Raw genomic sequence first — 71,559 nt, 5'->3', positions numbered from 1 at the left:
AAAATCCATTCATGCCATTTTTTTCTCCCGTCTACATTTATTTTTTTTCGCAACCAAGGGTTCCTCTGTCTTGCCCGCCGACCCACTCTTGGTTTCTTCCCGTCCACCCCCTTACTTTCTCTGCCCGTCAAGATACCAGCTGAAGTTGCCCGTCGATCCCCTCTCTGTCCGTCAAACCACCCTCTGCCCGTCAACCCACTCTCTTCCCGTTAACCCACTCTCTGCCCGTTAACCCATTCTCTGCCCGTCAACCCACTATCTGCCCTCCAAAACGCCTGCTTTAGAGGCCCATATATATTTTTTTCCATTTACCCGTCCTTTTGTCCAGTCGCTGCCCGTCAAACGCCCGCTATAATTGCCCTCCACCCACTTTTTGCCTCTGCCCGTCTTTCCTCCTAATTCTCTGCCCGTCAACCCACTTTGCCCACCAAGAAAATCGCTGTTGTTGCCCGTCGACCCACTCTCTGCCCGTCGGCTCCCTCTCTGCCCCTTCCGCCCCCTCTTTGCCCGTCCGCCCACTCTCTGCCCGTCCGCCTACTCTCTGCCGTTGACCAACTCTCTGCCCGTCGGCCCACTCTCTGCCCGTCGGCCCCTTCTCCGCTCGTCAACCCAATCGCTGCCCGTCGACCCACTCGCTGCCCGTTGACCCACTCGCTGCCCGTTGACCCCTTCCCTGCCCGTCGACCCCCTCCTTGCCGGCCGGCCCACTCGCAGTCCGCCAAATGACCGATATAGTTCCCCTTCCACTTTTTAATTTGCTTTCCCTCACAGTCTCAGCCAGGGAAACGCCCGCTGTAGCTGCCCGTTGTATTAATCGTATTACAATCTTAAACTAAATATCGTTTGAAGCAAGGACAAAAAAGGACTATTATAATTCACTCTTGACTTAAATACCCTTTATTTCTTTATCACATTGTAAATTTTTTCTACAGTTACAAATATCCCAATAAATATATTAAAATCATAACCTACTGCTATAACTATGCCAGGCGGTGACTGCTCTCGGCGCTTTTCACCAAAGCAAGACATGTTTAAGCAAACCTGAAATGTACACCTTACGTAGGAACCTCTATGAGTAAAACTTCAATAGTTAAATGAATTTTGTTAAAGAGAAACTAATAACCTCATCTTAACTCCGAGAGGGCCATCTACATTTCTGACAAAAACTTGCATTTTTCCCGCATTTGTGAATGATTTTTGACGTACTTCAAGTCTTATTTTCCACTTTACGCACATTTCCAAGGAGTTATTGGTTACCTTATTACACATCACATTCTACACTGAAGTTTAAGGAAGCTTTGCAATTGACGTTAACAAAGCTACTAATAATGACAAATCAATTTTAATTATTTTCGACTAGGAAAGACCTTTTTTTATGAGTCAATGATTAACGAAGTCACTACCCTTTTAAAATGAATCCGAGATTTGTTTTTTTTTCTTCAAATTTTTCGCGATCATGGAAGGCATGCCAGTGTGTTTTTATACAACACTGCTTGCACATGATAAAACACGAGTCCGCTCCCCCAAGAGTCAGTATCGGTCATTCATACGATAAATTTGCCTTTTTTCGTTAGCTTATTTAGTTTATGTTCTTTCTTTCATTTCACGTTTTCTTCTTGTTAGCTTTTCTCTTTTTCTGTTGGTCTTCCTTTCTCTTTCCCCGTTCTTCGACGCGTTCAGCCCACTTCTTTTTACTTTGTGATTTTGATTTTACCCTGTTTTCTTAATTGATTTAGCAAGCAATTCCACATTGTCTTTTATCGGTTGCAAAACAGAAAGGTAAAATTATTTGAAGATCTTAAAATTTTTTTTTGCCAAATTGAAAGTTCACCTTCACATCTTTAGCTCTTTGCAGAGCACCTTCAATGCTTCTTGCCTTCTCAACTTCACTTTTGCCTTCCTAGAATTTCAGTTTTTCTTTAAACTTTTTATGTTAACCAGTGCAGCATTTGGATTTCAAGTGGGTTTTTTTCAGATTGGGTGAAAGAGTAGATAGTTCTCCATAAGAAATTTGCTGAAAACCATGTTGCCTTCACTGTTAATAATTGCCTTTGGCTAAGTCCTTATTACTGTTGGCTCAAAAATCTCTGGTCTGACAGAGTCTGATCAGAGGTTGATGACACAAATGCTTCATTGGTTACCTGGGCAATTTTTTAAATTTTGGAACTCATCTTGTTTGGCCTTCCTTAAATATAAATATTAACACATACCTGTTTAATTGTGAGACCTTAGCTGCTAGATATTCTTTTAGTTCTTCAGCATTGAAGCACGGTTCCTGGTGTCAACTTTTCGTATAGAACTATTGTGGTAAACACCAACCATGTTACTATCGAGATCTTGAACTGTAGAAACACCCAGTTGGAATATTGGGCAATAACCTAGAAATGAGAAGATCTTCAGAAGCGAATTGGGCCCTTGCTTTTTATCAGGCTCTTGTTCTTTGGGTCCATTTTCTTCAAATTTTGCTTAGGCCACACTTTCAAGTGTCATACGTTTTACCATTTACTTGTCATTTGCCTTTCATTGCATTTGCCTGCCATATCATAAGCTTTAACCTCAATTATAATTTACCTTGGTCTCTCAACATTATCATTGATCACTCCATAGATAAAGCTATACAAACCTAGCCAGTTTTTACTTTTGTTAGGTACCGATATTTTCGAGTCTAATAAAATGCCGAACCTAAGTAATAAAAAATTACTAATATTATTGAAACACTTACTCGTCACTTACTACGGTCAAACAAACAACGCTTACAAAAAAAATTAACGATTGATAAACTAATCGGATGTTGATAGGATGCTGGAGGAATAGGATCCTCAAAATTGAGAAATAGTATCCAAAAAAAAAAATGGTTGAAATATACGGGCCTATTTCTCCAGGTCCTATTTCTCCGGCAATCCTGTTCGGCGTTTGTTAGAAATTCCGTTTTATGCTTTGTAAAAAAATAAGACGACTGAAATATTAGATTTACGTTTTCGATTTGTATCGATTTTACGAGCTCAAGCTCAAGCTCGTAAAAAAAAGTTGAGATTAGCTCAAGCTCACGTTCGCTCAAGCTCATTTTTAAGCAATTATTTAAAAAATAAAACTAGTTAGGGCCAACAGTGTATTTTTTCACTAATTCACTCACAGGTCATTTTTCGTGAGTCTTCAATGGCAAACTTTTGCAATTTCTAGAAGACACGCCGTGTTACGGCTAAATTGCATGACTCTTCTATGGCTCACTCCCAATACCGACCGCTAGATGTCCTAACATACCCCATGCCGTGACAGGCGAGGGAAATGTGAGGGGGCAGTTCCCTCGGTGATTTGAGAGAGAAAGGACACGCACGCTGCGTTTTAATTTCTGAAAGAGTAGCTCTTCGTTTTCTAGTGACTCCGTGTGTTAAGGGCTCCCTGCATGTGTCATGTGTCTTGCTGCGCCGTAATACAAGTAAGTTATAGTAGAACTCTGTCTTTTTTGTTCTTTCTTTTGTATGGAGAGTCCCAGGTTCGAACAGCCGCTTTGCTTCATGAATACAAGTTTGTCGAAATTGGAATCCGACAAATTAGTTCGTTTCGGTAAAAGACGAGCCCAGCAGTACTAAAGAGGCGCTCGCAAGCAGCGGAGGATGGTAATGCGCTGTTGAATTCCCTATGTTATGCAAAAAAAATGATTAATGTTACCAAAAAGGCCAGAGGCTAACAGTTAATAGTACATTTCGAAGTTAGAACTTATTCAGTAAATACTTAAACAAAAATTTTCTTAATGGTTGGGAAACGATCTAAGTCTTTAAGAGAGGATTTAAGGGACCCACATCCATCATTTAAAAAACGATCTGCCTCGTTAACTTCCGTAGATGCTCTTTTCTTTAGTGCACTCAGAAACGTTTTACTACTTGATCGTTTTTTACTCGGCGAACTATCAGCTCCACTGTCGTTCCAGTAAGAAAAAACAGTTATTCAAGATGCTAGAGAAGAAATGAAAAATATTTTAAAACTGACTGTTCTGCAATGGCAGCAACTCGTCTGTTAACTTCGCTCTTGAGAAGAGCTTGATGAATTAACTTGGTTTCTTCGTTTCGAACCCAAGAAAGTTTGAAATTAGGGTCAGATAGAGATGCCAATCTCAAATGGTTATTACAGAAAAGATGATCAAATCTTGCACTATTGTTTTTCAATAAGCAGGCAACTAGAGGAATGGAATGGCAGATGCTTCTTTCTTCTTCCATGTCAGTCAGTTTTTCCTTCAAAAACGTAATAACTGGCAGCACACATCCAATTAACATATTTGCCTCGTTTTGTAAAACATCTAGTGCTTGTGCAAGGGGTTTCATCACCAGAACAAATTCTTTTAAGACTTCTTTTTCAACAGCAGTCAATTTAGGGATTTTGAAATGGTCGAACGTACCTTTCTGCGCATCGTCTCTTTCGTCGACAAAATATTCTACTTTGACCAACCCATCATAGTAGCTATTCCATCTGGTAGCATTGTTGATCACAAAAAGCTCGCCCAATTCAGACTTGATAATATCTGATGCCAAAGAGCTACGCTGCTGCTTGTTCCAAATACTTTGCAACTTAAATCCAGAAATTTTTTATGTTTTGCGAATTCACGGTTAGATATCTTCACTACATCCGTGGTGGCGACGAGGTTCAGTGTGTGGCAGGTGCATCGCATATGTGAGGGAAGATGAATGTGCTCCTCGTCTTCGCAGATTTCTTGGTCTGATCGAATATCCAATTCATTAGTGTGCCTTCTTCTGCTTAATTGGAAACTGCAGAATTTCCTCTTTCAGAGTTAGATGTTTCTAGAAATTTTTCCGCCACATGACGCTCCAAGATTTCTCCTATTTCGATGTACATAACATCCTCCTCATCTTCTTCATCGAATAGGTCTTCATCGCAAGCTTCCCTTTCAGATACTTTTTTGCTTCTTGGAACATTCTAAGCGCCTTTAAAAAATTAGAACCGTTGTCCGTAATGGTTAAATTTACTTTTTTGGAAATGTTGAACTCAGCGTGCATGTCGGCAATCGCTTTCGCTAGAATATCGTATGTATGCAATCCGAATATTCGACGAACTCCGAGGCAAGCGCTTTGTCGAGTAATGTCCTCCTCTTCAAGCCAGTGAACTGTCATTCCTAGAAAACTTCAGCGATGGGACGTCCAACAGTCAGCTGTTGTTGATACATAACTGGTTTTCGAAAGTTCAGAACACAAATTTTTCTTGGTTTGTTCATACTGCTTATTCAGTAGTTGAACCATAAAGGGGCGACTTCTAATTACCAGCGTGCCAATCAAGCCTCCAATAAGCTGTTTAAATCCCTCCTTGTCAACTTCGCTAAGAAGCAGCAAATCGGCGACGATGTGGTTCTAAACCAATATTTAAACTTACCAGAAAATTATTTGTATCTATTAAGTATAATTGCAAGACTGAAGACTCACCAAAAGGTCTTTATCTAATTCATCCTGAGTTCTTATCTGTGGGAATTTTGATGTGCCATCCGTTAAATGTGCAACTATTTTAGGTTGCTTTAAGTTTGACTTCCCTTTGTCACTATTTTTGCGGTCTTTTTCTTTTTCTGCCCAAAGAGAATTAAATTCTTGAAGAAACCTAGGATGCTTTAACTGTAATGAAAATAAACGAATAAAACAATTCAAGGCTCAAGTGAAAAATCATCCAGAAGTAAACGATTAAATGGAATAATAATAGTAATAGGAAAGCTAATGTACTTTCATGTGTCTTCTAGCATTGTACACAGAATTAGTCGTAATGCTAAGTAATTAAATTTTCCCTTTGCTGTTGTAGAGAGTTTTGAACTTGTGGCACTTCAAACATTTAACCAGAAACTCTTTCCCATTTTGTCTTATCCCGATGAAATCGAAGAATCTTGGAAGCTCAATAACACCTTAGCAATGTACACAGAATTAGTCGTAATGCTAAGTAATTAAATTTTCCCTTTGCTGTTGTAGAGAGTTTTGAACTGGTGGCACTTCAAACATTTAACCAGAAACTCTTTCCCATTTTGTCTTATCCCGATGAAATCGAAGAATCTTGGAAGCTCAATAACACCTTTGCCCATCCATGAATTTTCCGTAGAAGTATTAGCCAGTGCTGCATCATTATTGTCACTGCACTCGCTGCTGAATGAAAGAGAATGTTCAGAATTACCAAATCACTCTAATCAGGCATTGTAGTAAGTAACGAGTAACAATAGAAACTAAATAACGACAATAGTCAACGTAGGCATAATGGTCCATCAATAAATTTTTTATCTTTCACTGGCAGAACCAGGATTGCTATCTAAATCAACAGTTTCACAATGAACTTGATTTGGTTGATCACTCGCAACTCGATGCCTTTTTGTTTGAAGAGTTAGGGTTCCTGAAGCTGAAGCAGTTGTCCTTTTTTTCGGTGACATTCTCAGGTTTTCTAGTCTTACTATAGTTAATAAGAAATTGTTTAGTTTTAGTTCAGTAAAGAAAAGACAATAAGGAAATTTACTTACAAGTCTACGTTACAGTTACACTGCACTAATTGTTAAAGAAATTGGCACTTAGATATCAATTATCAAGCTCAAGCCAGCCTGCTTAAGCTTCAAGATTGGGGCTTGTTTGACATGTTTAATTTCTTATAAAAGCTTTTAATTTTGGTTCATAGATGGCGTTCTGTGAGCTTCTCGCTCATGGACCAAAAGCTCACGCCCAAGGGCGCATTTTTTAAAAAGAGCGCGCTCAAGCTCAAAGCTCACGCGAAGCCCGTTTAAACTCTGCATTAGGCCAAAAAAAAAATACGCTATCCAAAACTGCGATAATACTGGCTTTCATAATGGGTTAGCAGCGGCGAAACGCACTATTGCATTATCTTGCTGCACCCTTATTTTTTTCTTTAAGCCCGTTCCACTTTTCCTGTTTACACTATCTTCTACGGCAAGGCGATTTTGCCACTTTTGAAAGGTTGATCGTGCGCAACCCACTAAATTGGCGATTTGCAGTTGTGAATGACCGGCTCAAGTTAATCCAATTATTTTACCGCGTTGCGCTTCACTTAAATTTTTATTTTGATTAGCACGATATATTTTAAATATTCACCGCTTGCACTGCCTATTCTAGTCACTTTATCTAGTCACCATCACTTTTCTCTAGTCACAACTAGTCTATATCCCTTGAACAATTGTTTCCCTTTTCAACAGTGCACAATTTGAAATGGTTGCCATGGTTTCCAATTTTTTTTTGTTACAAGAAATTAGGAAAAAGAAAATTTGAGAAACAAATATGAGGTGGAGGAAAGGTTAAAATTCTGATAATGTTTCTCTATTTCGCTCGTAGCAAAAAAACTTTGAGAATCTCGGCAACTGTCTGAGATTTTGCCGTCACAAGAAAAAAATGACTGCCTTTTTTTGTTTATATTTGGTATTATTTGTAATGTCATCAAGCGCTCATAATACATTAATATATTTTTAGCGATAAAGGGGGTGGCTCTTCTTTCTTGAGGATACTGTACCAATTACCTAAATTTAAATTTTTCTAGACATTTGAATAACGTTGCGTTCACTTACGTAACCGACGCAACAAATGACGGTGCAGCCACTATACGAATTTGGAAACGTGTTTATGATGAATTCAACATCATCCTTGAGCTCAAAACTGTTAAAAATATTAATCAGATAGTTATTGGCGTCTTTGGCGACAAAGGTGCCTTTTTCAAAGTGATAGCTTTTAGGAAATCCTCAAAGCCTGAAATAACGAGATTAACTAGATTTTCAAGCAGCTAAAGGTACAGATCATCGACAGCGAAAGAAATAAAATACTTACATCTGACAACCAAATCGACCGATAAATGGCGAAAAAATTGATCGCTAAAAATGATCGGATGGGCGATCAATTTCTTTATCGTGATCGGGATCGCGGCAATTCTGCTTACCTAATACATTGTAATTTATAAGGCCTGCAATCAATTATCTTCAAATGCCCATCTCAATGGGGTTAGTGAATCATAACTAGTTTTGGCGTTCTCCAGTACCTTCCGTAATCGTTCTTCGACAGACGCCTTGTCCCGCTAATCCCGCTGAACCCGTTCCGCTAGGGGACTTAACTGGAAAGGGAATTTTCATTCAATGCCTTGAAGTGAAAATGAGTTGGCTATAGTGCAGTTCTCTGAGGTGGGTTAGCGGCAAATGTAACTGTCGATGGGTTACTGCTGTAAATCGTTTGCAGTCCTCCGTGCTCTAAATCATTTGCCGTAAGGTGTGCGTTGTGGTTTGCGTTGCCAGGTCTGTCACATGACAGAGAAGAACTGCTGTTTTGATAGTTATAGTGCTGGGCTTACCTGTCTTAGCTTACCACACTTTGCTCTACCTGTTGTTCGTCTGACCGGTTCTTTCCCCACCAAAATAAGCTGAAGTGTTTTTATATCGCGCTTCAATTTTCTATCTACGTGTTTTAAAGAACATGGACAAGGACACAACAAAACTTCAGATGGAAAATTTGGAAATAGCAGTTTATTGAATTATTGTCTCCGAATGTTTTTTTTGTTTTATTTGACTTTTTTGTAAATTAAAAACAAATCCGGGTCATTGTTGTTGTTTGTTGAACGAACATAAACAACCCCTAATTCTCGAAACGAATAGGCCTACTCAGCATGAGATGTTGCACATCGCAAAAGATTTTATGTTACATGTGGGCCCCTTTCGATCTCCTGCAATTTATTACAATTTCGTCCTTCTTCATATCCCTGATCCTGCTCACTATATGTTAGTCCGTTAGTTAGTCGGCGAGCTAGACGAGTCTCGAGTAGGGTAACTTTATTGTCTTAAGAATCAATAAAACTGGAATTACCTTTTTGAGTTAGAATTGTTTCTTCTAACCGGAAGTTTTAAAAAATTTGTTACTGCATTAGGCTAAATAACGTATCTATGATTTTGTCTTTCCACATCTCAATGGTTAAAGCAAATGATACATATTAGTGTTAATGAGAGAATTAACGTTCGATCCGAGGCGAACGCTTTTCCTGTGTTTTTGTTCGTTTTTTTATTCCAGAAAAGCATATACAATAGATGTCCATTTCAAGATGTCCAATTGATGACCATAAACGACATTTAAAAAACCAAATATTTGTATGTCCTAGTGATAACTAATACGTTATCACTGAATTTATTTTTATCACGGAATGAACAAGTTTTAACGAACAGGTAAGCATACAATATTAAAAAATATATAGTGATCAACAAATTTTACACTTATTTATATTGCAGCATTCAAGCTCTAGTTTCAACTTGCAACGAGCACAGCCCACACGGCACGACGAGCTCCTCAGTACCTCCGCAGAACTTCCTGCTATCCTCCCCAGTCTTCCCCATAACCTTCCTCGTTTCCTCTTAGAACCTTCTTTTTGGTTACCTGGTAGCTGCCTGACAGGCTCTTCAGTCCCTCTTACATCCTCCTCAGCTAGTACCTAGCCCCTCCCATGATGAAAAAAATTGTGTCATATGTCTTCGATATACCCAGCGGCTTTATATTAGTTTTATAGGAATTGAATGTAATTAACACAAAAAATGAATATTAAATGACAACAGAATATTGGAGATTGTATATTCAATTTCAAAAACTATCATATATTGGAATTGGCGGTGAAATAGGGCTGACTTAACACATTTTAGGTCAGTCCTTTTTTTCCAAGGCATCAGTCCTATTTCTATTTAGAGATACTCCTATTTTCAAAAATTGTTCCAATTGGAACGATGAGGGGATGAGCCCCCAATCCGATGTGCAGTATATTGCATAAAAGCGTCGACTTATACGCATTTTCCTTTTTAAAATACCGATGGTGTTTACACATTGCTTAAATGGTTCACAAAACCTTTTTTTCTTATGCTATTTTAATTCAAATTACAGGAGAACATGAACTATATTGTATTTAATAGAGTTCATTTAACAAAATACTATTAGAGCAAAATCAGAAATATTTATTACTAATATTGCACATTATGGTGGTCATAACAAACTTTACCAATTGCATAAATTTTTTACTATTTCATACTACTATCGTTACCTAATTCTAAATTTCTAATTTTTAATTCTAATTTGAAATGGTAAACCCCAAAATTTACACTATCGAACAATTCTACTTGAGCCAAATATTTTTGTGATACTTTAAAACTCACGAGTGTTACTTTCATGGAGGGATCTCCTAAAGCACTCCTGAGCATATCACCAACAATTTCTTGAATTGGAAATATCGGCATTTTCTTCCACAATTTTTCAGCCTCTTGTGGCCCTCCTCAGTACTTCTCAATGGTATGATTGATGCGCTGGGAAGGCTAAGAGCCTTTTAGGGGGTTCCAGGAAGGAGATGTGCCGTGTGGGAGTGAGATTGGGTAAAATGCAAATAGTGCTTTGAAAAATATTGCAGACAGCAGTATTTCACCAGTGCTAAACACGTATAGTGCTTGGAACAAGAATGCAGAGCTCAATATCTCACCAGTGCCAGACACAAATAGTGCATCGAACAACACTGCAGAGCTGAGTTTTTCACCAGTACCCGATACGCATAGTAATTCAAGCAATACTGCAACCCTCAGTATCTCACCAATGCAGGTAGAAGGCCATTGGTAAAATAAGTTTAATGATAATTCTTCTGAATTATGAATTTTTCAATCAGCCCAGTGCAACTGCGACAAATATTGTTACTGGTTTCAGCAATGATGCAAACCTGAACACCTCACCATTAGAGGAGCTGGGACTTCTGCCAGACAACTCCATTGATTCTTTCCCTGAAGTTGACTGTGGACTGTCCCAAGCACTTTCCTCAGACTCCAGTATGTCTGACGGGGATCTTCATGACCTGGTGGATTGGGAAGATGTTGGCAATGGCATGAGGACAGTGCTAACCTCCGTCACAAGTGCCTAGAGGTTTCGACAGACGTACCCCAAAAAACGACAAACCTACCCCGACATACGTAACCATGCAGAAAATGGGGAAACATCTCCCGTCAAAGCTGCCCCGACGTATAAACCCAATAAAAAATTTAAAAACGCTCCCGTCACGTCTACTCTATTATAAATATACTACAATTATAGCCGTCATATGTACCCTTTGTTTTATTAAGACAGACATACCTACCCGTTCGTTTAAAACTGATCGACGCACCTACCCCTTTCGATTAACACAGTCCGATATATCTACCACTTCGATGGTAATTGAACAACACACCAACCCCTTCAATTAAAACAGTCCGACATACCTACCTCTTCGTTTTAAAAAATCCGACAGAAGCAGCCGTCTTTAATCATGTTTTGTTCTGTAAGAAGATAAGGTAATGAAACAATATATTACTTCCATGTAAGATACCGTTCTGCTTGTATTATTTGATCAGCTTTAACAATATTTTATGATGCTATGGAGGGGGTTTCAAAGACAGACTGGAAAGTATTCAATGAAGAAAGTTCCTAGAAAATTCCCGTTCAGGTTACCGTCATACTGTTATTCGTTTCCTTGAAATGACGAACGAGACTACTTATGCCTTTTGGTTCATTTGGGAATTGTGGGCAGGAGAAATGATAGCCGACTTATGGGAGAAACGCTGGATAGGTTTTTCTGTCGCAGAACGTCAATCATTGTGTTACCTCAACTACCCTACAAGTAATACTACAAATAATAACTCTAGTCTCAGTTCTAGCTTGTACAACCCTCAGAAAAACGAGCCGAAAGACCAGGCCTTTCTTTTACACTTTTACTATTGAAAACAAAGATCAGAAACACTATACAAGCATGCACTCATTACCTTATTAGTTCCCAGAGCTCGTGAATGAATTCATTAAATCAAACGTAATTATATATTACATAACCTAATATATTACTAACCTAACGCTACAGAACTTCACTACTTGCAGCAACGATTATATAAGTAGAAGTGTGCGACAGAAGCCCTTCACAATTTACAGTAGTAGACTAAAGGGAAAAAGAGAAAAACAAAAATAGTGAGGCTAAACAGCATCCTTTTGTGTTAGTGCAATATTGGTAAGAATATATGAAGAGAAGAAAAGAGTTTGTGCTAAATATATTGATATTAACACTCTCCCTCAAACCCTTGTTGATTTATTCAGATAGCTTTCCTACACTGATCCTCCTTCTCCTCTCATCAAAAGTTTGTGCTACCAGCGCCTGAGTAAGTAGATCAACAAGTTGATTTTCAGTTCTGATGAAGTCTTTAAGTAGATAACTCAGCCAGGCAACAGGCTTTGCAACTTCATAAGTAGATATGTAGTTTGTTTCAGCTGTCGGGGGAACAGTAGAAGACTGCTTTTTGTTGGTTCGGGCAACTGGTCCACTATGGAAAAGAAATGTTACCAAACGTAGATTTATGGTCGTTCATAAGTCCAGTTCTTTCTCCTTCGACCCGTATTCCGTAGTCTTTAGTTTCATTGCGATATCCGATTTTTTTGATGACTGCTCAACTTTGGGTTTTGAGAATGCTTGTCACCTAGCAGATAGCGCATGCAAGAACGGGGCACGTTCGCAGGGCCAAGTAGAAAAGAACGCCATCTAGTTCATAGAATCTTCTATTTTCTCTCCATCGATCTGTGACTTCAAGCAAGAGCTGAGGCTCAAGTTAGGGTATGTAAAGGCTTTATGTTTCCCCTGCTTTACCGAAGGTAAATTAACACCTAATTCATATTTGTTAATGTAGGCGATATATGCAGGACGTGAGGCGGCATGGGGAGAAGCACGCGAATTCATTGAGCATGCCCGGTTTCAGCACATCAACTCCTCAATTCCGATTTCAGAGTCCACTGCTGTTCCCACGAACCATCGCAATCATGAACGGAAACCTCTCCTGGACTTTCTGGCGGACGCGAGCTGGACAAACATCGACCGGAATTGCCATGAACAATGACGTTGGTTTTTAAATTATTGTACCATAACTGCTTGCTAAATCCAGAACGCGCCATGGCAGGAGCTTCACCGTCTAAATTATCGACACAAAACGATTCGTCGGACATAATATAATCGACATGTGTACGACTATTTTTCTTGGTATTATTCTTTGTGGCAACCCACAAGTGTGCATCAGGCCAATGCGTAACGCATGGAACGAGCTTAAGCCGTCCAACCGGTTGGGATACACCTCCATCTCCAAGTGATCGATCTAAACATTTGCCAGTTGCTGTATGAATGACCTTCCCGAAAAATCTGTCTGGCGCAGGGGAAAAGTTCTAAGACCAAATGTTCTTTAAGTGTCAATTAAAATCATTGCATTTAAATCTATTACGCAATGCAAGGAGTGACCGGATGGACTGGGCATCACGAAGGCGGTTGGCTTCAGGGTTTCATTTTGAAAAAGAATTCTTTCCATTCGTCCATCCATACTAGCGCAGCTCGAGAAAGATTTGAATAGAGGATTTGATTCATCCCACCTGGAACGGTGTAGGGACTCGATTTTTGGAAAACGTGTGCGACATGGCTATATGGGGACGTTTCAATTCGACCACCACACAGGCAAATTCATAAAGACATTTCAATGTTCTCACCACCCCAAATATCCATCTGGTCGTCGTATGTTCCAATCTTTTCAAAAATAATCTTTGCCAATTGCAAATAATCTGCCTGTCATCACTGGTGTCCTAAAAGGAATGGTCCTGTTCCCACGCCGACATTAAGGTTTCCGATGCACCAAACCATCGAAAGTGCAGATTCGACGACATACCTCGGACCGTAAAGAAACATACAATCAGAATTTAAAAATCAAACCAAATTCTGGGGAAAATAAAAAATCCTAAGAATCAAGCAAAATTGATTGGAATCAAAATTGATTCGGGCGATCACTGCCCAGCACCCACCAAACGCCCCGCGGAAATCATTCAATTTTCGTCCTTACCATGTAGTTCTTTCTTTTGCCCACAGGAGGCACTACAATCAGAGTAAGGATTTGGCTTTGAATATTACGATACCGATGTATCACAAAAGGTTATCGATGTTTTTATGCCAAATGATATGATATTTTTCGAAATTCACCTAAAGCATTGCATTCAAATTCGAACAATAACACGACATGTTGCCAGTTTACGCTCTACCCTATGGAATGTGCTACGCACAATGATTTGGATTCGGCAATATTAGGCTATAGGATTCCGCAAATAAATAGAGTAAAAGCAACTTTGTGTGCTTAATAATCGATCAAATCGAAACAAATTGTGCGGAACACTTAATAACACATCAGCATGCGACATCGTACAGGCTAGGAACTTTGTAAGTGGTTTCCGCTTAATAGTAGGCTTCCTGGTAGCAAACTGGATTACGAAGCTATTAGGGTTCAATACGATAAGCCATCCTAGGGTTCAATCCCCGGATCGGGTACTCGGAACGTTAAACTAAAATAGTGAAGTTCTCGTTGGCGATCAGGGCAACATGGTTGGGCGGAATGCACTCAAGAAAAACTCTGGTCAGTCTGGATGGCCGAGAATTTTCTTATTTTGGAAAGCAACGACGACCCATGAGTTGCAACAGTACTCATTCATGATTGGTCATGCATTATGGAATTTTTTTCAATATAATTAGTCGTTCAGATAATGGCAAGAAGAAAAGCGTAGTGTTAAATCGGCTTTAGAGATGGAAAACATTTCGACAACAGATTCAGAAAGGAATAAAAGTCCTAGCAATGCCAAAAGAGGGAAACAAACATTCGACAGCAGGCGGAGTCCCCTCCACCTCCTCCATCTTCTTTGCCTCTTCTGTCTCGTATAGGTTATTACTAAGTTTAACTCACATAATAAACAAAACAAAACAATTTTCTCTATCAGTTTTCCCAGTTGTGCTTAGAGTATTGAACTTCAGCTTATTTATGGAAGCGGGGTCATTAATATTTAATGTTTCGAAGCAATGAATTGCAGTTTGGAGACGGTGGCCAGAATCTTCATTGAATATCTTGTAATCTACTTCATAGTACAAAAATATTAAAGCTGGTCAAATAATGCAAACAGTAGGGTAAGCAGAATCCTCTTGTTTCCTCATCTTATCTTCTTCGAGCAAAAAGATGATTAAAAATGGAGGTTGTTTATCAGAAGTAGGCTGATGCCAGTCTAAATACATTTTTAAAAAGTCCTGTAATAAAGGGGTAGGTGCGTCGGGCACTATTAAACGAAGGGGTAGGTCAGTCGGATATTTAAAACGAAGGGGTAGGAGTGTCGGACTGTTTTTACAGAAGAGGTAGGTGTGTCCGAGTGTATTAATCGCAGGGGTAGGTGTGTCGAACAATTTCTAGCGAAGAAGTAGGAATGCCTGACTGTATTAATCGAAAGGGTAGGTATGTCGGACTATATTAATCAGAGAGGTACATATGACGATCAGTGTTCAGCGAAGGGGTAGGCTTGTCGGTCTCAGTTAAAGAAATGGATAGATAAGACGGCTTCTTAAAGATAAATTATTAACTGGATAGTTGTGACGGAAGCATTATTCAGTTTTTCTCCTGGGTAGATATGTCGCGGTAGGTCTAACGGGAGATGATTACCGTTTTCTGTAAGGGTAGTTCTATCGGGGTAGGCCTGTCATTTTTTGGGGTAGGTCTGTCGAAACCTCTAGGCACTTATGACGAGGGGTACCACTGTCTCTATCCCGTTGACAATATCTTCGGTGACGATGGCTAAATGGAGAACATTCTAAGAAAAAAGTTTAGCTGAGTGGGTGGTAGGATGCAACATCCCCCGTAGACATGTGAGCAATTTGCTGAAGCGATTAAACAACGACGATGTTATGAAGTTTCTGCCTTTGGATTGGAGGACCCTTATGTCATCAAAAAGGGAAAAAATCTAGGTGATCGACATGCCATCGGGTAAATATCATCACTTACTAGTAGAAGCAGCTCTGTACGCTATATTGGTAGATATCCAACCAAAAAATCAATCTCCACCATCCGAGCTCAGGATATTAAACTATATCCTGAGCTCGGATGGTTAATGATCAGGGCATTCCCATGTCAGAGAGCAGCGCAAGCGATTTCTGGCCTATATTATGTTCTGGCCTATATTAAGTTTTAGGTAAGTTGTTCTATTATCTATTTTAACTGTACATCCATCAGTAATATGGAAAATATTATTAAATTTTATTTAATTAACGTTTTTTATGTTCTTTTTTAGGATGGGACTATGTCTTTGTTTCTGATATCTACCATGGGACAGAGAAACCTGCCGATGTCAGCGTATTTTTACAAGCTTCTCGAGATGACATTTTGAAATTGAGGGCAGATGGCTTGAACGTCCTAGGAAAAACCGTCCGAGTTGCAGTGGTTGGTTTTTGCAGTGACGCTCCTGCCACTTCGTTTGTTTTGACAAACATCAAGACCACAACTCATACCTTGTATGCCGCAGTACAACAACGGGTGGGTGGGTAGGCAATTTTATAACAAGCCACGCTCAGGCCAAAGCCGGATGCCGAATAACGCACCCGGAAGTTGATACCCTTTTACGAACGGACTCATCATTTCGTCACCCTTTACAGTCTAACCATCATAGCCAGGATCAGCGCCGGTCTATTATCGAGGATATTATTCCTGACATAGTCGGGGATTTTTGCCTCGACTACATGCAAGTAGTGTGCATAGGAGTTTATAAGAAGCAGCTAACTCAGTGCGTGTACGGGAAATTCGATAAAGTTAGATTTTCAAAAAATGCTATAAAAGCCATCTATCAGTTATCGAGTTGGGATTCGTGACTACGTCCCAAGAAATTTCGCTAGAAAACCTCATCCGCTTGAAGATCTTCCAAGAGTGAAAGCTACCGAAAATGCGACTAGATCTTCTTTATATCTGCCCTGTTGCATACAAGTCATTTGTATCTCGCAAAAGATACCAACATTTTATGTTACTGCATGTTGCCATCAAACTTTTTGCGAATAGGGAAATGTGTAGGGATTATGCAGCTTATGCTGACACGTTATTACGATTTTATCTACAAACAAATATCGAGCTATACGGACCCAGGTTTGTATATTTTAACTTACATAGCCTCATTCATTAGTCGAAGGATGTTGGGAGACACGGTTGTTTCGGTGACATACGTGAATTTTCTTTTGAAAAAAATTACAACTATTAAAAGGTTTAGTGAGGAAGAGTGGACGGCCACTAAAATTTTTTTTTAGACGTTTGGATGACATTAATAAGGCATGTTTTAGTAAAATTTATATTAGAAATTTTTCCCCTACAAGAATTAGACTCCTCAGGCCCCTTAATTAACAATATGAAAGGTGAACAATATAAAAAACTCCACGTCAAAGAATACGTTTTAACCATTAAAACTCCCGATAATTGAATATTTTTTTAAAGTCCTCCAAATCAAATTGTAGTAGTAGAAAACTTTCAGAAATTAGATGAGCAGGTTTATGTGTTGGGCCGAAGGTTTTAAAAAAAAGAAGATATGTATGATTATCCACTATCATCAATGCTGTTAAACGAAATTCTGGCATCAAATTTGTCTTCGATATTAGAATCATTTCCCATTGTTGATGTTATGTGTAAGGCCATTCGCATACCTATCAGCATTCCTGAAAATGGATATTTTTTTTGTCTACCCTCTATTAAACCATACTGTAAATTAAGTTCCACATTATCTCTGTGTCGCAATACACTGCTTTTGCAAAACTTATTATTATTAAAACTTATGTATTATTACTTCCGAGGTTCCGTGGCTTTCTGTTTCCCAACTACGTTGTCACCGATTTTGATCGGCAGGGAAATCATCCGATGGGAAACCAGAGGGCTCTCCTATCGGTCACTAGAGGCGGTGACGGGTCTAGTTTAACCTATATTTGAAACATCCAAAACGCCTCGAAAAACGGCGGACATAGCTGGGACGTCATAAGCATCCCCAGGACGCGTTATGCTACTAGGGTCCCTTTCATGTCCCCTTCCAGATATAACTAGCATGTTCCATTGTCCTGGTTCGAATGACGTCCTAAATATTACGTCTCAGGGACATCCATAACCGTCTCGAAAACGGCGGACGTAGCTGGGACGTCATGGGACATCTCCAGGACGGGCCATGCTACTAGCGTCCCTTTCGTGTCCCCTGCCGGACGTAACTAGGATATTCCATTGTCCTGGTTCGAAAGACGTTCGAAATATTACGTCCCGGGGACATCCATAGCCATCTCGAAAACGGCGGACGTAGCTGGGACGGACCCACGTTCATTGGATGTCCCCAGGACGTCGGCAGGACCAGCTGTGCTACTAGAGAACGCACTCCTACCAAACGTCCCATGAAAAATCCGTTTGGCCTGAGAAGACCTATCTGGAATATCCCTGTGACGGTAGAATGATACTAAGGTTTAAAGGTTCTGAATTTTGTTCACCCAAATTTTGGTTTGCCAACTTATATATATATACAGTACCCACCAAAAAGATTATACACTCGGTTATTTTTTGGCCCTTTTAACATGGCGTCCTATGGTGCTACGTCCCCCTAGTTGACTCGAGTGCAACGAGTGCAGAAAGACGTCTGCAACTTGGATGACAGTCAAAAGTGTGTTGCAGGCGCCTCTTGTGGTGCAGAAAACAAACTCGAGTCAACACTTCTTGTTTTGTCTTCTTTGATTTTGCAGGAAAAAATTTAGCCAGTACAAAACAACAAATATAACGGGATGTATTTAGACAATAAAAATATTTTTTGTATCTTTATAAAGAAAAACCTTTTATAAATTCGGGAAACAAACTAGAAGCTCTTGCGGCTTGTAGTTAAAAAGATACACGCAAAATAAAAAGAGGCCTAATTTGGGGAAAGCCCTATGCAAGGTAATGGCGGCGCGAAACGGAAAAACGGGGAAATTTTATACACATGAACGCACATATAACGTTCAGGGTTTTTTGTGTACAACTATGCGCTGCATATCGCTGGATAGAAAATTCATCTACGAGTACGCAGATTTTTTTTCTTAAACATATCTGTAAGGGGTAATCCAAAAATAAATAAAAACTAGGGGGACGTAGCGCCATAAGACGCCATGTTAAAAGGGCCAAAAAATGACCGAGTGTATAATCTTTTTGGTGGGTACTGTATATATATAAGTATACTTATATACTTAGTACAGCTTAAACTTTTAAAGAAGTGGGACCTGGCGCGGGTAGAAAAGGAAAGGTGATTATCTCTTCGCAGAGATAACGCTCCTTGGACCATGCTGAAACTGGGGGAAAATTTTATTAAAAGAAAGCTACCGTAAGAGAGATACGGAGCCACGCAATAGTATAAAACGCTGCCACATACCTCCATTCTAGGAATCTCTATCGAAGGAGCTCACTGAGGTAATTAAACTTCGCCAGAGGAGTTCTCTGAATTCTATGGTTTCCCTATAGGTCTTCAGACCTTCTCCAAGATTTGGAAAAATCGTTTTCAACTCGTCTTTCTCTCTTCACACTTGTTCTAAAACAAACCAGGGTGAAAGTATGCCATTATCCTTTGGAAAAGCATTGTTTTTGAATACCCCAGAAACGAAGGAAACTGGAAAAAAATTTGATACCTACAATAGTCAACAAAGTACCACTACATTAAGGTACTATCGTATTCTTGTAAATAATTTTTTTTGTTGCCTTTCATTTTAAAAACAATAAACAAAATGCTGTTACGGTTTATTTCATTACACAAACTACTGAACAGAGAAATTACAATAAAGACATACAAAATACATACACATATACTATTTACCCTACTAGCACACTTTGTCTTGAGGATGTCATAGAGACGTCGGCATATCCGATCTAGGTCCGTGGTCTTTCGCCACCATTAAGACATCCTATGGAAGTAACTAATGGGACGTCGTTCGAACATCCTTAGCCGGACATCTCGGAGATATCCAACAAGGAGTTGAAATTGCCTTTCGGGTAGCGGAATACAACGGGACATACATCGGATGAACAAACCGGGACATACCAAAAAAATTAGAATTTCCACATCCAAAATGACGTCAAAAACCAGACGTGTTTTTTTGTATAGGGACTAATAATAAAAATAAGCTTAGAATGCATCATTAAGGCAGTTTATTATTCAGTTATAGACGACAATCACGATACAATTAAAAAATACTGTGATTCAAGAGGGGACATACAAAAAAGAACTCGTTCTCAGGAATGATAGTTGGTATGCGATCGGCTTTCCAAATAACGTCAACCAAGCGGAATGCTTCGAGGACAGGTGACAACAGAGAGGCCAAGTGTTCGTGGATGGCCGATGACGGCAATGGGTATATGTACATATCATTTACTTGTAAATGCCTTTTTCCCAATACATAGATTTGCCAATGAAATTTTAAAAAATTTTCTATGACAACAATTTGGTAATGCCCATCCTTCACAAAAATGCAATTATCAGGAGTATAGGTCGTCAACAACGAATTTTTGAAATTAAGTTTTTTATACTGTTCAACAGTTGTTAATTGGTGATGAGGTAACAAGGGACCTGAAAAATGCAACCCAATTAACTGAGGTCCGTTACTAGGATGCTTACGATCTCTCTTGAAATTAGACCGGTTAATTTCGTCTAAGCGCCGCACAATTTGTTGCAAAGGTTTGCCACTTTTCCTCAATAAGTTTTTGATTTTTTGTAATTTGTTTTCAAAAGGGAAGGCACTGAAATCGTCAAGACAGCCGTGTTTTAATACATCGTTTGCAAGATGAATGAGATTATGCACGTTGAATGTTACGAACTTGGCATCATAAAGCTTGGCACTTGCGATAACGTATTGTCTTAAAATTTTATCTGCGTATGGTGCATTAATTTTACAAGTATCACTATTTACTAATAGTTTTATCCCAAGGTGCAGCAGCATTAAGTGTTTATATCTGCTATGAGACAAAAAAGATTTATAAGAAACAGGAGATATGTATAAAAGATCTAGCCTTAATTCAGTGGCTTTCCAACGGGGGAGTTCTTCTATAGGTCTAGTTTTTCTAACTAAATTTCTTGGAATATACTTGCGAATTCCCGATCGATAAGCAGATATTGCAATAATGTCGTCAGATGAGAATCTAATCACCTTTACCATACATAAATTCTTTCAATTGTTTTTTATATACCCCAATGCAAACGACGTGCATATAATCTAAACACACATCTTCAACCATATCGGTCAGTATGTCTTCAACAATAGAACGGTTATTGTCTTTACTATGGTGCTGTATTTGCAATCGCCCTCGGAAACTAATGTCTGTGCGGAGGGGCGCATCCAGTTCTGGATATGTGACGCGACCGGCAGTTTTTTGTTGGCTGTGGTTCGAAACCCACAAGCCTTTTGTTGTACATTTTCGGCAGGCATAATACGCATTATGGGGGGCAATGTTTAACGCGAATGACGTCGCAGGGGCATCGCTACATAACCCGCTAAGAGTCACTCTGACAATTTTATCACGAAACTCAATCCCACCAACCTTCAGCTTCACTATTTCTTCTTTAAAATTGGCAAGGAAGGCATAGATGTTTTTCGGTTTCTTGGATCCGTGGTAGATTCCAGCCACAATTACGTCATCCCATCCTAAAAATAAATACACAATATAATGTTGAACCAGACTGAGATTATGCTAACGAACACAGATGCGTATCAAATGAATTACCTAACACTTTGCACAATATTGGCCAAAACTCACTGGAGCTGCTGTTCGTTAACGGAAGGCCATCGACGTTAAAGAAAATCAGCATCTCGTCTGGAATTGGCAAGCATTTTGATTCCATAGCTACTAAGATAGCATATAGAGCAGGTTCTATTTGTAGATGGTGATATTGTCCCGGTGGCATATCGATGACCTTCACCTTTCCTCTTTTCGAAGATATCAGGGTTCTCCAATCAAGGGGCAAATAATTTAAGCCAGCATCATTGTTGAGCCTCTTGAGTAAATTATTGACATGGCTGCGTGGAATATTGCATTCCACAACCCAATCAGCCAAGCTCTTCTTGCAATTGGTCTCTATTTGGCTGTGGTCATGTGTAATATCAGTGTCATCAACATCATGAATATCCCAACCAGAGGCAAAATCATCAGGATCCTCCGACTCACTTGAGTGTAGTACAAGTCTATCTGATTCATCATCAGAATCATGCACTATACAAGGTTGATCACAGCTGTCATGTAACGGTAACGATGAAAGACAAGATATGTTACCTGGGCCATTGATGTAAGCGGTCAATGAACTTTCATTTCTCTGGTTAACAACAATTGGAATATGAGCTACAGCGCTGTGCGAGTAAGGCATGCATTAGGTTTTATCAGTACACATATGAATTATAATATGAACATGCTTACCTATTCAATTCTGTGTCGTTTCCATTATTCGTTGTTGGATCACAATCTATGTGATGGCAATGTAATGGAGAAAATTCATTACATGGATTTGTGGCAACGGTAAGTGGCACAACAGCACTGCAACAAGAGATACATAAATGAAAATTCAATCAGACACATCCTACAATATACTAACCTGTTGAGTTCAACGCCTTCATGAAAGACATCATTTGTCATTTCGTCTCCTCTATTGAAGTTTGTAATTGAGATGTTAACCCTCCTTCGACGTTGTCGTTTTTCTACAAACGCTTTTTTTCCGAACCCCAGGTAAGGATTGGGGACACAGTTTTTTACTCGTAATTTTACAGCACAATCACTCATGATACAATTCTAATAATGCAATGCACAGATGTGACATAAATTAGTCGGTCAAATGACGTGATTAGCATTGCGTTGCCATTACCACGTAAAATCAACAGATAGTATTTGTCCATTAATAATTTGCTTGAACACAGCATAGCATTTTTTAACAAATAAATGCTTCTTCAATTATAAACAGAAACTTCAATTAAAGTTCTATTATTTAGCTGGAAATATTTTTGATTCATCAAGATGAAATGGGAGACAAAGAACTTTATGAAAAGATCCCCAGAGCAAGTGAGGTTATCGGAAGAGGCAGGTGAAGCTGCTAACCCTAACGCTGGGCCACCAGACGGAGGGGAACCAGTCGAAGTTGATCATCCTCCCAACTTAGACGTCGGTAAGTATTTGACGCAGTTTTTTATAAGCAATAACTAATGTTTCCTTTATTTCATATGATGTTCAGTGAACGAAAAAGAATCGGTTTTCGTTCCCCTCCGCCAAATTCGCCTTAATCAAGAAGGCTTGACGCCAGCCGTGACTCCTGGACATCATTAAACTAAGAAGACGGATGACACCGTGATTTTGTGTCCACAGGTATTTGTACTTTGCTTTCAGTTACCATCAAACTGGACTAACATTGATTGATGTATTCGATTGATCGATGGTGTCTATTCAATGTAATGAAACAACTTACTGAATAAAGAAGTTTTTATAACTATATTTATTATTATTCATTTATTTAAAATATTTAGAGGTCCAAGTCAAAGTCTCACATAAGATGGCACAACTTGAAACACAGACAACAGAGGGCAACATTTGCAAGAATGCGAAGGATTTCAACCCGAAGAAACAATTAATTCTAGTTACTAGAAACATACAATAACTTACTCCTCGTCCTTAGGGACACTGTAGAAATCAAGGTATATGAATTAATCGTAAGCGTAAATGAGAAGGAGCAAATGAGACCAAATCTGGAATGGGCTATGGGCTACTTTGACAACTCTAGTTGAGTGTGTAGCTATGTAGACTACACAACTTGGTCCAACTTGGTCTCCGTGGCAACTTGGTCTCCGGCTCAATGCAAGAGCCAAACAGTTGGCCTAGGCCACAGGTTTTTCGCAGCCTTTTCTAGCCGAAGCCCTTTTCCTTCTTGGGCGAAATTGTCTGTATAACAGCCTTAACATTTGAAATTCGTCTGCTTGAATGACATTTCAGTGATGTTTTTGTGCCATTTCGACATTTAAGTGACAGCTGTAAACTACTTAAGGAGAAGATTTTAATATTTATTTTATATGGTCCATACATGTGTTTCTGTTGCTTGTTTGTGGTATTTTTTTTATTTGTTCACTTGTCTTCAGGAAAAGATAAAAATTCCAATATTCAAATAATATAATGCAAATAAAGAACTGTTTTCGAAAAGTGAAAAGTAATGGTACTGTAGAACACAAATAATTTTACCTTTTTTCTTAGATGTTTCAGTCTTTTGCTATAAACCCGAAGATGGTCCAACTGTGAATGCCAAAAACGGTTGAAAATAGTATCAAGCGATGAATACATATTGCAGTAATCAGTTCCCGGTCACGTCTGACGTGACTGGGAAGTTATTGCGTACACGAATACTGTCGACGGTCAGGTTAGTACTTAAAACTAGTATTCTGCCTCTGGCGGGGTGATACACAGTTATTAGGTGTTAGGATCCGGCAGCCAGTCACGTCGGCTGCCCGGATATGAAGTGAACAATGGTTTAGGAAAGTTACGAAGAATAGAGGTGCGATGAACTTAGGTGGGAGCCATGGCTCTTGAGAGGGTCGTAGGTACTGCGGTGCGGTGCAGGGAAGAACGAAGGACGGCGTCGGTGCGGGTCGTCGTCTCGACTAGGCGCTTGTAGAGGCGAATCAAGGAACACAGCGGCTGTGAATGCTTGGTTACAGTATATTTCGTCTCAACAGTTGGAGTTACACAAACACTTGGCACAAGAAAAAAAACTAATACACTCAGATGCGGATAAATACTACCGTACGACTACACGGACGAAAAACTAAGCGAGGACTAACTAGAGACACAGCTCAGACGTGGGTTTTATACCACGCTCTTAGCTGGAGGACTCTAAAGTTAGCGTGGGGAAGCTAAAGTTTGGCCTGGCGTCATAAAAAAGAAACAAAAGTGTCACGCGAGAAGCGAGATCAACTGATAAATGTGTCGTTGACACCCTGTTGTGCGGAAGAAGGTAATAAAAATCTAAACTAGACAAAAGAGGGTAAGTGGGGGGTGGAGGGAGAAAAACAGCATGAACAATACATGGAATAGCCTAACTAACTATTTAACTTTAAAGTTTATCGGGAGTCCTTACAATATATTTATATGTATTCATGGTATTTTATGGTATTATGGTATTTTATGGTATTTAAGTTCTTGAACACCTTCGAGATGCTGTTAAAGAGTTAATACTAGTAAATATGGTGTTAATATGTTTAATAAATTGAAATAATGCAATCTTAATTTGATTTGTAGCTTAAGGCAACCAACAAAATTCATTTTCCAATGCTAGTCGTCGCTATATGAGTATTTGATGCACCTTATCCACGACAAAATAAAGTTAAGGGAATTACACTTTGTTTGAGTTGTAAAGGTATTATTCATGTTTCTCAGCCGGACGGAAATTTTAAACTTTATCACCTGCTTTAGCTTATCTGCTTTAGGGTATAAGAAAATTGCTGTTTTTCAAAAACCCTTATTGAATATACACATTGATCTTTTTAATAAACAGATTGAACTGATTTCTTTGTTCGGAAATGCGATTATCGTTCATGAGGGATACATGGAGAAACACGAGTCGTTTATTGATTTTATACTTCTTAAGCTACATCCTGTAGGGTTTCCTTTTTGACCAGAGTACTAATTTTTGTTTTTTCTGTAGAGCGAATCAGGAGTTTTCGTGGTTCAACTTTCCAGTCAGGTAATGCAGGAAAATATTAAAAAGTTTACGATCATAATGCAGACATGCAGACACGGCATTGTTGACAAGGCCCATAATATGTATCATGAACAAACTTTTCGTCACACACATTGTATGCACGTTGAGCTCGTAGGAAAAAAAATTCTAGAAGCTTCTTCTGATGAAGAAACGTCCCATAACTTATCTCTTGACGAAGGTATCTCGTTTTAAACCTGCAATTGAAAAGATTGAATGTAATAAAAGCATTATTGACTTTCTTTGCGTATCTAAGTTGCAATTTTTTAATCAACCATAAATAATGCTGTATTGTTTTGGGGTGTAATAAGATATATTGTCACACATTTAAATACCCCGCAATAAAATAATGGCCGCCAGATGCTAGTACCTGATTGGACGTTAATTTATGGGATTTTATCTTATAAATACGTTAAATCAAATAGAATCTAATGCATCGTTACATACACGAAAACATGAGAATTCTAAAAAATGCAATGTTGAACTGTGATTAAAATGAATAATGGCCATTTTATTGTCAAAATCAACAAAAAAGAATAACGAAATCAAAATTTCAGGAAATCTATTTCATTTTATGAGAATACGGTGATTTATTTAAAGAATAGATTCTTGAAATCCAAACAAAATTTTATTATACTTGCCATAATACGCATTCTTCTTTACGTATGCTTGCTTTCCGTTATTTTCTTTGCGGTTGTTTTAACTGAAAATTCATTAGCAATGCTTAATGCTGTATACAAACTAGCCGCATTCCCTGAAGCTCCCCAAATATAATGATTTGATAATATGTATTGACTTGATTTGATAATATATATTGATCTGATTTGATATAATGATTTGATTCGAAATATTTAGATTAGCGACTAAAAGAAAAGGAAAAACCTTTTTTCGTACCTGCAAATTGCACACGGGTTCCATATTTGTTCTCGAAAATTGTTTCTTCAGCAAAAAAATGATTCGGAAGGTTTTCGAGATATTATTTACCTTTTATCCTTCAATCATATGTTTTTCTGAAGCTCTAGAAAAATGCAGTAGTTTTGCAGTAAAACTTGTTTCATATGTTTATATGTTTTCTTTTGGTGAAATTTCGCATTCATTAATGTGCTGACAAATTTTGACACATAAGGATACCGCTAAATCGAAAATTTCGTCATTTACGCTCCTTTAGTATTTAAATAAACTATTATTTTCTGGAATGTTATAGTCTTGTTTAGTCCGCATCATTTCCAATAAATGAAATTATCTGGTGTTTCAAAATAATGAATAAAACAAAGTAAAAGCTGCCACAGTGGCGTATAAATTCCTGACCTTTGACTCAAAAGGTCTCACGTTCGGCTACTTATCGTGATTCGAAAGCGTTGCTTTTCCGACATAGTACAGCTCTCTTACATGGCTGTGTTTTGATCAATCGGAACTAATTTATATCAATATCTTTCTATCAAAATTCAGAGCTTAATGGCCAAAATAGCCTACAAATTCATGTCCTTCAATTCGCCCATTATTACCCCTTGTCGAATTTGCCTGGGACTACTTCACCAAAACTGGCCAATAGAAAAATAGGAAATATAAATATCCTGTGATCTGTTGTGTTTTTTTAACGTGTGGATTTTATATTTTTTGTAAAAAATATGTGCTAAAATTCATCAAGCTCTGAGTTGGAGAAAATAATATTACATTCCAGTTCAAAGAAGAAAAGGAAAAAAAAAACGAGTTGGAGGAAGTTCTAGCAATTGCTGAGACTTCCTGTGCAAATTATCAAAAAACGAAAAGTGCAAGGCAGTCCACGGGACTGAAAAACCTTGAATTTGTCAAAGTATCCTCAAAGTACACTTTTGTATTGCATTGTTATTCATTTTTGGCTTACGTTAAGCACAATGCCACTAAATGTGCACTGCATTGCAAGACCATTCAAGGAACGACAAGTAGCAGGAACAACAGAATGGGGCCAGTTACTCAGAGGGCAAGATTAATGTTTGCTATGGTAAAACTAGGATATTTAATTTCAACATTAGTTTTTTACAATTTGCATCGTTGGCACAGGATTTCAATGGTCAATCTATTTTGTTGTCTGCGCCTCCTAATGATAATGTATGGTCTTCCACCATTAAATCATTTGGGCCACGTTGGTAGATGATCAAAAAAAAGTAAATTCTATTCTTTATACCTTGTCCAAATATTGTCCTGCTAAAATTACTATCTCTACAGTGAGAGGACAGGGTTCACATTCTTTATCTGAGACTCCTATAAGTACACCTGTTACCCCTAATAGTTCTGTTGAGACAAGAGCGCTTATTCTATTTCCCACGCAATCATTTCTGGCATCTTGTTTGCCAATTCCTGCTTCATCTTAATCAATTCTTGTTTTTTCACCGCCGAGCCGTGGTACATCTAAAAGTACTATAGCGAAACGTCCGGTTCCTACGGGATTTAATGGTCCAGCTTCTTCGCCATCAGTTTCATTAGCGCCAAGCCCACTAATTCCATCGGCGAAGATGCCCCAAGGTATTGTGGTAAAAATGGATCAGGGGATTTTATTTATTCAACGAAAAGCGAGGTAGAACAGTCCAGTAATCATCACCGAAATTTCACTCAAGCAGACGAATTTCAAATTAAATAATTTTAAATAATTTTAAATAATCAAATCAAATAATTTTAAATAGCTCATAAAATGTAATACAAATGTTAAATGTTAATAAAATTTGTTAACGTTTGGTTTTTATTTATTACGAAGCCATGATAGTCACAGAAAAAATCAGTCAACTCGTTGGCTTTTATGAGACATTTGTCGCATATTTTTATGTATAGATACCTGAACAGAATCCGCCATGGCATTCGGTAGGGAAATCTTCAACTAATAGCCCTTTTTTTCTTTACTGTTTAATATTTTCTGTTAAAGTTATTGTAAGTCATTCTTTAAAGCCCGAAAGTTAACTATTTTGCGAAGTGCTATATTACCCCTGAATTTGGCTGTTGCCTAAAGGCTGAAACTATTTTTCGAAATCCGCTGGAAGTTAAACAGCAGGAGGGCTGGGATTTCAATTTTATTCCACCAGAGGCGCATGTAAGGCCAGCGCCATTGACATCCTGCTGTAGGCTACAATATAGAATATATTTATTTCTTATTTTGAATGTCTTAATTTTCTGTTTCTCCAATCATATTTCATCGGCTACCATTACACAAGTAAAAGAAAACATTAAATAGATTGTGGCGTTGCAACATGGAAAATTCGATGCTTTTAGAAATTCATCCCAACCCCATAAAATGCCATTAGTGGTGAATCAAAGGACCACTTCATCAACGGTGAGATACGGAGCCAACATACGAGATTATCCCGATCGCCCTGATACCGTTTTAAAAGATGATGGTTGTTACAGTTTCAGTATAAGATCGGGGTATAAGTATCGGGGGTTGAATCGCCTTTGTAATATTGGCAATCGGGTAAAAACCTCTCGATTACGATTTTACATAAATCGATTGATTGCAATCGGGGTTACAACCTCGATCACGTATAGTGCCGGTTCAGTTATGGAACAGATCTATAACTAAATGGTTTTATAACCAAGCATGCGATCTCAGGGCCACCTATCGTCGATTCATTCATCTCTCCAAATTTGACGACTGTAAAAGTGTATAGCACAGGGGTAGAGCTGTTCGCTATGCAACTAAAGTTCCGTGATCGAATCGCCGCGCTAGCTAACGTGTAAAAAATGTTTATCGTCTGTGTATAATATATTTTATTGATGTTTGTGATAAGATACTAATGTATCTTCATGGTTATGGAACCATCCATTGAAGCAATGGTATAATGAAATGAATGAGATGCTGTAAGACTGGGATAGAAGGACGTGGTGGAAGATTAGAATATTGCGAATTATCATTTTAGAATTTGATATCTTAACAATTCTTGCTTTACGTTATTTCTTTACCAAAAAGAGAGTTCTACCGCGAAGGGGATGCCCCATCACCGATCGGTCGAATGGCAGTTTATTCCATGAACTAGAATTAATAAAAGGAACAGAATAGAACGACATGAAAAGTGTTGTTTTGTAATACAGTCATTAATAAATTTCGATTTCGGGAACAAGCAAGGAAAAAAGTAACACTATAACCAATTATTTCTATATTTTCCCGCATGAGTTCATTTGATACCAGTTATTTTAAGTAGGGCCATTGAACCAATTTTCACCGTTGTCTAAAGTTGCTAAAACCAACTGAAGTTGTGAAGTAAAATTGGTTGGTTTGTATCAGAGATAAGGAGATGGGACACGGAATAGGGAGAGCCGCCATGACAGATTTCGACACTCCATTTAGCGGCTAATTCCCTCCCTTTCTCATTAGCAGACGAATTCCCTGCAAGCAAGCATTGTTACAGGCGGGTGACTTGAAATGGTCACGGAGAGTTAGACAATGCGCCAGATAATAACACACAAAATAAAGTTTCATGACTAAAAGTAAACTCTCAATGAAATTAGTTTTACAGATTGGTGTATAACAGACTTGCCGCGATCGTGATCAAAAATTGATCGCCCATCCGATCTTCGATCAAAAAATAGATCGCCGATCCGATCTTTCGAGAAAGATCGGAGATCGGATCGGTGATCCCAAAAAATTGATCGCGATCCGGTCGTTTTTAGCGATCAAACTTTTCGCCATCTAGCTGTAGATTTTGCATCGTATGGTTCTCTTTCACTACTATTTTTGCGAATGCCAATTGAGGGAAACTGTTTAGTGTTAACCCTCAATGGCCGTCAGTGACTGTTGTAAGGACTTCAAGCTCAGCTCAACTCCCATATCGCCTCTTGCTATCTCCCCACCCCACTCGACCTTATTTCTACGTTTTTCCCTCTTATCACTTTCTTCCGCTTGACCGAGGTGTCAACGACACCAAGCTCATCAGTTAACCTCGTCTCCCTTTTTGACACTGTTTCGCTGTTTTATTGCACACGCTAACCTTAGCGTTCCCAAGTTAAGGCGCGGTATAAAGCCCCCACCCGAGCGTCCAAAAGAGAGTCCTGCTGTAGCCGTCACACAGACTGGTTGTGCAGATTTTTGTAATGTTGGTGCCGATTTTAAAATAAACAAACAGAAACGCAACTTTCAATTGTTGCACTGTCGCTGTGACAGCCAATGCTACATTGGTTAAACAGTGTGAATTTTTAGCGTTAGATGTCACACAAAAATGATCGGTAAAAATGATTGGCAAAATTTGATCGCCGATCCGATCGGCATGTGATCTTTTGGGCGAGTTACAAAAAGGACTCCAGGGTTTCCGACTTTTGGTTGCAGGTTTCCGACACTTGGACATCTGGTACCCGACGAAAAGACATCTGTCTATCGACTTTTGGACTAGTGGTTCCCGACGTTTGGGCGCAACAATAAATTGTTGGTGAACCCAACGCGTGGCACACTTGACGCCAAGAGGATTCCAATGCAATCGACGTTATAGGGCTTTTGACTCTTTTTTTTACTTGAAGATCGGGACCATAAACGTAAAATGGATACGTATGTAAGCGACAAGTGGACTCCCGATCCAGCGACAAATGGACTCCTGATCTACTTACACATTAATTTTCGGAATTACTTCACCTTGAGTATTGCCAAATAGTTTAGTAGTTAATTGATTTCATTGTTGTACAGATATTTTGCTATTGTTTATTTTTATGAATTTTGGTATTTGTATTGTAAAAAAAGTGTAAATAAAATCATATAAAATTAGCACCACTTGCAATTGTGTTATTTACTTTTTGGCGATGGCTTTTGACAGAAACCAAAGTGTTATTTATACATTAGTACAAAATTACGTCAAATCGAAAGAATGTCTTGCGCACTTGTAATCCTACGTAAAAAAGGATAGTGATGTCAACTGTAACCTTGTGTTTTTGTTGACGTTGAATCGAAATTGTCAAGCTTATAACAAACCCCGAATAACCGATTCACCGTTAATTATTTTATGTTCAAATATTGGAGCAAAGAATTATATTGTGAAGGAAAACTAATTTTATCACTGTTTCATTTTCATATTACACTTTTTTTCAGTTTAATTTTGGCAAAGAAAACCACTAGTTTTTTTTCGAAAGTTGCATGCCATAGTGCCGTTGAAACAGAAGACAGGTAACCCCCCTCCTCACAAAAAAAAAATAGAAATAAAAAAAGGAACTACACTTGAACAGGTGATACTACCATCCGGGTTTCCAAGAATGAATTGGATGCTGTAAACACTGATATTATACATTCGTTAAATTCGTAATAATATTTGAAGAATTTCTGTCTTTTGCCTTTTACTGCATATTTACATTGGGAAGTCGAGTGAACTTGGGCTGTTGAGCATTACTTTTTCTGCATTTTCACATTGGGAAGTGGAGTATACTTGGGCTGTTTATCAATAGCAGATGTAAGATATTGTTCTGTAATAACAATACGATTGGTTCATTAATTTCAGAGTATCATTTGAAGGTTTGATGTGTTGGTATTACCTTCTCAGCATATTTACATTGGGAACTCGATTGAACTTGAGCTGTTAGCCGTTTATTCATCATAGAGGTAAGAGTTTGCGCTGTAAAGAACAATAGAATTTATTCATTTATTTCATAGTATTATTTAAGGAATGTCTCTGTTATCATTAACTTTTACTTCCTATTCACATTGGGAACTCGAGAAAACTTGTGTTGTTGGTTGTTGATCAATAACAAATGTAAGATTTGTCGCTGAATCGGGAGTCCATTTGTCGCTTACATACGAATCCGTTTGATGTTTACAGTTACAATCGTCAAGTAAAAAAAAAGAGTCAAAAGCCCTAACGTCGATGGCACTGGAATCCTCTTGGCGTCAAGTGTACCACTCGTTGGGTTCAGCAACAATTTATTGTTGCGCCCAAACGTCGGGAACCATTAGTCCAAACGTCGATAGCCAGATGTTCTTTCGTCGTGAACCAGATGTCTAACTGTCGAGGAACAAAAGTACTAGTGTCAGGAAACCTTGAGTCCTTTTGACAACTATCCCAAAAGACTCTGTCCCGATCCCATCTTTTGCAGTTTGATGGGATCGCCCGATCCGATCAAACTCAGAAGGTCGGAAAATTGATCAGCGCGGCAAGTCTGGTGTATAACATGATTTTTTTAACTGGTTATGATTAAAAGTTTCTTCAAACATATTTTGACTGAATAATTTTAACGTAAGATAAACATCTTATTTTGAAAATCTGCTAACAACAAATTTGACGAAATAATTAACAATATTCGATTCCGCTTCATGCTGGTCTTGGGGTCCATCCGTATCGATATGTGCATATAATACTATCGAATTAAGTTTACTATTAGCTAATATATTCAATTTCGCCAGGAAAAAAAGCCAGTATGGTATTCCAAGTTAACAAGCGGAACCAAAGTGGAGTGAGAACAAAACAGAAATTTTTTAAGGGTAGCCGGTGAAATAGGACTGAAACGAAATAGGACTGGAGAAATAGGACTGGGAGAAATAGAACTGACTTTTAAAAACTTTTAGGACAGTCCAATTTATCCTCGGCATCAGTCCTATTTCTCCTCGGCATTAGTCCTATTTCTCCTTAGAAATAGTCCTATTTCATTTACTTTATTACAGTAGGAATGATGAGCCTCCAATCCGGTAGGCAACATTTTGCGTAAGAGCGGCGGATTATATCCATTTCCCTTTCTAAGAAACCGTGGGCGTTAACTCATTACTTAAATGGTTCACAAAACATTTATCTCTTATCCTATTTTAATTTAAATTGCTGGGGAACATGAATTATTTTGAATCTAATAGAGTTCATTAAATAAAATACTATTAGAGCAAAATCAGAATATGTAAGAGCTGTATTTGATGTAAAGATAGTGGTATGAAATAGTAAAACATTAGTGCGATTGGAAAAGTTGGATATGACTACATATAGTGCAATATAAGTAATAAATATTTCTGTAGTATGTCTATTTAACTAATGAGTTAACACCATCGGTTTTTAAAAAGGGAAATGGATATAAGCCGACGCTCTTACGCAATATGTTGCCTACCGGATTGGAGACTCATCGCTCCTACTGGAACAAAGTAAATGAAATAGGACTATTTCTAAGGAGAAATAGGACTAATGCCGCGGAGAAATAGGACTGATGCCATGGAGAAATAGGACTGCCCTAAGAGTTTTTAAAAGTCAGTCCTATTTCTCCCAGTCCTATTTCTCCAGTCCTATTTCGTTTCTGTCCTATTTCACCGCAAATCTTTTTAAAGCTTAAATCTAGGCGCCAAATGTTTCAGTAAGATAATTAGTCGCAGAGCATCGTTATGAAACTTACAAAATGAAACTGGTTGATCACGTCTCTTCGAATTGCAGTTAACGGCACTACATTTGGGAGGCATTTGCACATTCTTACTCAAACAGAAGAAGAAAACACATCGAGAACTACTGTGAGCAACTTGTAAACTGAGGCTGGGTATTTTGCAGGATAAAATTCGATAATTAGCTAACAGGTTCCCTGGAAAGTATTTGTAAGCCAAAAATTCCAGAAAATCGACCTCTTTTGATTCCCCGAGTTTTCAACGCTCTTCGAGTCACAGAACTTTCGTTGTGTGTTTATCTGGCGAAATGTCCGACTTTCCTTGCCCATATTCAAATTAGCCGCCTCTCACATTGGTTCCTTGCAGGGAATTCGTCTGCTAATGATAAGGGAGGGAATTATCCGCTAGATGCTGCCTCAAAATGTGTCATGGTGACTTTAACACGGTCGTATCCCATCTCCTTATCTCTGGTTTGTAGCTGTTCATTTCCACCACGGAATATGGGTTTAGTTCAAAATACGGCCAATGGCGGCGCTGAGACGCGGAAAGAAAAAACCAGTTCGATAGCCGAGCCGGTTCCACAGCTAGGCGGTGCTATAAGTGGCCCTGCACTGTACCCCGATGGAACACCGATTGGGTTTACGGAGAAGAAATTTCACCCCAAGCCCCGAAAGCCTGCGCCGATGCCCCGAAATGCTACCCGATCGGCAAAAAGCGCTCCGATTGGCTCGGTGTCGATTCCTGACTTGAGTCAATTTGTTCAAAAATAAAGAAATCAAAATCCTAAATCCTCTCAAAATCAATTCTAAGAAAAAAATAATCATTGAAAATAGATTCATATCATTATTAGATCAAAATTTTATTTGAATCCAACTGATACAGTCGATCGCTGCCCAAAACTTAATCTAAAATTTTTTTTTTCTTATTTTCACGAAAACCGTTCGAGCGCTAGTAGTGTAAGGTTTCGTAACAGTTGCTCAAAGAGTTTCCCTTCTCCTTACCTACGTTCTTTAATACAGCAGTGTTATGGAAGGGACAGTCAAAAGCACTCAAGACTTCGGGTTATTGCTGTGAATTTGCTTGGAAGTAAACCTAAATATGGTGTGCTGTTTTTCTATTAATTATGGAATCCGCTAGTGCAATAATGGAACCTATTCCTACGTTTGTGTGAAAACTTTCGTGATCGAGTGCCGTATTTTTGCACAACTGGACAATTAAGGTAAGCAAATCATTCAAGCTAAAGAAGTAGGTAAATGAAAAAAGTGCAATGCTTGTCTGCCTGAGAGTAGGAATATGAACACCTTTTACTTCTGTCGTACGCGATAGAATTCTTATTATTATTTATACTGTCATTAAATGTATTATGGATGTCACCGTGTGTTTGGGCCTCAAACTACAATGAATCTATGTTAAATGCCTGTCAGTTGACAACAGGACCAATAAAAATATCTTCCTATGAGTTCCATTACAGAACATGATTATTGTAATATAGGTGTACAGTATTGCTTGTTCAGTGCTAGGTTGAAATATAAGTTTCTTAGCTTTTATTTTTTTTTAATATTATGGCTCTTTTACAGATGGAAAACACCGATGAGTCTGGTGTTGGTGGAAATGATCTTTCATTAGGAGTGAATCAAATTGTTTGTGAAAATGCATCACCAATCGGCATGGGGCCTGATTATGATCTTCAGCAAAGCAATCTTGCTCTTCTTAAAGCGGAACTTAAGGTTTACATTTTCTGAAGTACATTTTGAGATATAGTAAAGAAGTTTTATTATTTGCAGTTAGTAACTCATGACAGAGATTTGTTAAGAAAGGAATTGACAAAGATTCAACATCAAACCCCTTCACCATCTGTTTCAGCACCATTTAACTTCTCTTCTGCCGGTAATTGTAGTAATATTATCCATTTAATTTTACATTTATTTGAACAACCTTTTAGGTACACTACCACGCTCATCCTACTCACAGCAATTGTCCTCAGCAAGGGACTATGATGCCCTACAGAGACAATGTGAGGCAGCAATGAGTGAGTTGCAGTCCTTAAAGAGACAGCATGATAGATGTGAAAAGGCTGTCCAAGAATCTGAGTATTATCGTGGGCAGCATAGATCTGTGCTGTCCAAACTTGATTCTACTACTCAAGAGATGCATACATTAAGAGCAAAGTATGGTGATGTCTTAACTGGAAAGCAAAGATTAGAACAAGAAGTTCATAGCCTTAGCCAAGCAAGAGAAGAAGATCGGAAAGAGATAAATGATTTAAGACGACAGCAACAAGAAGCTGTGATAAAAGGAAATGGAACAAATGAAACGCTCAATCAGCTTTATGTCAACACGCTACGGAAATTTGAAGCAATTAAAGGTAGGTTGAAAAATATTATTATATTTTATTTCGCCTTACAGCATGCAATTTCGTCATGTATTAGCCTAGAATATTGAAATGAGTTACACTATAATTACATGGTACCAAAATCGAGATTTTATCATGTGAATAGTTTTAGTGTATTTATTTCTTTATTCAGAGAAGTGTCTCTATATTTCATTTCCCATGTTGGCCTTTAGATGAGCATGACTCTTTACGGAAAAGATATGCCGATCTAGTAGCATCTCATTCAGCTGCTGTGAGCAAGTTAGAACTTGCTCAAGAGGAGATGACTAGGTTGAAGAAGCAATATGAGGAATCTATTCAGGAACGCAATGCAGCTGTACGTGAGAGGAACGTTCTAAAGTCGCAGTGCACTCATGCCATTATGCAATGGGACATGGCTATCCGTGAACGAAACACCTATATGGACTATTTAACTAAAATTCAACTCCAGCATGAAGAAGAAATCAACAAAGGGATGGCGGTGAGAATGAAGAGCAGTAAAGATTTAAAACGTTTGACTGAAGAACGAAATGCAGCAATGGAGGAATACTCGCTCGTCATGCGTGAGAGAGATTCGGTCCATAAAGAAATCGAGAAGCTGCAGGACGATCTGTCACAGTCAAACAAGAAATTGAAGACCCTGGAAATTAAGAGCAGTGAATCCCATGATGAAAAGAAAATGTTGCTGTATGAAGTTGAATCGTTGCGTAGAGAAATTAAATCTGCTTTGGATGATCGAGACAACGCATTAAAGGTATTCTTGCTACATCTAGAATATAGCCTATAGTTTTGTTTTTGCTGTGTTTGTTCAACCCAATTTTTTTTATTTAATATGTTTATTTGTTTAACAGTTTTATTTTTTTATTTTTTCTTATTTATATGTACATATTTTTATATATTATTGTTATCCCCTTTTTGAGGTTTGATTTTTGGTTCATCTGTGCATAATTTTTGTTTAGGAATTGCATCACATGCGAGAAAGATACGGTGAATACCAGGAACCTCAATGGAATGAGAACCTACGTCTAGATGACCAAGAAAGAAAAATTCGCTTTGGAATTGGAAACGGCTGCTTGGGAGGTGAACAGGTTCGCAAAGACCGTACCGAAACGCCAAAAAGTGGCAGAGGTGAACTGTACCCAGTAGATGGGGGCGATCAAGAGGTTGAGCAACTTAAAAAACAGGTGGAAAAACTACAAGCAGAATATGCAGAAGCACTCCAAGAAGCTGAAGTGTCAAAACAACGCCGGGACTGGGCTTTTGGTGAACGAGATAAGATTGTCTTGGAAAGAGAGTCAATACGGACGTTGTGTGATCGATTGAGGCGCGAAAGAGATAGAGCCGTCTCTGATTTAGCCGAAGCTCTTCGAGATTCTGATGATGTGAAACGTCAGAGAAATCAAACTGTTAAGGAGCTTAAAGGTATCTTGCCGCAACTTTTGCTTTTTGACTCTTTTTTATTTGGTTAATTTAGAGTTTCCCGGTCATCATTCTGTTCTAACGTTTCCCATAGAATTGAAAGAGAAGCTGGGAGATCTTCAGTTGGAAAAGGAAAAGGAAAAAGAAAGCCGGGCACCTCTTAATCATAGTTATGATTCTGCCCTGGGAACCGACTTTTCAGATGGCGACACCGAAACCGTAGAAGTTGAACTTGATTGGTCTAGCTCTCTAATGGATTTTGGCTTTCTGTTAGCGGGTGGGAAAAATCGCCCCGTTTACAGTAATGACTACGGTCTGTATGTAGTATCTGTAACGCGGGGAGGCCCTGCCGACGGCAAACTTAAGATCAACGATTGCCTTCTCAAAGTTGGCACACTGAGTTGCACCGCGGCAGATGCCGAATCAGTTCTAAATCTGTTGCGGTCTTCCAAAATGCCCGTTACCCTAACAGTCAAACGAAAGAGGTGCTTATATCAGGGATTGTACTCGGTTAAATTACCTTTGGGTGGTGCCTCCCATGGACTGACATTGGAAAATGGAATTTACATAAGGTCTATTACCCCGGGAAGCATGGCTGCTCGAGAAAGCTCTCTTAAGGTTGGAGATCGCTTATGCAGTATTAATGGTAGAATTTTGGACAGCATGGCTAGCTTTGTCGAGGTATACATTTGTTTTCCATAATTTCTGCAGCCAAACTCATGCAATTGCCCTATTTGTTTGAACAGGTTTGCAGAATCTTAGACGACAGTTTTGGCAAAAATGATGGGCCTGTAATAACTGTTATCCGAGGATCGTTTGGGTCTACGAATTTTCCTGTATCACTACCCTCTCTTGGGTCTCCAAGCAGCAGTTCAAGTGCACATAACATAACTGAAGAAGAAAACCACAATGATGTTCAGGCACAAGGCAAGGTCGATGGTCATTTTTCTACCGCTCGAAGACATCAAGGGAGTAAACATTCTAAAGGCTCCTCCTTGTCATCGAATGCCCCGAGTAATGTCTCTAGCGCTGGTTCCATAGCCTCTGCTGGGCTAGTTGTCTGGGACATGTTCCGTGAAACACTGGGTCGCCCAAAACGACCTAATGGTAAAGAAAAGGGTAACCATCACACGGATGACGGAAAACGGCCAGTCTGCAATACTTCAAACAGTCCTATTGCAAGCGGGACTGACCGCGAGGCGGCTGCGATCGCAATTTTAGAAGACGTAATTGACCGTTACAACCCTCACACCGTTACCAACAATGATGCTGCTTCTAATTCGGGAACTCATAAAGTAATTCTTCCACGTTTCTCATTTGCACATTTTATTTATTTATTTTTTATTACTTAATTAATTATTTTTTTAATGATACATATTGTTTTTCTTTTATAGAAAAAAAATGAAATGGGTTCTGGCCTCGTTACGCTAAGTAGAAGAAAGCGAATTATGGGCAGTTCGAAATCTGAATGTAAAAGAGATGATACGAGAATGAACAGTGGCGGCACATGGCCTCGATGTCGCGCTGGATCTCCTTTCGTTTCCGGAGAATATTTAGAAGGAGCTAATACGTTATTTCATAGTTATAAATACCCACGTGCCAGGCTACCACTCTCCGTGTTTATTGATGCTTCCAAAACTTCCAAAGATGAGGTGGCAGTTGACGACACGACCGATGATGACAAAGATTCTGGGTAAGAAATTCAAGACGATCTCCTGTTATCAGTACTCTTTTCTTTTCTTTTTTCAACCTATCTATTCTTTTCTTGTTTTCGTCTTTTCGTTGTTGCATGAAATTAAACCATGTACAATAATATTTGTTGTTATTACAGCCAAACAGCTCCCAGTGGTGACTACAGGACGTATGGGGACAGAACTAGCATGGAAACTGTTGATCCACCATCTGATGGAAGCATAGACCTGTCCGTGCAATCTGGCAACTTAGGCAAAGAGGATTTAGGTAGATACTTGAAAAAAAAAGGAAACGCTGGTTGCGGAACAACGTGCAAAGCCGATGCGGACACCGAAGTTTGTCGGAATGGACAATTAGCCCCGGCGTCTGGGGCCCAGACTCTTACAACCGTTGCCAGTGGCTTGTCTGGAGGAGGACCTGTTCATGTTCACGCAGCATTGCCTTCTACGCTTCCAACGCATCTACGCATACAGTCTCAACTTTATCCAACAGCGCTACATTCTTCTCTAAAATATAAAGTGTCTCCTCACGTCGGGCATATGCATAGCCATCAACACAACTTGTCTCCGCCCCGTTATTCCTCGCCGCCTCCACTACCTCGGCAACCAACGGAGAGCCCATACGATTTTCCTTTGGGAGGACCACACAGCCTTCTTTCCAACAAATCGTACAGCCACACCCAGTCTCCATCGATTGATTCGACGTATTCGAGGACGCACAAGCACAGCCATAACCATTCCTCTGTCCCTGTACCGTTTGGATATGAATCGAATCGAGGGAGCCATACAGAATATGTACAGCTTCCTTATTCTGATAGCATTGGCACAGTTAAGAAAGAGCCAGCTAGAATACGAATTCCCTCGAATCCAAGTGTGACGAGCAGAAACAGCATTGGAAGAATGTCAACCAGCAGCGTCGAACGTCTTTCCGAGCATGGAAGCCCGATGCCTAATTTTCATGTCGAAATCCTAAGTCCAGGTCGACCAGGTACTGGCGTGGGTAGCCGGTCGTCAATCGAGGAATATTCTTGGGCAACTGGTACCGGTAACAAATTTAAGCCGGCACCGGATGAGCTACGCAGGTAAATCTAATTTTTTTGTTTCATTTATACTTAAGCCACTGTATTCTAATTCCATGATGTTTACATTAAATTTTTTAGAGTGTATATTGAAAAATCTTCGGAACCATTAGGCATTCAAATATTTTGCCGCAATTCTGGTGGAGTTTTCGTTTCATCTGTGCATCAGTCTAGTTTGGCAGCACAAGTTGGTTTGCAAGTTGGCGATCAGCTGCTAGAAGTTTGTGGCATCAACATGCGCAGCGCCACATATCAACTTGCTGCCTGTGTTCTACATCAATGTGGGGATTCCATAACGATGCTGGTTCAGTACAATCCTACCAAGTACCAGGAGTTGCAAGAAATGAATGGAATGGGCTTAATGGGACCGCCATCAATGACCAGTTCGAGCAGCGAATGTGACGGAAATGGTGGAGGGTCGCACCAGCGATCCAAATCGCGTTCAGGATCACCTACACCATGCAATTCCCCCCGGCATTCGCGAGATCACAGCAACAACAGTGGTAATGGAAGCAGTTCGAAAGCTGACGTTATTGATCCAGTTTCAGCGTCTTTAAGGAACACCTTACAATTCGATCGGTATGTTTGTTCGTTTTTGTTTTATTACTGTCTGTTTGGTCTCCAAAATACAGCCTTGGCTGAAGTGTTTGTAGTGCTTATGTCCACGCCTACCATCCATTGAGTGTATGGATGGATTTGCCTCTATTTTGACATGGGAAAAGACAATTTGTTTTCTGATGTTCCAGTAATGTACTGTAAAGTATTCTTTTCCGTGTCACGTCTTTGAATATCCGTACCATTGAATACCAGTTAAAATATTGCGCAATCTAAAAGTTACAGCCAAATTAGTTTTTGCCTTTCGTATTTTGTTCACATGATTAATTTTTTTTTTATGTTGATTTGTTTCAAAGGTTGATCGATCGTGGAAGTGAATCTCGCTCTTCAATTGTTCGACCTCCTTCCATTCACGGCACCCTTACACGTCACCATGCTCTAGCCACTTTAAAAAGGCCAACCTCAGTAATCATTCCGGCTACTGTAGTTGACGAAAATGGCGGTAACTGTCGGGATCGTGACAGGGAACCGCGCCTTGTTCATCTTGAGATGAAAAAAGCACACAGTCTTGGGATCAGCTTGGTTGGTGGGAACGCTGTGGGAATTTTCATCCATGCCGTCCAAAATGATTCACCAGCTTTTAAGGTATGCTTCGTTTGGCACATGCATTATAAAAAATCTCCCTTGGATAAACAAAGTTTTATTCAAACCTTTTACTGTCGTGGATTACAAAAGCTAAAAAAAAAGTTAAAATGTCATCAACTACCTTTTTTTGTAGGCTGGTTTGCGTTGTGGTGACCGGATTCTTGAGTTCAACAGCGTTAACCTACGAGATTCAACGGCTGAACAAGCGGCGTACGAGCTAGCGAAACCCACGGAAAAGGTGACGCTGGTTGTCCAACATGACATGGAGCGCTATCGGGAAATCGCTGAACAGCCTGGCGATAGCTTCTACGTTCGAGCACAGTTTGATAAAATGGCTTTCGATAGTCACGAACAAATGGAACTCGGCTTCCGTCGAGACGATATTCTTCATATCGATAACACCATGTTTAATGGTGTTCCAGGTAATGTTTGCTCTTTGTCTACAAAAATTGGGAACATTTTCTGTTTGTCAATGACTAGAAAAAATATGGGTTTTACAATTTTGTTGCCGTAGGATTGTGGAGAGCATGGCTAGTTGATAATGAAGGTCGCAAAATTCGATGTGGTGTTATACCGTCAAAGTATAAAATTGAAGAAGAACTTCTACAGCGATCGAGCTTGGCTGATTTGGATCACGAATCACGGCGTTCATCAACGTCAGCGCGACGCAGTTTTTTTAGGAGGAGGAAGCACACTCGTAGCTCATCCCGAGATTCAAAGGAGATTGCAAGTTTTTCCGACGCAAGCCTACAGTTAGGATCTTCAGAGGGTTTAGGCCTCTCTTCTATCTACGTCCAGGTAGAAAATAGTACTGCCATATCTGCTATACATATGAGTTGATTGCAATTATTTAAACAAATAGGAAACCGTTCCTCCGCGTCCTGTTTCATATGCTCAAGTTGAAAGATATGATTGCAAAGAAATACGCCCCGTTATAATAGTAGGGCCACTCTCGGACTATGTAGTTGACAAACTCGTCCAAGAATTTCCGCGAAAATTCGTTCGCGTAATGCCAGAGCTAATGCCTTACCCTGAATCGTACATGGAGAAAAACCTGGATGAAAATAATTTTATTGAGTATCGACGAAAAGGAACGCATTATGAATGCATTACCGTATCTGCAGTTCAAAGTGTTGGCGAAAAGAACTTGCATGGCGTATTGGACGTTTCTTTAAATGCCGTGTCGCGATTGCATAACCGACATTGTTTCCCGATTATTATTCTTTTGAAGTTCAAGTCAGTTAAACATGTCCGTGAGGTCAAAGACACTCGCGTGCCATCCGACAAAACGGCAGCTAAAGCAGCTAAAGAAATGTATGAGCATGTCATCAAAGTGGAAGCTGAGCATCGTCATCTCATATCAGGTAATTCACTGTTTTTTATTTTGCCCATTGACTTCCAAGTTGCCATGGAGACGTCTTGTATTTTAATAGTGCTTCGACTAACCTTTTTGTGCATTGTTCTTTGTTCTACAGCCGTAATACCAGCAGGTGGCAATTTGGCGTGTTTGTGTACGCAAGTGTCTGCAGTAGTCGAACAGGTTAGTTTTCGTCCCAATTAGCATTTCATTTTCTGTCTAATTTGCCTTAAATGCGCTTTTTAAAAAATTATTTTAGGAACAAACAAAAATTCTGTGGGTGCCTCGTGGTTCAATCTGGTGAATTACTGTACAGCATTTCAATTTGTGATGGGCAGCCTTCTCGGTTACTTACCGATTTTTAACGTTGTTATGCCTCTTGCGGGTTGACCTTCTTTCTTTGTACTTTTAAAGCCATTTTTATTGTGTGAATTATTTACCGACTTTTTCGCATTTGAGTTAGATTTACCAAGCGCATGTACATTGTGTCGATTATATATTGGACAATACATTCAAGCAATACTGCATTCATCAATCTAGTAAAAAAAAAAATTCCCTACAATTTTGTACCGGAACGAAGTTTATTTTCGTCGCTCCTAGACATTTAATCTAAATCGATGCGGGATTTGATTCACGCAATTTCACAAACGCCTGCAAGAAGTTTCCCATGGTGATACATTCTTCGACGAGGGTATCGTTGGTCGCACTTTTCAAACTGTCACGCATTCCATAAACAGCCGCCGCTCGACAAACTTCTCTGATGTCCGAGCCCGAAAAACCTTCAGTTAACGTTGCCAGCTGTTCCAGATCGACGTCTAATAACAGAATTAACTGAATTCTCACAAAAAAACGGGTGGTTTTTTTTGTACCTGTAGCTAAGCGTTCGTTTTTCAAGATTGTTTGCGCAATCTGCCGACGCTGTTCTGTACCCTGCACAGTTCAGATCCAAAAAGATTTACATTTCAAAAAAATTAATAAATTTGTTCTACAAATCCTGGCATGATATACCGGAAGTCCTATGAAGAAAGATGCAGGCATTCGACGTAAGATAGCTTTATCGACGTCCTGAGGTCGGTTCGTTGCACCTAATACAACTTTCGTGAGGACAACAGAAAATCAATTATTCTACTATTCATTAGTTTATTAAAAACCTAGAACGTTCTACTAACCGACGGTATTTTTGTTATTGTCTGTTGTTAGGCCATCCTGCGTACGAAGACGAAAACAAGACTAATGAATAAATTCTCTATTGCGGGACATACAATCGGAGTTTAATCCATTACGATTGACCAGAAGCGCCTTATCTGGGGTGTACCCTAGAAATCGCTCTTTCTTAATTACCGTAAAGGATGTGCCAACATTCTTCCCTATTATAGAATTATGACACATTCTTTGCGATATCCAATGAAAAATCATGTGTTAGTCGTGGCCGATTGTATACCCAAGAGCGGCGGTTGCGACAGAATTATAGTAAGTCAGAGAATGCTTATGACAACTACTATACCCAGTGCGACATGAAAAGGGCCTTCACCATAGCGGTCGTTTCATGGTCTTTTGAATCTCTTGAACAAAGAAAAAAGCTCATCACCATATTTAGAGCAAAAACTTGATTCAATTACCTGGAACGAAGGAGAGAATCAATTTCGTCGATGAAAATGATGCAAGGTTGAATTTTTACAGCCAACGAAAAAACCGCTGTTGCTAGTTTTTGGCTCTCACCATACCATTTGCAATTTGAAAAATTTTGTGATTTTTTTTTAAAGTAATATTCTTTTGCTACATTAAACTTTTTTTTTTACCTTGTCAGTTAGTACTGAAGCATCCAAGTTTATAAATCTCATTCCAGCTTCCTTTGCAGTGGCTTTGGCCACCTAGAATAGAGAACAAACAAAAAATATGAAGAGGAACCAGATCTCTTTATGTTAGAAATAGATACCATAGTTTTTCCACACCCTGGAGGTCCATGCAAGAGCATACCTATATATAATTTTTATCAAATTATATAGAAGAACCAATTACAAAAAAAAATCTTCACAAGATCTAAGAACCTTTTGGAGGCTGCAGCAGTTGGCTTGGAAATGGCTTTTGACTTTTGATGGGTAATATAATTGTGTCATGCAGCTCCTGTACCACACTATCCAGACCAGCAACATCATTCCAGGATACAGGAATGCTTTCAGGGTCCACTAAATGACTTGCAATTGCCAGTTCATACTCTGTCAACTACAAATATTCAAAATCACTTTTTGCCTGCTTTGTCATTATCTTATTTTGGCTGAAAATAGATTAAAAAGGGAAAATAATTTTCTATATACAGAAACTAGGAGACTATTTAAAAACTTTTGCCTCTGTGTAGTTAGAATTCAACATTGGTGGAAAAAACACTTTCAAATTAAAAACTTATACAAAAATATTGAATGCTGACCAGCTAATTTACAAAAAAAAGCTTAACACACCTAAAACCTCATTATACCATTATTCTCAGACTTGCCGTCCGATTATTTCTTGAGCGATTATCGGTAGCCGTCGATAATCGCAAAAAAATGATCGGCGATCATTCGTCTGTTGAAAAAATTTGATCGGCGATTAAATTTCTTAGCGATTGTTTTTCCGATTATTTTGACCGCCATCTAGCAGTAAGAAAATAACTTGCCATTGTTTAAATTGAAAAAATTGAAACAAGTGAAAATTTAAAAAAAAGTGTCTGCTACAAAAATGACAAAGCTATGAGTAGACTTTCATATAGTCTCATCTACCGTTCATAGATGTCGCTAAATAATCGAAAAATAATCGCGATTAAAAATTAATTTTTTTCCACTTTAATCGCCGATTTCGATTATTTTAAAATAATTTGATCGCCGATTAAAATTTTAATCGAAATCGCAATCGCGATTAATTTTCAATCGCGATTACGGCAATAGAATAATTTATTCTATTAGTGACACTCCAAAGAACTAGGGCTCGGCCCCGCGACGATCGGGCACGATTTTGGCCGACCCGCGCGGTTTTTTTTTTTAAAGGACAAACCGGTGCGGTTCGGTTTGCCAATTTTTCCAAACCGATTGAACCGCGGTTTGACACGAAATTTGTATCCCTTTACGGTTTTGCAGGGTTTGCACTATGAATTTCCAGTTTGCATAGGACAATACATCAGTAACAGAGTTTGCCGCTAGATGGCGGAAAGATCGAACCAATTTTCGATCGCGATACTTACAAGTCTGATCGGAAATTTTATTTCAAACAAGTTTCAGACCGCCATTACGTTGATAACAATTAGTGATAATTACTTGATTTGTAATTTTAGCAAAATTTCAAAAAAAGATTTTTAATAGCGGTTCAAACCGGTTTGGCCCAGTTGCAAACCGAAAACCGAACCGCAGTCAAAAATGGCTAAACCGAACCGACGGTTTGAGCCTATTTTTTTTAAGAACCGCGGTTTGCCCCGATCGTCGACGATCGGGGCCGATCCCTACAAAGAACCCTGTTTACAAAAATTTAGCACCTTAGGTTGGAATAAAAGCTACTTGATCTTTTGCAACAATTGATAATGGAACAAGTTTAGTTTACAAGATTGTTTGCTCACAGGTTCAGAAAATCCACTACTGTTACAAAGATATGATACAAATGTCACCATGTTAAACAGGATAATGTTGAGCCATTTTTAGTTTGAATACCTGCACATTGGTTTTTATTCGCAATTTAGTCATGAGGGCTTGAGCTTGTTGTTTGGCTTTATTTTTTTTTCCGTTAGTGGGATCTAATTGATCAACCATCCATTTCACTGCAAAATAAAATCCCGATGCCACCGCTATCTGTAGCACAATTGAAAATTTTGTTCCTCCATTCATTTTATATTTGTTAAGCTTGCTAAATAATAACTCTAAGGTGATGTGATGTGATGTTAGTGCTGGCGACTATCTAAACTAGTGTTGGCCAGTGTTGGCGACTATCTAAACCTCAAAACGATATATCGATATTTTTAGATAGTTTTTAGATAGTCGACTTTTTTAGATAATCGCTGTATCGATATATTCCAAATAGATCTCCCATTTAACAATAGATGGCGTCTAGTGCAAATGAGAAAAAAACTATATACAATAGTTTAATATTTTTCACCTCGACCCAGATTTGAACTCCGAGACGAGCGACGACTTAACCCACACCTCTATACCAGTAAGAAAAATACGACACGGCACAAGTATGGTTTTCGTTGGCGAGTATCGATACAAATATCATAAAATACAATATTTTTATCGTCTGCTTTACTTCACAAGTCTTAACAGATAATTTTAGTTATACATATCAGGGTTGCCTTACGTAATAGAATAGATTTTTGTAGAAATTTTTATTACATGAATATAAAATGTAGATCAAATAATAATTTACCATTATGCAAATGTATTTATCGTCAGCATCTAAAAATTTATATTTCAAATTTTTAAAATACGTCTCGCAGCCGGATTCGAACTTCTGTACTTTGTATTACGAGCGCGGAATTGATCCACAACGCTAACTCATCACAAATTTTGTGTGTCAGGCAATGAATCCAGCGTTTGGTGCCGAGTATCGATACAAATTTCAGAAGCAACTGTTATTTACCGTTATCTGCTTTATCCACGATGCTAAACAGAATACTATTTTGCTATGAAAATCTGTTATATTTATAAATTAAAACTCTTATTTTATTAGTACCATACACACCTCAGTTAACAGCAGTGCTTCCTATCTTTTTTTTTTACCCTGTAGATACAGTTACTGTACAAAAAAATTTAAAATACAAAGTTAAGTTAAGATATTTTGTAAATACCGAAAAAAATGCTTCGATACAAGATACTACCGAAAAAAACAGTTAAGATAAGATATTTTTAAAATTTTTTAAAATTCCCATTTTAGGCTAAAGATAAGATAAAATAAGATACAAGATACTTAGTAATAATGCAAAAATTAATAAAAAAAATTCTGATTCGAAGTTTAATTGAAATTCTGGGTTGCATCGAATTTGTAGCTCCATAGTTCATTTATTTGATCCACATTCACGAGACAAAGGATGACTAAAACAATGGGAGCCGAAAAATTTCACTCCAAATAAATGAACTTGTCGCCGCTAGATGGCGCCGAAAGTATCTTGTATCTTTTCGGTAACTTTAGGCTAAAACTGGCTTAGCATAAGGTAAAGATACTTTTTTTTGGCTCAAATTGACGGCCGATACAAGTTATCGAAAAGATACCAGAAGTATCTTAACTTATGCCATTCTATCTTATCTTTTCAGAAAGATAGGATCCACTGGTTAACAGAGAGCAAGCATCCTAAATTGTTGTTACTCAGATACGTTTAAAATTTAATGTGTTGCAGATTGTAAAAAAAAGCTCTATAACAGATTTGAACTCGAGATTTCCGAATCCCAATGGCAGTCCTTACCAACAGCGCTACTCTCTTATGTTTCTTATTTACAATGCTATTCATAATAATATTGTTCCCGAGTATCGATACAAATTGCAGACGTAATTCTAACATTGCTGTCGTCTGCAACGATTTAGATTGAAGATTTGTTTACTATTGAAATCAGGGTTGCCACTGCAATTAATAGTATTCTTATACAGAAATTAACTATTAAAAACGTAACAATTTTTTTATATGACTGTATGCAAAATATTTTGGAATTCCCGTTAGAAACCATCTAAAACATATTTTTGCAACAATTAAAAATAGTGAAAAACCATGTCTCCGTTAAGGGTTGAACTCCGTAATATTATGTCCTGAGTCACATCTTCTTCCACTTAGCCACTACGTTCTTAAAAATACGTAACCAGCAAGGTGGTATTGTTGTGGAATTGTATCGATACAAATTGCAGACGAATATCTAATTTTATCGTCGTCTGCTCAATTTTACGAAGCTTCGCAGTGAAATTTTCAGTATTCAGGGGTGTTGCCATCAAATTTATCAGTGCTTTAAGTTTCTTAATATATTATTATAAATATTTGAAAAAATGGCAAATGCTACCGCTTCTAAAAAACCTTTTGTAAAAACATTCATGCAAATTTTCTCACACAACCAAAAATTGTGGAAAAATACATCGATTGGACTTGAACCCAAGGACTTTGTATCATGAACCTCACCTTATAACTCTGCGTCAGCACACTTGTTAATACTGGAATCATAATCCATATGCATTGGTTGTTGAATAGTATCGATACAAATCGACAACGGAAATCTAATATTTCAGTCGTCTGCTTGCTTTTCAAAGCATAAAACACATTATTTGCAACAATAAAATCGATAAAAAAACATGCATCATTATATAGCGTTGAACTCGGAACTATTGTGCCACAGTCGCTGTCTATAACCACAGCGCTATGACAGGTGTTATAAGAGATGATGGTTGCCGCATAAGGTTATTGCTTATAATTATCGATACAAACCCGACAAACTAACCCCTATCATTTGTGCAGTGCTATTTTTGGCCGGTAGATGAGGGTTATTAGATATTTTATCGATAATCGTATCGTTATCTAAAAGTGGGCGTAGATAATTTGTATCTAGCAGAACTAGATAATCGCCAACACTACGTGATGTACATTTGGTGCGTCTGCCATGGGCTGGCGGTGCCGGATTTCGGCAGACAACTGGTCCTCTATTTGAAGACCCTCAGCCATGGGCTCGGCCCCGCGACGATCGGGCACAATTTTGGCCGACCAGCGCAGTTAAAAAAAACAAAAAAACAAACCGGTGCGGTTCGTTTTGCCGTTTTTTTCAAACAGATTGCACCATGGTTTGACGGTTTATACCCGCAGTTTGTACCCACGGTATAAACCGCGGTTCACACTGCGGTTTTACACGGTTTGCACCGCGGATTTACGGTTTGCATAGAACAATAAATCAGTAACAGACTTTGTCGCTAGATGGCGGAAAGATCGACCAGTTTTGGATCGCGATGACGGTAAGTCTGATCGGAAAAATTGATTTATAACAAGTTGTTGACCGCCTCTACGTTCACAACAATTAGTGATAATTAGTTTATTTGGAATTTTAGTAAAATAAAATAAAAAACATTTAGTGGCGGTTCAAACCGGTTATGCCCAGTTGCAAACCGAAAACCAAACGCAGTCGAAAATGGCTAAAACAAACCGACGGTTTGACGTTTTTTAAATGAAAAACCGCGGTTTGCCCCGATAAAAGACGATCGGGACCGAGCCCTACCTCAGCCAGAATTGCCGCGACCGCGATAAAAAATTGTTCGCGATCCCGATCACGATAAAAAAATTGATCGCCGATCCGCTCATTTGAGATTGATCGGAGATCGGATCGGCGATAAAAAAATTGATTGCGATCCTATCATTTTTAGCGATCAATCTTTTCACCATCTAGTCGTCGATTTGGTTGTCGCATGTAAGTATTTCACTACTTTTGCTGTCGAACGAGAATTGACAGATACTGCCTTAGTACTCACTGTTGTTTGTAACATACTACATGCATTGAAGAATGTGAATTTTTGTACACTAGATGTCGCCTAAAATGATCGAAAAAAAGATCAGCAAAATTCGATCGGTGATCCAATCATCAACAGTTTGATCGGATCGACGATCACGATAAAAAAATTGATCGGCACGGCAAGTTTGCCATCAGCACCGGGGGATGTGGTTTTATAATTTTTGTTCGTTGGCATGGCGTTTGATCACTCCCCTACCCCTTTTTTAAGATGCTGGAGTCTGGTGTGGTGCGCCCAAACTTGGTTACCGTTTAGTGCTAGTGACCGAGCCGCCAGTAGGCTATATATAGATCATTCCTTATGTGTTTTAGATTTCAAGGAGTTTAAAAGGGTTTTGACAGCTTGTTGGTTTGCCGCTGCCTCGTTTTTTCCTATTGGGAACCACTTTATTTGTGATGGGGAAGGGAGGGATTTGACCATGGGGGTGAGGCCTGAATGTTTGACCCGTGACTCCGGGCGGGTAGTGAAATCTTGGGCAGCATCTGGTAGGGAGAGGGTCTTCAGCTTCGAATATCCAAGGATTAACCGAAGGACCAAGCGAGCGGTTACGTTGATTTGGCTTAAATTTGATTTACGGGCTGATCCGTAAACGATGATACCGTAGTCTATAAGGCTGCGTATTAGGCTCTTGTACAGAGTACACAGTGTTTTGATGGATGGGCCGTAGTTTGGTTTTTTAGGCGGACGCAACTGTTTACTACATTTGTTATGTGGCCTTCCCATTGGAGTTTATGGTCTAATGTTACTCCGAGGAATTTATACTTTACCGCATTGGATATAGGGTGGCCGTTGATAAATAGCATTGGGAATAGCAGTGGGTCGTCTCCTGGTTTGTATGCACGGGTGAAAGTGACTGTCAATGATTTTTCTGCCGAGAACTTTAGTTTCCATTTCCTACCCCATTTCCGTATTTTGTCAATATAGGGTTGGAGAGTTGTTTCTGCGTTTATCGGTCGCTGGGTTGGGGTGCAGATTGTTATGTCATCGGCATACACTGTTTTAGTTAGTTTTAGATCCTTGGGAGTCTCATCTCTTGATCTGACAGCATAATATTGAAGAGAATGAGACTGATGATAGCCCCTTGTGGCACTCCGCCATACATTGCTTTAAACTCTGAGGTGATGCCACCGTTTGGGAAAAGCCTATCCTAAGAAAAGCCTAAGAAAGCAATCTTTTTATTTAATCGGCAACTAATACTGCCAATCTCCTGTACTTGTTTATGAGCTTGGGAAGAATTTGGCCACTCTCCCGATCTTCCACTTCGTTCTTTTAGAATGCTCATCGTGTATCAGAACTACCTGTCCGACCTCGATCTGTTTGGTCCTGCTGTGTTGGGCAGTGAAATCTCTCGAGGTCTGCCACTTATTCCTTATAGAAGCCTTCCCACCAGGATGATGGCAAGTTCCTTCTTATCTTTTCTCTCTTGATTAATGGTACTCTGTCCGAGTATTCTCTCTCCTCATCGTCTACCGGGTTTCTCTGATTCTGCCTGTACCCCGAGACATACGTTAGGGGCCTCGTGTTTATCGTGTCGTCTGTTACGAATTTCCCGTGCTGGGAATGTAACAGAGAGAGATGAGATGGATGATGTGGTAAGAGTGATGAGGTGAAAGAAAGTTGAATGAAAAAATGACTCTAGGTGAGATGAGACTATGATGTATTATTTCTCGGTTGAAGCGAAATGGATGATGGGAATGAGACAACGGTTGAAAAAAAAACTAAATACTGGCTTACAACGAACTGAACAAAGACTGTCTGGTTCAAAAACTGAAAGTGAACTTCCTCACCTTCCCAAAAAAGGGGCAAAAGAAAACAAACGAAAGGGTCACTACATTTGCGGTCCCGTGCCTCTTACAGCCCTGCCCGCGAGGGCAGCACCGTAGGTGACAGCGGGACCCACCATGGCAACAGGTGCAACAAAACAAAGGCAAACTTCAAACGTGGGGGCGATGAACATCGAGGAACTTCAATGGCTTGGGAGATCTTTGTACGCTTTCTTTGTTCCACACAGAACCTGGTGATGGTCCTGCGTGTTACAAAGCGTACAAGTTCTGTGGTGAGGGCAATCAGAAATCCTGGTGTGTCCGGCGACGGCGGTCGGGACAAAACAACCGAAAAAGCTCCGCTGAGAAAAGAGAAGCTCCAGTCGATCTTGGTTAGTGAGGAGCATAAACTCATCACATTCTGAAACCTTCTTTTTGCAGGGCGTTGCTCCCGAGACGTGGGACTTTAGGAAGCACATGATGTTTGGGGTGCCCAGCGGCACGATGAACGTGGGACGGTCGGGGGTGGTGACCGACGGGAGTACCGGAGCTTCGGCCGCCTTCCCTCGATCCTTGCGTCGGAGAGACCCGATGTACCCACTCATCAGGGTCTATCGCTCGGTCTTGAAGGGCCGGTGCACGTTTACAAGGTCCTGTTGCAGCTTGTCGTGTTCCTTGTCGAGACCAAGGATCGCGCTTTGGTACAAGTAGACCAAAGTCGTTTGTTGTCAACGGCTTCCTTTTTTGCCTTTAAGATGTCCTCAATTGTTTCCTTGATGTTGGCAACACATTTTTGCTCACGTTCCCTACTCACTTTAAGTGTTTCTTTTACGGATGCAGCTGATGGAAGTGGATACTCAGCCATGGTAATAACGTTGGACTTAGGAGTTCACAGGGAGCACGTTTCACTAGACGAAGTTAGGTCGACTGAATGCCGTCTGCTAGCAGAGTATGATAAGCAGTTTCCAGTTTTTTTTGGTACTGAACAGCAAGCGACCTAACTTTGCCCTATATTTGAACTTGAATATAGGTGGCGTTTAGCTTAGTGAATCCTCCACCAAGGTTTGAGTTGCGATTTTCCTGCGTTGTTTACATTTGTATGTTGACATTACATGATCTTACTTATTACATTTACAGTTTGAGTTTTGAGCGGGGAGCTTTTGATTCTAGCTCCATTACAAGCAATATTTACATTTTTACTATACTAAGGTTGAAAGTTTCCACTGTTGAAGATTCCGTTTTTTCTTCTTTTGCGTAAACTTCTTATTCTTTTGCCGCAACTGATACTGACTCCGTGCGAGAGTTGGCAACAGAGAAAGATGAGAGATGAGGGTGAAGGAAGTGAGATGAACGAGATGATGTATAAAAAAGGAAAATGCTTTATTTCAGGGCTTGGAGGAAACAAAGACGTCACGCTTGATTTGAGGGACGGGACAAAACTGAGGCTGAACTTACACGAGGAAAAAAAGAAAAATGACGAAACAAAAACTAGACAACTTGTCTGGACGACTGTCTGGGTCGGAATTTTAACGAATACTGGCAAAAAAAGGACAACTCAAAAATGGGGTGTAGGCACAAAAGGCGACCCAACCCCCCTCCAACATCAAAGACAAAGAAAAAACTAAATGGCACACAATAACTGCGTAGGTCCGTGCCCCCTACAGCCCTGCCCGCGAGGGCAGCACCGTTGGTGACAGCGGGACCCACCGTGACAACAGGTGCATCAAACCAAAAGAAAAGACAACTTCGAACGTACAACACACTACAAAAAAAAAACAACGCGAATGTGAAATCTTCTCCCAACAACTAAATGACGGGCCATCCTTAATGAGTGAGAAGATTGTTGTACGCTTTCTTCGGGGCACACAAGATCTGGTGGTGATCTTGTGTGTGGCACAGCGTACAACATCAGGGATGGGTACAGTCAGCAATTTTTTTGTGCCCGGCGACGGCGGTCGGAACAAAACAACCGAAACACCGTCGCTGGGCAAAGAGAAGTTTGAGTCAATCCTGGTTTGTGAGGAGCATAAACTCCTCACACTCCGTGATCTTCCTTCTGCAGGGGGTCGGTCCCAATACGTGCGACTTCAAAATACACAGGATGTTGGGTGTATGGAGCGGGACGACAAACGTGGGCTGACTTGCAGTGGCGACCGGCGTGGGTGGCGGAGCATCGGCCTCCGTATACCGAGCTTTACGTAAAAGAGACCCGATGCATTTGCTCATCAGGGTCTCTCGCTCGGCTCGGAAGTGGACGTGAACGTTGACTAGATCCCCGGAAAGTATTTCTATTTCTTTGTCGAGGTCTAGGATGGCCCGCTGGTAGGCGTACAGTTTGTCGATGGCCTCCTTTTTGGCAATCACATGTTTGTCAATTGTATCCTTGAGGTTGGCCGCATATTCTTCCTCCCGCTCCCGACTCACTCTAAGTCTTTCTTTGACGGATGCTTCGTATGGCTATGGATTTTCAGCCATGTCTTACGTTGTACGTAGGAGTCCAGAATTTGAGTTGCGTTTTTCGTACGTTGTTTACATTTGTGTGTTGCCATGGTGATTTCACTTGTTACATTTACAATTTGTGGGTGTTGAGGGAGCTATTAATTATAGCTCCATTACAGACAGTATTTACATTTTACAATACTTAAATTAAACATTTACGCTGTTGAAGATTCCATTTTCTCTTCTTTTGCGTAAACTTCTTGTTCCTTTGCCGCAACCATGATACATAATTTTGCCACCGGCCGAATACATGGTTTTGGATGGTTGCTAAGCTTCACCTTTACAACTCGATCGACATTATCCGTGGTGCTGGGAATAACCTCAAGCACTTTTCCCATCGGCTACTGCCCACGCAAGGTATTTGGTTCAATTACAAGTACTAGATCTCCCACGGTGACGTTAGGTCTGTTTTCTTGCCATTTTCTTCTCTCGGTTAAGTGTGGAACGTATTCGCGTAGCCATCTGTTCCAAAAGTGTTGAAGGATGGCTTGACTTTGCAGAAACTGCTTGTTGGTTACGTTCATATCTTCCACGTCAGCCAACTGTGGGGGCAAATACGGCCGAGCTCCACCATATAGAAAGTGATTTGGCGTTAAGAGATCTGGGTCTTCTGGATCCATACTCAGATGGGTTAACGGCCGGGCGTTTAATAAAGCTGCCACTTCAGCGAATATGGTTCGTAGCAATTGGTCCGTGACTAGGCAATTACCGATGCTGGTTTTCATTGCCCGTTTGCAGGATTGTACGATTCTTTCCCGAACACCACAAAAGTGGGGTCCGTGGGGTGGAGACAAATGCTACTCAATTTGTTGGCAAGCCATTAACGTCTTAAGTTCTTCGTGTTTACTGGCGAGTTCTTCTAAGGCTTGCCGTAACTCCTGCTCGGCGGCAACAAAAGTTGTCCCAATGTCGCTGTACACGACCTTCGGTTTTCCGCGTAGGCTTGTAAAACGAGAGAAACAGAGTAAGAATTCCTCCATACTAAGTCCATTTGCTACCTCCAGGTGAACTGCTCGGGTTGTCAAGCACGTGAATAGACTGACCCAACGTTTTTCATGTCTTCTTCCCCTTCCACCAACTCGTACGGTCAAGGGACCAAAGTAGTCGATCCCTGTGTACGTGAACGCGGGCAGATGAGGCATTAAACGATGTACTGGAAGAGAAGCCATCAACGGTGGGTTAGGCTTCGCCGACACGCGCTTGCAAGGAAAACAGTTGTTGATCACCGATTTTACCACTTGGCGTCCAGAAAGTACCTAATAGCGGGAACGGAGGTCAGTCAGCAATCTCTCGGCCTTGAGGTGCATGTGTCTAACATGGTGCCCCAAATTATCCTTTTTGTTAAAAGTTGAGACGCTGGTAGGAGTATGGGGTGCTTAGCTGCGTAGTCGATCGGCGCTTGAAGTATACGTCCGCCTATTCGCAACTGTCCGACGTCATCCAAGAAAGGCTTGAAGGTACGAAGCTTTTATCTGAGGGGCAATTCCAGATTCTTACGAAGGGCATAGAGTTCTTCAGCAAATGCAAACTCCTGCGCGCGTATGATGCATATTGTCAACGACGTTACCATTTCTTCTACCGTTAACTCTCCGACAATGGGTTTTTCTCCACGTAGCTTTGCTCTGGCATTGTTGACAAATCTTGTACTCCAGGCCAACACTCGTTGAAGTTTCAACAAACTGGAAAAATGTGCGACAAATCGATCGATGACATGATTCTCAGCTTCCGTCTTGACTGCCAAGACACAAATTACATTTACGTCTCCTTCTTCCGGCTCCGTAATCTCTTCCCAAGTGTACCACTCTGAGGGGTCTAGGTTCAGGAACGAAGGTCCTCGATGGAAGTAGACCAATTCGTTGTCGTCCTTTGGGTCGATACCCCTACTGAAGAGATCCGCTCCAGCAACGTGAAGCCATTGTCGGATAACGGAAAACGGCCAGTCTGCAATACTTCAAACAGTCCTATTGCGAGCGGGACTGACCGCGAGGCGGCTGCGATCGCAATTTTAGAAGACGTAATTGACCGTTACAACCCTCACACCGTTACCAACAATGATGCTGCTTCTAATTCGGGAACTCATCAAGTAATTCTTCCACGTTTCTCATTTGCACATTTTATTTATTCATTTTTTATTACTTAATTAATTATTTTTTTAATGATACATATTGTTTTTCTTTTATAGAAAAAAAATGAAATGTGTTCTGGCCTCGTTACCCTAAGTAGAAGAAACCGAATTATGGGCAGTTCGAAATCTGAATGTAAAAGAGATGATACGAGAATGAACAGTGGCGGCACATGGCCTCGATGTCGCGCTGGATCTCCTTTCGTTTCCGGAGAATATTTAGAAGGAGCTAATACGTTATTTCATAGTTATAAATACCCACGTGCCAGGCTACCACTCTCCGTGTTTATTGATGCTTCCAAAACTTCCAAAGATGAGGTGGCAGTTGACGACACGACCGATGATGACAAAGATTCTGGGTAAGAAATTCAAGACGATCTCCTGATATCAGTACTCTTTTCTTTTCTTTTTTCAACCTATCTATTCTTTTCTTGTTTTCGTCTTTTCGTTGTTGCATGAAATTAAACCATGTACAATAATATTTGTTGTTATTACAGCCAAACAGCTCCCAGTGGTGACTACAGGACGTATGGGGACAGAACTAGCATGAAAACTGTTGATCCACCATCTGATGGAAGCATAGACCTGTCCGTGCAATCTGGCAACTTAGGCAAAGAGGATTTAGGTAGATACTTGAAAAAAAAAGGAAACGCTGGTTGCGGAACAACGTGCAAAGCCGATGCGGACACCGAAGTTTGTCGGAATGGACAATTAGCCCCGGCGTCTGGGGCCCAGACTCTTACAACCGTTGCCAGTGGCTTGTCTGGAGGAGGACCTGTTCATGTTCACGCAGCATTGCCTTCTACGCTTCCAACGCATCTACGCATACAGTCTCAACTTTATCCAACAGCGCTACATTCTTCTCTAAAATATAAAGTGTCTCCTCACGTCGGGCATATGCATAGCCATCAACACAACTTGTCTCCGCCCCGTTATTCCTCGCCGCCTCCACTACCTCGGCAACCAACGGAGAGCCCATACGATTTTCCTTTGGGAGGACCACACAGCCTTCTTTCCAACAAATCGTACAGCCACACCCAGTCTCCATCGATTGATTCGACGTATTCGAGGACGCACAAGCACAGCCATAACCATTCCTCTGTCCCTGTACCGTTTGGATATGAATCGAATCGAGGGAGCCATACAGAATATGTACAGCTTCCTTATTCTGATAGCATTGGCACAGTTAAGAAAGAGCCAGCTAGAATACGAATTCCCTCGAATCCAAGTGTGACGAGCAGAAACAGCATTGGAAGAATGTCAACCAGCAGCGTCGAACGTCTTTCCGAGCATGGAAGCCCGATGCCTAATTTTCATGTCGAAATCCTAAGTCCAGGTCGACCAGGTACTGGCGTGGGTAGCCGGTCGTCAATCGAGGAATATTCTTGGGCAACTGGTACCGGTAACAAATTTAAGCCGGCACCGGATGAGCTACGCAGGTAAATCTAATTTTTTTGTTTCATTTATACTTAAGCCACTGTATTCTAATTCCATGATGTTTACATTAAATTTTTTAGAGTGTATATTGAAAAATCTTCGGAACCATTAGGCATTCAAATATTTTGCCGCAATTCTGGTGGAGTTTTCGTTTCATCTGTGCATCAGTCTAGTTTGGCAGCACAAGTTGGTTTGCAAGTTGGCGATCAGCTGCTAGAAGTTTGTGGCATCAACATGCGCAGCGCCACATATCAACTTGCTGCCTGTGTTCTACATCAATGTGGGGATTCCATAACGATGCTGGTTCAGTACAATCCTACCAAGTACCAGGAGTTGCAAGAAATGAATGGAATGGGCTTAATGGGACCGCCATCAATGACCAGTTCGAGCAGCGAATGTGACGGAAATGGTGGAGGGTCGCACCAGCGATCCAAATCGCGTTCAGGATCACCTACACCATGCAATTCCCCCCGGCATTCGCGAGATCACAGCAACAACAGTGGTAATGGAAGCAGTTCGAAAGCTGACGTTATTGATCCAGTTTCAGCGTCTTTAAGGAACACCTTACAATTCGATCGGTATGTTTGTTCGTTTTTGTTTTATTACTGTCTGTTTGGTCTCCAAAATACAGCCTTGGCTGAAGTGTTTGTAGTGCTTATGTCCACGCCTACCATCCATTGAGTGTATGGATGGATTTGCCTCTATTTTGACATGGGAAAAGACAATTTGTTTTCTGATGTTCCAGTAATGTACTGTAAAGTATTCTTTTCCGTGTCACGTCTTTGAATATCCGTACCATTGAATACCAGTTAAAATATTGCGCAATCTAAAAGTTACAGCCAAATTAGTTTTTGCCTTTCGTATTTTGTTCACATGATTAATTTTTTTTTTATGTTGATTTGTTTCAAAGGTTGATCGATCGTGGAAGTGAATCTCGCTCTTCAATTGTTCGACCTCCTTCCATTCACGGCACCCTTACACGTCACCATGCTCTAGCCACTTTAAAAAGGCCAACCTCAGTAATCATTCCGGCTACTGTAGTTGACGAAAATGGCGGTAACTGTCGGGATCGTGACAGGGAACCGCGCCTTGTTCATCTTGAGATGAAAAAAGCACAGTCTTGGGATCAGCTTGGTTGGTGGGAACGCTGTGGGAATTTTCATCCATGCCGTCCAAAATGATTCACCAGCTTTTAAGGTATGCTTCGTTTGGCACATGCATTATAAAAAATCTCCCTTGGATAAACAAAGTTTTATTCAAACCTTTTACTGTCGTGGATTACAAAAGCTAAAAAAAAAGTTAAAATGTCATCAACTACCTTTTTTTGTAGGCTGGTTTGCGTTGTGGTGACCGGATTCTTGAGTTCAACAGCGTTAACCTACGAGATTCAACGGCTGAACAAGCGGCGTACGAGCTAGCGAAACCCACGGAAAAGGTGACGCTGGTTGTTCAACATGACATGGAGCGCTATCGGGAAATCGCTGAACAGCCTGGCGATAGCTTCTACGTTCGAGCACAGTTTGATAAAATGGCTTTCGATAGTCACGAACAAATGGAACTGTGTTTCCGCCGTGATGATATATTGCATATTGACAATACCATGTTTAATGGTGTTCCAGGTAATGTTTGCTCTTTGTCTACAAAAATTGGGAACATTTTCTGTTTGTCAATGACTAGAAAAAATATGGGTTTTACAATTTTGTTGCCGTAGGATTGTGGAGAGCATGGCTAGTTGATAATGAAGGTCGCAAAATTCGATGTGGTGTTATACCGTCAAAGTATAAAATTGAAGAAGAACTTCTACAGCGATCGAGCTTGGCTGATTTGGATCACGAATCACGGCGTTCATCAACGTCAGCGCGACGCAGTTTTTTTAGGAGGAGGAAGCACACTCGTAGCTCATCCCGAGATTCAAAGGAGATTGCAAGTTTTTCCGACGCAAGCCTACAGCTTGGATCTTCAGAGGGTTTAGGCCTCTCTTCTATCTACGTCCAGGTAGAAAATAGTACTGCCATATCTGCTATACATATGAGTTGATTGCAATTATTTAAACAAATAGGAAACCGTTCCTCCGCGTCCTGTTTCATATGCTCAAGTTGAAAGATATGATTGCAAAGAAATACGCCCCGTTATAATAGTAGGGCCACTCTCGGACTATGTAGTTGACAAACTCGTCCAAGAATTTCCGCGAAAATTCGTTCGCGTAATGCCAGAGCTAATGCCTTACCCTGAATCGTACATGGAGAAAAACCTGGATGAAAATAATTTTATTGAGTATCGACGAAAAGGAACGCATTATGAATGCATTACCGTATCTGCAGTTCAAAGTGTTGGCGAAAAGAACTTGCATGGCGTATTGGACGTTTCTTTAAATGCCGTGTCGCGATTGCATAACCGACATTGTTTCCCGATTATTATTCTTTTGAAGTTCAAGTCAGTTAAACATGTCCGTGAGGTCAAAGACACTCGCGTGCCATCCGACAAAACGGCAGCTAAAGCAGCTAAAGAAATGTATGAGCATGTCATCAAAGTGGAAGCTGAGCATCGTCATCTCATATCAGGTAATTCACTGTTTTTTATTTTGCCCATTGACTTCCAAGTTGCCATGGAGACGTCTTGTATTTTAATAGTGCTTCGACTAACCTTTTTGTGCATTGTTCTTTGTTCTACAGCCGTAATACCAGCAGGTGGCAATTTGGCGTGTTTATGTACGCAAGTATCTGCAGTAGTCGAACAGGTTAGTATTCGTCCCAATTAGCATTTCATTTCCTCTCTAGTTTGCGTTAAATGCGTTTTTTTTTAATTATTATTTTAGGAACAAACAAAAATTCTGTGGGTGCCTCGTGGTTCAATCTGGTGAATTACTGTACAGCATTTCAATTTGTGATGGGCAGCTTTCTCGGTTACTTACCGATTTTTAACGTTGTTATGCCTCTTGCGGGTTGACCTTCTTTCTTTGTACTTTTAAAGCCATTTTTATTGTGTGAATTATTTACCGACTTTTTCGCATTTGAGTTAGATTCACCAAGCGCATGTACATTGTGTCGATTATATATTGGACAATACATTCAAGCAATACTGCATTCATCAATCTAGTACACAAAAAAAATTCGCTAAAATTTTGTACCGGAACGAAGTTTATTTTTCGTTGCTCCTAGACACTTAATCTAAATCGACGCGAGATAACGGCAATGTCCCACAATGTAATTTTGACTCACGCAATTTCCCAAGCGCCTGCAAGAAGTTTCCCATGGTGATACATTCTTCTACGAGGGTATCGTTGGTCGCATTTTTCAAACTGTCACGCATTCCATAAACAGCCGCCGCTCGACAAACTTCTCTGATGTCCGAGCCCGAAAAACCTTCAGTTAACGTTGCCAGCTGTTCCAGATCGACATCTAATAACAGAATTAACTGAATTCTCACAAAAAAACTGGTGACTTTTTTTTGTACCTGTAGCTAAGCGTTCGTTTTTTAAGATTGTTTGCGCAATCTGCCGACGCTGTTCTGTACCCTACACAGTTAAGATCCAAATAGATTTACATTTAAAAAAAAATTAATACGTGTTTTCTACAAATCTTGTCATGGTATACTGGAAGTCCGATGTAGAAAGATGCAGGCATTCGACGTAAAATGGCCTTATCCACGTCCTGTGGTCGATTGGTTGCGCCTAAAACAACTTTCGTGAGGACAACAGAAAATCAATTATTCTATTATTCATTAGTTTATTAAAATCCTAGAACATTCTACTAACCGACGTTATTTTTGGTATTGTCTGTTGTTAGACCATCCTGCGTACGAAAACGAAAACAATGTTAATGAACAAATTCTCTGTCGGGCACACACAATCGGTGTTTTATCCATTACGATTGGCCAGAAGCGCTTTATCTGGGGTGTACCCTAGAAGTCGCTCTTTCTTAATTACCGTAAAGGATGTGCCAACATTTTTCCTTATTATAGAATTCTGACACATTCTTTGCGATATCCAATGAAAAATCAAGTGTTGGTCGTTGCCGATTGCATACCCAAGAACAACAGCTACGACAGAATTATAGCAAGCCAGAGAATGCTTATGACAACTACTATACCCAGTGCGACATGAAAAGGGCCTTCACCATAGCGGTCGCTTCATGGTCGTTTGAATCTCTTGAACAAAGAAAAAAGCTCATCACCATTTTTAGAACAAAAACTTGATTCAATTACCTGGAACGAAGGAGAGAGTCAATTTCGTCGATAAATATAATGCACGGCTGAATTTTTACAGCCAACGAAAAAACCGCTGTTGCTAGTTTTTGGCTCTCACCATACCACTTGCAATTTGAAAAATTTTGCGATTTTTTAAAAAGTAGTATCATTTTGCTATGTCAAACTTTTTTTTACCTTGTCAGTTAGTACTGAAGCATCCAAGTTTATAAATCTCATTCCAGCTTCCTTTGCAGTGGCTTTGGCCACCTGGAATAGGGAACAAACAAAATATATAAAGAGGAACTAGATCTCTTTATGTTAGAAAATAGATACCATAGTTTTTCCACACCCTGGAGGTCCATGCAAGAGCATACCTATATATAATTTTTATCAAATTATATAGAAGAACCAATTACTAAAAAAAATCTTCACAAGATCTAACAACCTTTTGGAGGCTGCAGCAACTGGCTTGGAAACGGTTTTTGACTTTTGATAGGTAAGACAAGAGTGTCATGCAGCTCCTGTACCACACTATCCAGACCAGCAATGTCATTCCAGGATACAGGAATGCTTTCGGGGTCCACTAAATTACTTGCAATTGCAAGTTCATACTCTGTCAACTACAAATATTCAAAATCACTTTTTGCCTGCTTTGTCATTATCTTATTTTGCTTGACATTAGATTAAAAAGGGGAAATAATTTTATAAATATAGAAAACTAAGTGACTATTAAAAAACTTTTGCCTCTGCGTAGTTAGATTCCAATATTGGTGGAAAAAACACTTTCAAATTTAAAAATTATACCAAAATGTTGGCTGCTGACCAGCTGATTTGCAAAAAAAACTTAACACATCTAAAACATCATTATACCACTACACTATTAGCGACACTCCAAAGAACCTTGTTTAAAAAAATTTAGCACCTTAGGTTGGAGTAAAAGCTACTTGATCTTTTGCAACAATTGATTAACAGGACAAGTTTAGTTTACAAGATTGTTTGCTCACAGATTCAGAAAATCCACTACACTTACAAAGACATGCCAAAATGTCACCATGTCAAAATAGGACAATGTTGAGCCATTTCTAGTTTGAATACCTGTAAATTGGTTTTTATTCGCAATTTAGTCATGAGGGCTTGAGCTTGTTGTTTGGCCTTATTTTTTTTTTCCTTTGTGGGATCTAATTGATCTACCATCCATTTCACTGCAACATAGGTAAATGCCGATGCCACCGCTATCCGTAGCACGAGTGAAAGTTTTGTTCCTTCATTCATTTTATATTTGTTAAGCTTGCTAAAGAATAACTCTAAGGTGATGTGAGGTGATGTAGATTTGGTGCGTCTGCCATGGGCCGGCGGTGCCACATTTCCGCAGACAACTGGTCCGCTATTTGAAGACTAGGGCTCGGCGCCGATCGTCTTTGATCGGGGCAAACCACGGTTAGCGGAAAAGAATTGTCAAACCGTCGGTTCGGTTTAGCCATTTTCGGCTGCGGTTGGTTTTCAGTTTGCAACTGGGCATAACCGGTTTGAACCACCATTAACATTTTTTAAAATTTAGCTGGAATTTCAAATCAACCAGTCATCACCAATTGTTGTGATTGTAATGGCAATCTTGTTATAAATCAAATTGCCGATCGGACTTGCCGTGATCGCGATCGAAAATTGATCGATCTTTCCGCCATCTAGCGACAAAGTCGGCTTCCGATTTATTGGCCTGTGCAAACCGTAAATTCGTGATGCAAACAGTAAATCCGCGGTGCAAACCGGACAAAACCGCGGTGTAAACAGCAGTTTGCACCGTGGGTACAAGCCGTCAAACCGCGGTTCGATCTGTTTGAAAAAAAATTACAAACCGAACTGTTTGTCCTTAAAAAAAGGCCACACGGTTCGGTCAAAATCGTGACCGATCGTCGCGGGGCCGAGCTCTATTGAAGACCCTCAGCACTATGAAAGGTGGTTTTCTAATTTTTTTCGTTCACGTGGGGTTTGGTCACCCCCCCCCCCTTTTTTTTTCTTACGATGGAGTTGAGTTTGGCGGCGTGTTGAAGGGCAGAGTTTATGTTGAAGGCAGTTACAAATTTTTGATTTTGAATTGGGTCTTGTTATCGATTGCGGGAGAGAGGCCTAGGTTTGGATGTTTAAGGGAAGGTTTAATGATTTAAGAAAGTAGATTATTTGTTGGCATGAATTGGGCATTCAATCAGGAGGTAGTGGGCATTGTCGATTGCCTCACATCCGCGGCGGAAGCTCGGGTCGGCGTCTTTGTTAATTCTGTGGGCAAGTGAATTGAGGTAATTGTGGCCGGAACGGAGTCTGTGGAGGTAATTCGAGGGAGACCGGTTACGTACATAGTGCCACGGGATGATCCATAGCCTCGTTTTCATCTGGATGATGGGTTTGCAGCAGTAGGGAAGGTTGAAAAGTGTCTTCTTTGCCCAAAGTGATTTAAGGATCGAAGACAGTTCATCTAGAGACAGTTGTTTTTTTATTGTATTTCCTGAGGAAGAGCGAACTTCGTCTGCTGCTGCTTTGTCCGCCTTTTCGTTGCCGTCTATTCCGGAATAGCTTGGGATCCAAAATAGGGTGGTGCTGCTTTCACTTGAGCGAAGGCAGGATAGTAGGTTCCTGATTTCTGCTACGCATAGGTTGCGAGGTTTAGATATAGATACGATGGCTTTTAAGGCCGACTTGGAGTCGCTGTAGAGGTGTATGCCTTGGACGAGGGGTCGATAGAGTACATAGAGGTTAGGGATTTGCGGATGCCATGGAGTTTGGCCGAGAAGATGCTGGAGCTTGGTGTGAGGCGCCAGGACTTGGTAATAACGAGGTCGCAGGAGTAGATAACGCACGAGGTTACCGTGGGGTTGCTAGTGAGTGAGTCGTCAGTATATATAGATTATTCGTTAGGTGTTTTTATTGAACGTTTGTCTAATTGCACATGCGATTTCACAGAAACTACAACAAACATTACACAAAATGACATACAAGACAATAGTTACAGACACACACACTATACGCGAAGGGAAGCCAGCAGTCATGCAGAGCTCCTTCTTACAGGACGTACGCGAGGGCGGCCAGCTAACATCAGACCCCCTCTTAGCGTCCTATCGGACATCGAGCCAAATCCCGACTCCCAGTGTAAATAAAAGAAAGGCCAGAATTCAACTAAGGTTCAACCTGACCTCTAGGTGTGGAAAGGTAACAATAATGAAAACAAACATGGTTACAAAGTTTCACAAAAGATGGCAGCACTTGAAACGCAGACCACAGAGGGCAACAGTTGCAACATTTTAGATTTCAGGGAATTGAAAAGGGTATTGACGGCTTGTTGGTTTGTCGCTGCATCGTTTATCCGCATTGGGAACCATTTTATTTGTGATAGGGGGTTGACCATGGTGGTGGAGGTCTGAGTGTTTGGTCCGTGACTCCGGGTGAGTAGTGAAATAATGTTATTCCGGCGGCTTTTATTTTATTGCATGCTTGTAGGAGACCTGGGGACCATCTGGTAGGCCAAGGGTCTTCAGCTTCGAATAGCGTTTCTGCGTTCGCATAAGAATTGTTCTCAGGACTTTGGCTTAGGTTGATTAAATACTTCGTGCAGAGTGAGTCCCTTCTCTCTGATAGAGGCTCGGTGTTGGTTTTAGCGCGAATGATTTCTGTGAGCGTTGAGGGTCTGGATCCAAGGATTAACCGAAGGATTGATTAGCGGTTACGTAGGTTTGGTAACGTAAGTTTGATTTACAGGCTGACCCGTAAACGATGATGCCGTAGTCTCTACGGCTGGGGATTAGGCTCTTGGGCAGAATGCACAGTGATTTGATTGATGGATCGTAATTTGGTATTTTAGGCGGACGCAGCTGCTTACTACATTGTTTGTTTGTGGGTTCCATTGGGGTTTGGCGTCTAATGTGACCCCGAGGGATTTATACTTTGTCGCGTTGGGTATACGGTGGGCGTTGATTAATAGTAGCGGGTCTTCTCTTGGCTGGTATGCACGGGTGAAAGTGGCTGTCGATGATTCTGCCGAGAACTTCAATTTCCATTTCCTAACCCATTTCAGTATTTTGTTGATGCAGTGTTAAAGTGTTGTTTCTGCGTTTATCGGTCGTTTGACTGGGGGTGTAGATGGTTATTTCCTCGGCATAAAAAATGTTTTAGATCCTTGGCAGGACAGAGTAGATCTAGCAGTATAATATTGAAGAGAATAGGGCTGATAACGGCACCTGTGAAGTATTCACTGTCGGAGACTGCCGACTCAGAAGAGAAATGTTATAGGCCTAGCACCAACAGATGCCAGCGTATGTCTGCCGTCAAGGATGGGTATATACTTCGAAGGGTCCCGATAGAGGGGCCGTGATTGCAAGAGTACGGGCTTCGAATCACCGACACACCGGCGATTGACTACTCCGATCTCTTGAAAAGGGAAAGGGGAAATATGAAATACTGAAGTAAGTTTACTTACTTACGAACGAAGATCTGGTGGCCTCAGTGAAGATATGCGGGAAGCTCGGTGATAAACTACGATGAGCGGTGGCGGCTCCGGCGGACGGTGGCGAGTAGCAAGGCGAGGGCGGGCGTCGAACGCAGCGGGTCTCCCGGCACACAAACACCACAACTAAGCTAACCTGAAAATGAAACAAGACTTTACCAAGATGAGGAGGAACCTTCCAGCTTTCGGTGCAAAAATGGTGTGTGTATTTCTAAGGCCTAACCGGCCCTTATATACTCATACAAAAACCACAGTTGACAAATCAATTAATTTAACTGAACATAACCTTAAACGTTGGTCCAGAGGTCACCGCTGATCTTCTTTCTCCTGGCCGCGGGTTGATCCCCTCCTGCTAAACTCCAACCTTTCCTCTTCCGGCGCTCGCAGGGATTTTCCTGTGGCTACCACCCTTCTTCCCCCCGTTGGTTTTTGACATCCGGTTCGGTCTTCTATCGCTAGAGACCGTTCTATATAGGTGTGGAAATAGTTATCATATTAGAATATCATTCCCCGGGCCACCGGCCTTTCATAGTTCTGTTATCGGGCGCAGTCGCGTCTTTCCCCGGCCACGTTTAACCTTATGCCGTTAAACGGTGTATCTGCCCCACGTCGCTTGGATTGGCTGAGTTTTCCCGCCAGGAGTTTCGGTCTGGTCGTCCACCGACTCCTCACTTCTTTGGCCCGCCATTTCTATTGTAACCACGGCCCCAACATCCACCCCCGACTGTGGGTCGGACGTCGGATTTTCCGACAGCTCCTTGTAACACCCCGCTATATATTGCTTTAAAATCTGAGGTGGTGCCACCGAGTCTTACAAAAATTGATCTGTTGAGGAGAAAATTTTGTAGCCATCCGAGGCAGTTTCCACCATTCCCATTTTACTGAGTTTGAGTAGTAGACCGTGAATCCAGACCGAACCGTAGGCTTTATTTATGTCAAGAAAAACAGCTACAGTGGATTTCTTGTCTTTGAAGCTTTTTTTGATATCCTTGTCTAGTTGGACTAGGTGGCCGATAGTACTACGATCCGTTCTAAATCCGGCTTGTGTGAGACTTACTAGGTTGTTGTTTTCTATGAACCAGTTTAAACGGTTTGCGATTAGTCTTTCTAGTAGTTTGTTTAGGAATGGCGTGATGCTGACTGAACGATAGAAGCTAGGGTTATTTACTGGTTTGCCTGGTTTTAGAAGGGGGTTGCGGTTACTATCGCTTGCTTCCATATATCCGGTACGAAGGCGTTTGCATAGAGGATGTTGAACAGGTGGAAGACATTTGACTTGTTGGCTGGGGAGATGTTGGTGAGCAGTTGGTTGTGGATTTGGTCTAGTCCCATTTCTTTGCTCTTGATTTTTTTTATAGCTTGTTCCAGTTCTCCAATGGCAAAAGCGGAGTTCAGGCCGCTTCGTTGAGATTGGAGATTTGGACTTGGATGGTTATTTCTATTAGGGCAATCTCATTTTTTTTGGTCTTCACATTGGTCTAGAGTGGGGGCGAACAGGTTTACGAAGGCATCGGCGATTTTGCTTGGTGTTGTGATAGTTTCAGCGTTTCGAACGTTTACGGATGGCATGATGAAGGTGCTTTTGCTCCCGCACCCGATTATGAATTCCATGAAGGCTCATATGGAGGATTGGTTGTCGTGGGAATTTAGGTCGTTGATGTAAGATGACCACGCTCATTTTTTGGCATTTATCATTATTTTTAATAACCTCTGCATTTTTCCACGCCGTTCATTTTTTGGATGATAATGGAGATTGTCACCATTTTTTTGCCTTTTTGGCTCTATTTACGGCCGCTTCGCATTCTCGGTTCCACCAAAGGCGACGTGGTACTTTGGGTAGACTGTGGCTGGGATTTGGTTTGCGGAAGGTCATTGCTAGCTATTATGATGGACTTTGTAAAAAGGTCGTGAGAGGCTGATGGGTCGGATAGTTCCCTAAAAGACTGTTGTGAACAAGCGAGCTTAGTCAGGAGATCCAGCAAGGTCAACTTGCATGTTCAAATATCCAAGTTGGAGACTTGTTCATTAGTAGAGTCGGAGTTGCATTTGGAGCGGTTATGATGGTGAGATGGTAACTTCCTGAGTATGAGCCAAGGATTGAACTTGCGTTAAGGGCTATGGTGGATGACATGCTCGTCAAATCTATTGTGATTATTTTCCCGGTAGTTGGATTGATCCTAGTTTTGGATTGATCCTAGTGTCTAGGTCGCAGGGGGTTATGATTGTAGCCTCTGGGTGCTCTGCAAGGGCTGTTACGATGGATTAACGCGCTGTGTTTGTAGTTGTGTTGGTTTCTCATAGATTATGATGTGCATGAAGTCGCCAAATATGATGAAGGGGTGCTGGTTGAAAAACATGAGTTCATTACCTCTACTGAGGAATCGCCTCTGGGTGAGTAGACAGAATAGCAGTTTATTGGGCCTGTTATGGTAGATATTTAAACTTCGATTATTTCGGCCAAGTTTGAATTTAAGGTTGGGATGGGTAGAAACTGTAACGAATTTTTAGCTAGGATAGTGACGCCTCCACCTCTCCGGTCTAGCCTGTCCTTCTTGGTGATATGGTAATTTTTAAACTTAACAGAGTACTGTTCATTCCAAAACGTCTGGCTAAGAAAAAAGAGTTGAAAGGGTGGATGGGGATTCAAAATTGTTCTAGCCTTGATTTGTGCAGGCCTCTTGCGTTTCCATTGAAGACATTTTACTTCTTCATTCATTGTCATGGAATATTAACTGTTTATGCACTAGGATTGCTACTGCTCCACCTTGTCTATTAGTGTGGTCATTCTTGAGGGTGTGGTAGGAACTAAGCTTAACGTTGAAAGAAGAATTCCAATGTGTATCACTGAACACTTGGGATGGAGACTTGCCAGCTGTATGCCTCGCCTACAACACGAGCGAACAGGAGTCGGCGGGCTTCAGCCCAGTCTTTCTAATATACGGAAGGGAGCCACTGCTTCCCACAGACCTCAGCTGGGGATCGTTGACATTGTCACCAAGGCGAGCGAGGCCGTCTCCCCAACCGAATATGTGGTGCAGTTCCACGAGCGCCTAGTTCACGCACACGTCATCGTGCAAGTGTGGCTCAACGAAGTACGACAAAAACAGAAGGCGTCGCTCTATATCAAACATCGCGACACCAGTTTCCAAACGAACGCTCTCGTTTTAGGTTACAAGCCGATTTGAAAGGTCGGCCAAGCCGAGAAGTTCTTTCACCGCTGGTTAGGGCTTTATCGAGTTGTGGGACAGGCAATTCCGGTGAGAGTCGAGGCCCGACTTCTCAACAGGCGAAAAACCGACATTTCATTTCATTTTAGCAGGATGAAACCGTTCCACCAACTGGACAGCAGTTGGGAAAAGCATTTCAGCCCATAGTCGAAACACCAAGTACGGCGGCGGTGATGACGCGAGGAAGCATAGACCAACGATCGATGGAACACAAACGATCGATTTACTAGTAAGGCGTAGCGTCATCTTCCTCGAGAAAGAAGAGGTGGCCTTCAGCGAATCGACCTGGACGACCATGACCGAACCACAGACAGACCTGCCCTAACTATGCTGGAACGTCTTCGTGTTGCACGAACGTCGTCTATGTGGACGACTTCTGGTTGCATAATCTGAAGCCTTTCGTTGGCGACAACAAGTTCCAAATCATGGCCCAAGATTATATCAAGACAAGAAAGCAGCGAGTTGCTGATCGACTACAGAAAACCAAGAACCGGCTCACCCCTGTGGTGGTATCCCAGACGTGCGCACATCGTCAGCCACGAGGAGTCATTGATAGAGGAGGCGATCTACTAAGGCGCTGAAGAAATTTTCTTTTCTACAATATACTCAACAACAGGTAATTACTATTTATTATTTTGGAATTAGTGCACCTATTCATTTATACATTGAATTAGCTTACATCATATTACCCAAATGTAGTTACTTTTGTTACAAAAATGTGCAAAGCCTTTTAGATTTGGCTACCTGATATTCCTAATTGTTTAAAGAAGAATTTATCTTATGGTTATTTTGACGAATCTACTAGGAGATGTGCTGAAGTTATACTGCGGAAATGTTCATGTTGGTATTATGAAAAGTGACTGCTAGCCTATTGTCGGAAATTAGTACGTCGGACCCAAAAAGGTCGGTGTCGACCCCCAGGCTGGAATTGCTCAGTAACCTCCGGCGGTCAGGCTGGGGGAATATATTGAAAAGGCCCTTGGACGGTCATTGGAAAAAAGGCTGTGGACAGATTCGGCTATAGCCTTCTGGTGAATGAAAGGCGAGTCGAGGCGATGGAAACAGTTTGTTCACAACCGAGTGACAGAAATAAGAGAGAAAATCGCGGTGGAAGCAATGGAGCATTGTCCGGGGGTTCAGAACCCGGCAGACATAACTTCAAGAGGGGCGTCGGTAAGTTAATTGAATAATAAAAAAGATTGGTGGTCAGGCCCAATCTGGCTGAACGACAAGGAGAGTTGGCCAAAGAATCCGGTACACGCAGACCGAGATTGTACAGTAGAGATCGGAAAGGAAGAAAAAACAAGGGACGTGACTCAGTGCAGCACGTCGGTTCAGAGAGAGAAAGAGTGGCATGAGAAACACAGCACGCTA

The 71,559-nt window shown here is 40.4% G+C and overlaps 4 protein-coding genes and 1 pseudogene across 5 annotated transcripts; 2 read left to right on the top strand and 3 right to left on the bottom strand.

Annotated features, from left to right (window-relative positions):
- Positions 1-1,489: 1,489 nt before the first annotated feature.
- Positions 1,490-5,123, bottom strand: LOC130696973 (surfeit locus protein 6 homolog; annotated as a pseudogene).
- Positions 5,124-34,902: 29,779 nt separating this feature from the next.
- On the top strand, positions 34,903-43,500 carry LOC130696510 (disks large homolog 5-like). The gene is made up of 17 exons (XM_059495417.1): positions 34,903-35,077; positions 35,436-35,585; positions 35,643-35,745; positions 35,801-36,223; positions 36,424-36,983; positions 37,189-37,651; positions 37,743-38,329; positions 38,395-38,943; positions 39,043-39,341; positions 39,480-40,421; positions 40,500-40,997; positions 41,330-41,618; positions 41,752-42,040; positions 42,133-42,416; positions 42,481-42,982; positions 43,094-43,158; positions 43,235-43,500. Exons 2-17 carry the CDS (start codon positions 35,436-35,438, stop codon positions 43,277-43,279), a joined length of 6,048 nt encoding a protein of 2,015 aa, XP_059351400.1. The 5' UTR covers positions 34,903-35,077; the 3' UTR covers positions 43,280-43,500.
- On the bottom strand, positions 43,222-46,885 carry LOC130696509 (outer mitochondrial transmembrane helix translocase-like). Of its 2 annotated transcripts, XM_057519586.2 has the most exons (10): positions 46,650-46,885; positions 45,024-45,198; positions 44,912-44,952; positions 44,775-44,846; positions 44,595-44,701; positions 44,480-44,537; positions 44,145-44,181; positions 43,984-44,069; positions 43,845-43,905; positions 43,222-43,790 (listed from the first exon to the last, which is right to left on the bottom strand). In XM_057519586.2, exons 1-10 carry the CDS (start codon positions 46,821-46,823, stop codon positions 43,585-43,587), a joined length of 1,017 nt encoding a protein of 338 aa, XP_057375569.1. In that variant the 5' UTR covers positions 46,824-46,885; the 3' UTR covers positions 43,222-43,584. The 2 variants fall into 2 exon arrangements, with proteins under 2 accessions (XP_057375569.1, XP_057375570.1); XM_057519587.2 differs by lacking the exons at positions 44,480-44,537; positions 44,595-44,701 and having other exon boundaries at positions 46,650-46,884.
- A 9,677-nt stretch (positions 46,886-56,562) lies between these two features.
- On the top strand, positions 56,563-61,365 carry LOC130697023 (disks large homolog 5-like). Its single transcript, XM_057520147.1, is given in 11 exon segments — positions 56,563-56,808; positions 56,908-57,206; positions 57,345-58,286; positions 58,365-58,862; positions 59,195-59,395; positions 59,397-59,481; positions 59,615-59,903; positions 59,996-60,279; positions 60,344-60,845; positions 60,957-61,021; positions 61,100-61,365. Coding segments are annotated over 11 exon segments (3,456 nt in total). The 3' UTR covers positions 61,145-61,365.
- Positions 61,366-61,403: 38 nt separating this feature from the next.
- On the bottom strand, positions 61,404-63,797 carry LOC130696508 (outer mitochondrial transmembrane helix translocase-like). The gene is made up of 10 exons (XM_057519585.2): positions 63,565-63,797; positions 62,915-63,089; positions 62,803-62,843; positions 62,665-62,736; positions 62,488-62,594; positions 62,373-62,430; positions 62,039-62,075; positions 61,878-61,963; positions 61,738-61,798; positions 61,404-61,682 (listed from the first exon to the last, which is right to left on the bottom strand). Exons 1-10 carry the CDS (start codon positions 63,739-63,741, stop codon positions 61,447-61,449), a joined length of 1,050 nt encoding a protein of 349 aa, XP_057375568.1. The 5' UTR covers positions 63,742-63,797; the 3' UTR covers positions 61,404-61,446.
- Between the last annotated feature and the right edge of the window lie 7,762 nt (positions 63,798-71,559).

The sequence above is a fragment of the Daphnia carinata genome, chromosome 5, assembly GCF_022539665.2.
Source record: "Daphnia carinata strain CSIRO-1 chromosome 5, CSIRO_AGI_Dcar_HiC_V3, whole genome shotgun sequence".
NCBI lineage: Eukaryota > Metazoa > Arthropoda > Branchiopoda > Diplostraca > Daphniidae > Daphnia > Daphnia carinata.
Note: the sequence above shows the minus strand (reverse complement) of the source record. Positions and strands in the feature narration are given on the sequence as shown.

Bases quoted from the DNA above. Each gene is read 5' to 3' on its own strand.
- LOC130696510 (XM_059495417.1), top strand. From the start codon at position 35,436: ATGGAAAACACCGATGAGTCTGGTGTTGGTGGAAATGATCTTTCATTA. The intron at 40,998-41,329 runs GTATGTTTGTTC...TTTGTTTCAAAG, and splicing joins AACACCTTACAATTCGATCG to GTTGATCGATCGTGGAAGTG. The intron at 41,619-41,751 runs GTATGCTTCGTT...CTTTTTTTGTAG, and splicing joins ATGATTCACCAGCTTTTAAG to GCTGGTTTGCGTTGTGGTGA.
- LOC130696509 (XM_057519586.2), bottom strand. From the start codon at position 46,823: ATGAATGGAGGAACAAAATTTTCAATTGTGCTACAGATAGCGGTGGCA. The intron at 44,070-44,144 runs GTTAGTAGAACG...TCCTCACGAAAG, and splicing joins CAATAACAAAAATACCGTCG to TTGTATTAGGTGCAACGAAC. The intron at 43,906-43,983 runs GTATATCATGCC...TGAACTGTGCAG, and splicing joins CTTTCTTCATAGGACTTCCG to GGTACAGAACAGCGTCGGCA.
- LOC130696508 (XM_057519585.2), bottom strand. From the start codon at position 63,741: ATGAATGAAGGAACAAAACTTTCACTCGTGCTACGGATAGCGGTGGCA. The intron at 63,090-63,564 runs GTATTCAAACTA...GAATATTTGTAG, and splicing joins GAATAAAAACCAATTTACAG to TTGACAGAGTATGAACTTGC. The intron at 62,844-62,914 runs GTTGTTAGATCT...AATTATATATAG, and splicing joins GTTGCTGCAGCCTCCAAAAG to GTATGCTCTTGCATGGACCT.